Raw genomic sequence first — 72,089 nt, forward strand, 5'->3', positions numbered from 1 at the left:
GGCATGTAGCTTTAATTATGGAACAAATTATTTAACTAATCACCTTTAACTTAACACTTTTAAGAGACAGACTGGCTTTGCATTGGAATGTTATGAAGCACATAATGTATACAAACACAAGTTTGATGGTCCAGGCTTATTTGCACTGGAGAGTGTACAGAAAAAAAATGAAAGACTCAACATTTGAAATACACAATAAAGGACTAGAGAATTTCTTTACTAGATAAAATATCTGATCTATTGTAACCACAGGAACAATGAACTGAAAACCAGTGACAAGTTTTTGTGGTTTGCAGAATGACAATACGTGTGGAATTCAAAGCATTCTATGTCTCTTATTTAAAAATGAGAACCTTTTTCTAGACAAAGTGGGAGCCTGAAAATTGGAATGAGAGTACTATAGAAGATTATAATGATTTTAAAAAACTTGAACTCTCACAGAACACCGAATTTCCTTGTTAACAAAAGCAAGCTTTCCTTCTCCATTTGTGGAGGTTAGCCTCCCCATACTTGAATACCCAATACTTGTGACAGTCAGTTACCTTACAGAAGGGTGGTAAACCTGAGGATTATGTATTAAAAAGTATTCTAAATGTGTTAGAACAGAAAGGAAATATCACAACACTGAATCAAGATGAATTTATGATTGTGACTTGGGTTAAATGAAGATAAAAGACAATAATATAAGATAATGTATTCAAAATTTTAGAAGGCTAAGAATTTCACTGTTTTTTCATGTGTGATAAGATAAGCCACACCCTATTGATGTAAATTTGAGTACTCACAAAACATGTGTTTTATCACTGATGTTTTAAACAATACATCAGTGAGGAGAGCTCCAGCATTTGTAGAAAATTCTATAGTGACTATATTATGAAAGCTTAAAGATTATGATGGCAAATGTCAGTGTCAAAATGAGTTTTCTGGTGTTATGGGGGAGATGATGAGACCATGGAGTCACAGATTTAAAGTGACAATACTTATAAACCATAGACAAAATAAGCAAATTATCAAAATAAACAGCAGAGGAAATTACGATATTCAATAATATATATCGACAGTTTTGAGAGTGGACTGTCTAGTGAAATACTGCTTCGTTTGTACACACACACACACACACACACACACAAATCTAGCCTTTGCTGGGTGCATTGGTTGGAGCATTGCCTGTACACCAAAAGGTTGGGGTGTAATCTCCAGTAAGGACATATACCTAGGTTGCAGGTTCGATCCCCAGTCAGGGTGTGTTCGGGAGGCAACTGATTGGTGTTTCTTTTCACATCAGTGTTTCTCTCTCTCCTGTTCTGTCTCTAAAATCAATAAACATATCCTCATGTGAGGATTTTTAAAAAATCTATATCTTGTGGAAACTCTCACATGAATTACTATATTGAAAAATCAATGTTCTACATTGAATTTCCAGACCCTTGCCAGTTCATGCATAGTAACTCCTTTGAGTGATACAAAGACAATTCCCATTAAGAAGGATATTGCAGCACTGTAACATGTATGTGCCTTAACTTTTCCTAGGCAACTTTCCTAAAGGAATCTGTAACATTTAACATGATGACTGTGCTGGGGAAATATCCCAGATGAAACAGGGATTTCTGGTCATAGGCTATACATTTATAATATTCCCCTGGTACACTAAACACCATGCTGATCTATGTCAGGAAGGAAAATTAAAGTTAAGTAATGAATAAGGTTGCCAGTTAAATTCATCTTACAATGGATCTGGATGGTTTATGGACATATCTTTATTTCCCTCTAGTTCTTTAATACATAGTTAAAAACAGTCTTATTCAGCAACTGGTGAAATAGTCAATTGCCTTTAGACACACAGAATAAGGACAATGTTGTTAGGAAGGTCCACTCAACCTGCCACTGCATAACAAAATAGTAAACTAAAAGGAAATATTGCATTTTGGAGTATTTTTGGAGAATCAGGCCACCACAGAGTAATTACAAAATGTTAATCATAAAAATAAATTTAAAACACTGAGAGAACAAGACAAATTATATACAAAGCAATGACGAATAGATCTAGGTAGATTTCTCATTAGCCACAGCCAAAAGACAATGTAATAATACCTTAAAAGTACTAAATTGAAATAAATGTCTCTCTAGAATTAGATATGCAATACAATATTCAAAACTAGAAGTGAAATATAGGTATTTTAAGCCAAAAAATGTGAATGAGTTTATTACCAACTTCCTTAACAAAAGACACTTCTAAACAAATGGCATTCTTGCAGAAAGATTACAGAGCAGAAGAAAGGTCGAGATATGGAAGGGAAGGGTAAATCAGATGACCAGGTGGAGGGCTACTGCACATAATCTCTTAAAACTGCAAACTGGGGATATGTCTCTTAGACTGCTAAGAGCTGATATAATGTGAAAGCTGATGTGGCATGAGTGCGTAAACGTACAAATGGTCATGTCTTTTTATCCAATAAAATATGCAACATCTAGGAATTTGTTTTGGTTTCATTCCCCCCAGTTTCATTTTCTGTCCATTCCTGTACTTACCACTGAATCCTGCTGCTTCCCACTGGTGTGCTGCCCTCGGCCTGTTCAGGTTTCAAGTAACTTCCTTTCTTCAAATGACCACAAAAACAACTTTTTCAACAGGGTTTGTTTTTTCTGAATTATCATGGTTTAATTTTCTTTTCCCTTCTTCTGATTACTTCATGTTTAAATAGCACTTGATAATTTTAATTTTACCACTTACTTTTTATTTTAACTAACCTAATTAATAAAATTTGGAGTTATAATAAGGAAGTAGAAGGAAAGCATTCAGTTATAACACATTCCATTATAAGGTAGCATGTTTTTTCATCCAGCAAACAAAAGATAACATATTATCCTGTAAAATGATTAGCATTTTTAGCAACTTTCTTTACAATATGTATTTTAAATTGACATTATTTTTGTTCTCCCAAGTCTAATTCTTTTTGCAAGCTATTCATTTCTCATCACCTTTTTAAATTTTATTTGCAAAAATGTTTGTTTTAATTTAAAAAATCACAAATCAGTTGTACTTAAGCTAGGACTGGTATTCAGAAAAAAAGAAGTATGCACATCAATAAGGCAAGATGGAATATAGCAACATTGAACAAAATACCATCTGATTGATAGAGTTCCCTGGGTTGAGAAGAGTGGTAAAGTAGAGGTGAAAAAAGGGTCTCTGATCTGGGACTTATATTTGAGACAATGTCCAATTTTGTTATTCCAAAGAGTACAAAAAAAAAAACAGTGAAAATCGGTCATACTTTAAGATTAAAAAAAAAAAGAAAATGCTGTAAAGTCTACTGTTAGAGGGTCAATGTCATTGTTCTTTTAACAGAGGATAGTGAATTTATAAAATGATGGAGGCCTTATTACACATTTTGGTTGGATACACAAACTATGAGTTTTCAGGAATTTGATATTATGATTGCATAATTATAATAATGCCTTGAGTCAATTGCTTTGGAAAGTGGATTATGATGTGTCTAAGTTGAATCTTTTAGGAAAATAATTAGTAATTTGATTTGCAAAACACTCAGATTATGTAATTTAAGATTAAAAATGCATTGTTACACCAGTTAGTATAGTTTGTTCCAAGATGTGTACCACTTCATTTACTGGAGAGTCAAATACTAAAAGGTCAAAGATACAACAGAAGTAATTTCTTTCACTTGCACAAGGGCTAATGAGAGTATGAATGCAATTACTGTCCCTCATTCTCTAGCCACACTGTGTTGTAAAGCCATGGTTGAATATCTGAAATGAAGCATTGCCAGATATTTTACACGGTAATGTTTTATACTAACTGATAAGATATTAATGAAACCTCATAAACTTCTTACATGAAAGATATATTGAGCAGTCCATCTTTCATATAGAATATTTGGGATTGAAATATCAGCATGCATCCTGATCCCTGATCTCTGGACAGGTTATTAATTATATTATACAGACAGTGTTTTTCACACATGCTTCACAGTGCCAATATTTGAACAGCATATTAAATTATATAAATCTTTAGAAAATTATACTATAGAAAAAGCAACTCATTCTTTAATGCATATTTTATAAAGAGACAAAAACGTTTAACCTTGAAAGTTTTAATCAAATCTGTGGAATATTCTTAACCAGGCTTCTTTACCTGTCAAATTATAGTCCTCCTTTGCTACATTTAGAAAGTAAGTCACTTCCTTCCTGTGGTTCTTAATTGTCTCTTTCCAGGTTTCAAAAAAAAAAAAAAGGTAAAGCCTTTTTGTATCACTTGAGAAATATAAAATGTAGGCTAGATTAACTATTGAATATTAATATCATAAAAAACAGCAACAAGAATAAAACATTCTTTTAAACTGTGCACCATTAAATGCCATTTTTAATATATGTGTTTTAAAACATTGCGAAAACATTAAATTGTCTTCATAAGATTACAATAGACATTTTTTCCAAATGTCCTGACATATTATTTTGTAAGGTCTTGGCTTCCCTAACTATAGTATTAGCTATTTTATTAGCATAGGTTTTGCAAGTTTACCTTCCAAATGTGTGCAACTCTGAATATAATGAATTCCAGTATTTTCTATGTTCAGTGAGAAATATTAATAAGATACATAAGGGAAGTGCTATTAATATATAATTACCTTCTGGCAGTTTCATTCACATTACATTCAATTTTGTAAAATAATATGACTTTTGTTCCTTCAGTCAAGACAACTGCTATGTGGTCTTGTCAAGCTATATGTATTTTATGCACGCTTATTGTTTTTATTTTATTCATTCATACAAACAATATTTACTTTATAGGCAATGAACAAAATAGATACTGTTCCTTATTATATTGAGCTTATATCTGGGTGAAAATGAGAAAGAATGAACAAATAAACAAGGTACATAATAATGACATGGTATGAGAGTGTCTTTGAAAAATAATGTTAAGTAGATAGAGAAATTCAAGTTGCAAGAGGTATCTCTTGGCAGGAAGACAGGGAAGGTACCTTTATTAACATGTGAGCAAAAATTTTTAAAAGGAAGTGAGTGGGTCTCAGAGTGCAATAGACTATCCCATACAGAAAAAGTGACAAAATCTGCAAGGAGAAAAAACACAAATGATCAAAGAAGAACAATCAAGTCACTATGGTTGGAAAGTGAATGAAAGAAGAAAATTAGATGTGGAAATAACAAAAGGCCAGTTTTCTATGATGAAAAAAAATTGTGTTTGGGGATTTGAATGTTATTCTGAGTAAGACAATGAACAAGTGAACTTTTATGAGCAGAAGAATAATATTATCCAACATACATTTTAATGTGTATTTGCTGCCCAAGGTGGAAGTGGAGGTCAAGTGAGGAATCAGGTAGAAGAATTAGAACATCTCTGGTGTAACTTAAACCAAAAATTACAGTGGTTTAGAACACAGAAATAATAATAAAATAAAGGGAAAGTTGAATTAATAACGGTGGGATTCACTGATATATTGGGTGTGTGGTATAAATGTAAGATGGAGCATCAGAGCCATAACATAGAAAAATTACTTGTCAAATGCACAAAGCCAATTAAAACCATAGCTGGCTTTGAATACATGTGGCTTGGCTACAGAACAGACAAGTCATGATTACGTGATGACTTAAGAAAACAATTATTTTGTTACAGCTTATGATTTTCCCAACACCATTTATTGAAGAGACTGTTTTTACCACATTGTATGCTCTTGCTTCCTTTGTCTATTACAAATTGACCTTAAAGGTATTGATATATTTCTGGGATCTCTGATCTGTTTCATTGATCTATAGCCTATTTTTATGCCAGTACCAGGCTTTTTTTTTTTTTTTACAATGGACTTGTAGTATAGTTTGATATTAGATATTGTGATACCTCCAACTTATTTCTTCTTTCTCAACATCATTGGAACTATTTGGGGTGTTTTTTGGTTCCATATAAATTTTTGGAACATTTGTTCTAGATCTGTGAAGTATGCACTTGGTATTTTAATAGAAATTGTGTTAACTGTATAGCTTGCTATGGGTACATCACTAATCTCCAAAGAGATATAAATTAAAACCACAATGAGGTATCACCAGATACCTCATTGCCAGAATGACTACCATTAAAAAATCAACAAAAAATAAGTGCTGGTGATGATGTGGAGAAAAGGGAGCTCTAGTCTAGTAGATTGATGGTGGGAATGCAGACTGGGAAATCCACTGTGGAAAACAGTATGGAGTTTTCTTAAAAAATTAAAAATGGAACTTCCTTTTGACCCAGTCATCTCACTTCTGGGGATATATCCTCAGAATCCCAAAACACCAATTTAAAAGACTATGTATATCCCTATGTATATAGCTGTGTTATTTACAGTAACCAATATCTAAAATCAGACCAAGTGCCATCAGTAGATGAGTGGATAAAAAAGTGTAGTATATTTACACAATGGAATACTATGCAGCCATAAAAAGAAGGAAACCTTACCTTTCACAACAGCATGGATGAACCTGGTGACATAAGCCAGTCAGATAAAGACAAATACCATATGATCTCACTTATATGTGGAATCTAATAAACAAACAAAAAAAACCCTGACAAACAAAATAGAAATAGAGTATTGGACACATTGTAAGATTGAAGACTGTAAGATGGGAAGAATTGGGGAACTAGATAAAACAATGTGAAGGGATTAGCCAAAGTACATATATGTATAACCCACAGACACAGAAAACGGTGTGGTGATGGCCAGAGGGAAGGTGGGCCAAGGGCGGTGGGGAGGTGGGTTAGAGGGGTAGGGAAAGGGGGTCATCTGTAATAGTGTCAACGATAGAAATAAAGCTTAAAAACAGGGGCTGTGTATAAATAATTTTTAAAATAAGATAAGAGAAAAATACTACACCCTACATTTTATTATTTTTGTGATGAATAAGAACATCCTCAGAATATTTGAATAAATGATTTAGTCTATTGCAAGAAAAAGTTTTTCTATGTTAAAAAGTTGACATTGTTTGCTACAATCCATACAGTTTTCAGGAGACTGAGAAAGGAACAGCACCTTTTGTTATCTCTTGTGACTAACATTTATCAGTCACTTTTAAGACTTTAAAAATTAATTTAGCCCTGGCTTGTGTGGCTCAGTGGATTGCCAGCCTGTGAACCAAATTGTTGCTAGGTCAATTCCCAGTCAGGTCATGTGCCTAGGTTGCTGGCCAGGTCCCCAGTGGGGGGCATGCAAGAGGCAACCACACATTGATATTTCCCTCCTTCTTTCCCTCCTTTCCCCCCCTAAAAATAAATAAATAAAATCTAAAAAAATATTAATTTATATTGAGGCACTTTCTTGACTTCCTTTGAGTTTTACTTTTATATAAAGAAATATATGCAAATAAGATGAACATTCAAGTTTACATACATGTGTACTGGTCAAATCTTGTAAATACAAGAATTGGTGTTTATCAGTATTAGTCTGAAACCATCTTTTTGAGGTGTCATTTGACCCAGCCATGTACCAAGTAGTGGGTGACAATATTTATAGCCTAAGTAATTATTCATTGTATGTGGCCCATTCCAGAGGTAATGAGGCACAGTTAATGTCTATGACTTTAGTGTACAAACTCCCTATATAACTTCACACTTCATAAGAGATATGTCAAAGGTAAAGCCAGTTCCTCTTCTGCAAAAACAATCCATCAGTTGTTCTTGCTTAAAAGCAGCTTTCACGACTTATCCCTTTGATTTTTACAAAATTGAGACTACCCTGTAAATATTTCTGTTTTAACTGTAAATTTCAGGATTTTATCCAAAACTGTTTACACAGAGGACTACGCATAAAATCCCAGTGCTGGACATAAACCCTAAAATGAGCAAAGGGACAACTCTAAACCTGTTTTAAGTTGATGTTATGCATGTTTGACCGTCATTCCACAGATTAATAGCAGAGCAATTTTAAGTTCTCGTTCTTTGACCCTTACTAATAAGCTTTTGAAATCTTTCAGAAAATCCTCTTTGGTAAGGAACTTGGGAAGCTCTGCTGTGGCTGCCTGATGACCAATTGCATGGAAAATTGAAATAGATGGGGAAAAGTTTTCCACTAAATGATTTTGCACCAGAGTGTGGTAATCACCTTGGTAATGTTTGGCTAATGTCCTTCTTTTCTCCATTACCTTTCATCAACTTCCAGCATGCTTCACTTACTCTCGAAGATCCAGGGTGGGTCTCCCTCTTCCCTATATCAATTTCATTTGGTAGCAGGCCATTTCACACCATTCCAACACTATGTTCTCATCAGTTTGTGCTCGCTCTCTTTTCAAATATAAGTGAACTATACCACTATTTTATTTCCTCATTTATATATTTAAAGCATCCTCAAAGTTCATGTACAAAAAAATGTATAAAAAAGAGATTTAAAAATGATTACAAAATTAGATATGCCTATCAAATAAAATGTAGAAATCAAAGAAAAATTTTTACTCTTCGTACTTAAACTTAACATTTCAAAATAAGGTAATGGTAGAGAGTAAATGGAAACCTGCTGATCATTAAGACCTGAGTTCAGTCTGCTCAGTTTAATTCTATAGTCCTAAAAAGATCTGATAGGGTATTCCAATATTAGGCCCAAATCCTGCAATAGAAAATGCCTTTTGCTGTTGAAAGAGAGGCTGAAATGATTCATGTCATAGTGGATTAAAGATCGAGACATTAGTATTTAATTATATTTAGTTTAATATAGGTACTATAGAAATACTTAACAGATATGCATGTGTATTATGGTTAGTATACACATACATATTTCTTTTCTCAGACAGCCAAGAGGGCCTAGAAACACAGAGCTCTTTGTGGCAACAAGTGCACCTACTCCTCTCATCTTGCTTTCTAATTATATTCTTAAATAAAAGGAACTAAATTTTGTGGAGAAATGGCTAAATTTATGCCTGGCATAGGATATGTAGAAGGTGACAAAATGTAAGACAGTGTTTTTTAAAAAGTAAAGATACACAATGATGGTGATATGTCAGAGACACAAGTGTAAAGAGTCAATGGAAGAGCACCCAATGGCCAGCAGTTTGAGAAAATGAATAGTATAATATTGGATTGTAAATTGAAGTACAAAATAAATATTTGCAAGTGCATACTGATATAAATAAGGAAATAAAAATAGTAAATGGAAAAGAAACAAATATCCTGAGCAGAATTTCAAAGAATTTATGCAAATAATCTGCCCTCAACAAAGAGGAACATAACTCCCCACACTATAAGTATGAGCTGTTAGTGGTGACTTCGGTACAAAGACTACAATATGAAATGGGTTTAAGAAGAGTTACTGTACAGTAGAGACACCTGACAATCATTACCTCAGCCAAGTGATCAAGGTCAACCATGCTGATGTCATTTTGATAGCAGGTACCATTACTTAAGTGATGAAATGACACTTTAACTCCTGTCTATTCATGATGAAAATATAAGACAAATTCCAGTTTAGAACATTCTATAAAATTCCTTGTCAATACTCAAAATTTGCAAGGCCATCTAAAACAATGAAAGTTAGAAAATGTCACAGCCAAGAAATACTAAGGTGCTAAGAAAACATGACAAATATATGTGTATATATAGAATAAGATCCCAAAACTGATAAAGAACATTAACCCAAGACTAAAAATTTCTGTGTGGAGTATATACTTTGGTTACAATAGTGTATTAATATTGGTTCATTAATTGTAACAAATATACTATATACATAAAATGTTAATAATAAATCTCTTGTACTATCTTTTGTTTTTCCTGTGTATCTAAAACTGTTCTAAAATAAAAAGTTTATTTTAAAAACACAAATATTAAGCTGGCAAACATGTAATCCAAAAAAGTATTTTATATATCATATTTTTCTATAATCCCTTCATAATTGTCTCTGGTCTCAGAATAAACTTGTGACTAACATTAGACATCTTCAACAGTATACGCAGCCTATCGTTTTAATATGGCACAAAGATTTACAAAGAAACTTAAGGATGGAAAATAGGTGAAAGCCACATGAAACAAAACTAAAAATATATATCCAGCAAAGAATAATACAAACCAGGTGAAATTTAAATATAAACCTCAAGCTCCAGATCATTGGTATGTTAAATAACATTGCAAGGTATCATTTCAAAATTATTTTGCTATGTAGATTGCCTATTATGTACAGTATATAACTTCCCAAAAGGTGTTCCAGAAGAAACAGATCCCATGTTAGGTTACATGGTCAAGTACTTTAATGAAATAAAATTGTTACATTTTATATTCTACTTTTCAAGGGTCAGCATGTATATTAGCTTCACAAAACTTTTGATAATTGTGACAATAAAAACTGCATTAAATATCTATGACTATTTTATCCAAATTTCCCAAAATATTTGATCATATTTATTTGTTTGTTTTTACATAGAGCCTATATATCCTTTACAAAATTAATACAGCCACAAATATATTTGGCAAAAGAAACAAAAACTACAATTTTTATTGTGAACAAAAGGATTTGATCACATTAAATCAAAATTCATATATGAAATATCATGACTCAACATCATACAATTCTTGTATTATCGATTTAGAGGAGGAAGAATTCTAAAAGGCAAAGACACAAAATGTGTAATGATTCATGTTTTAAAATCTTTAAGCTGTTCCATTTTGAACAAAAACAAGTCATTTATTAAATTATCTTTGTTAAACCAATTTTATAATTTGTTTACATTTTGATGTTCTCTGTAATTATTTTATTGAATATTTTAAAAGTATCTATGATTTCTGAAATAAATGACACATGAACATGACTTCATGTCTTGTCCTCAGATTATTCCTATTATAACAGACCCTCAATATTAAAATAATCAAGTTTACTCCATTCATAATATGTTAGACTAAAACTGTAAGAAACAATTTAACTTAGGAGTAAATTAATGTGCTTTTTATAAGACGCTATGTTTCGCAGTTCCTCTAAGGAACTGTTGATCTATTACTAGAAAAGAAGAGGGGGGAAAAAACCTTTAAACTCTCAAACCAGTATACTAATGCAGATTTACGTGGAACAAAGATCCTGAGTGTTCATGGTATCATATTAACAAATGGTGAAAAACTAACAGTATCTCAAACAGCAAAAAAAACCAACTTAGAGATATTTATATCCCTATGGGGTTATTAAAAAGGTCAAGACCAGAATTTCATTGTCAGATTCTAAGGAAACATGATTTAGACATTATTGAGAACAAATCTTTCTGCCACACACTAATTATGTGACCTTAGACAAGTTAGTAAAACACTGTGATCTGCCAAGTTCCCTCCTTATTGCTCTTGAACAAATAAGGGGCTGGAAAAGTACAGTAAGGATGGCAACTGATATTACTCGAAAAATTTTAGCAACACCATTTACTCTCTGCTGCCCACTTGACTCATGTAATAATCAATATGAAATCTCAAACCCAGCTCAAGAGAGTGACTTTTTACAACACAATTTAATATAAAGAATACTAAAGGATCATGTCTGAAACTGGTTTCATGGTACATATTTTTAAATCCATGATGAAAAAAGAAATAAAAGCACACTTAAGTTTAAAAATATTGTAATTACCTTGGATACCTCAAGTAAAGTTTATAACAAATAATCATTTTAAACATTAAAACCTTTTAAAATTTGTATCATTTTTATTGATAATAAGTTATAGTTTGACAATGCCAGATGTTAGAGAGACTGTAGATAAAGCCATCTCTTATATGTTACTTGAGTGCATGTGTGTAAAATATCCTCTTTAAAAAGTAATTTGGCATTATCTTGTAAAGCTAAACATTCACATAATCTATAAACTAGCCATGTATTTCCTAAGAATGTAACAAGAGAAATTCTCTCATATCTGCAAATGCCTCCCACACTTCTGACACACAGAAACTGAGATAGAAATTAAAACCTAATAAATGTAGATACAAAATTAATAAAATAGAAAAAATGCATAAAATAGAAAAGAGAGTTTTTAATTAAGAAAATAAAAAATCAAATATTCTAGCATGATTTAGAAAACATAAATTTTAAAATATACAAACTGTGCCCTGACAGATGTGCATCAGTTGGTTCGGCTTCATTCTGCAACGCAAAAGGTCACCCGATCAATTCACGGTCCGAGCACTTGCTTGGGTTGTGGGTCTAGTACCTAGTCAGGGGCAACCAATCATTGTTTCTCTCTCACACTGATGTTTCTCTCCCACTCCCTCCCTTCTCCTTTCTCTAAAAATAATAAATAAAAATTTAAAAACTATACAGTTTATTAGTGACAGGATTGTAATGGAGAACCTACTACAGATCCTACAGACATCAATAAGACAAAAGGATATTAAAAACGACCTTATGCCAATGCATGTGACAATTTAGATGAAAAAAGGAAAAGTTCTCAGAAAAACACAGGTGCAAAAACAGTAAAAAATCTTATAGTATATGATTTTTATATGTATCATATATATGATAGTATATGATAGGTAGTGATATGTTTATTAGATAAATTTGAAACCGTTATTTAAAAACTTTGACATAGAGAAATCTCCAGACTCAAATAGCTTCATCAGTGAATCCTTTAAAAAAAAATCTATGGGAGAAATAACACTAATATGAAAGTTTTAAAACACTCATAGTTTTTTATTTAATAGTGAAAATATTTTCTCTTTTTTATGAGGAAATCATAACCTCAATTTCAAAACTAGCGAAGAACCTTACGAGAACACGAAATTGGAGAAAAATACACCCCAAGGATATAGATCAAAGTCTTAAGAAAATATAAATGTTTATATATTTAATATAATATATATCAAATATCATACTACATTAATCTGAAAGTCAAAAACTTCTATAAACAAACACTCAATAGAATAGATGTAAAAGACTACATTGGGATAGTTCACAGAAGGGGACCTCTGATAGATCAATAAACATGAAATACTAATATACAACCACCAGAATGATTAAAATGAAAGAAAAAATAGCAAATGTTGGTGAGGGTGTAGAGCACTTGGAACTCTTCTAATTTAGGAGAGTGATATTGGCAAAATGACTTAGAAAATCCCGTAACAGTGTTGACTAAAACTAAATATAAGCATACCATGTGACCCAGCAATTCTATATCTCAGGGTATATGTAACAGAAAATTACACATGCATTCACCCAAAAACACCCAATAGAACAACACTATTTTTAATTGTCACCAAACACAAGCTATCTAAACAGTAAATGTCTATCCAACCTCAGAATGGATAAATTATGTCAATTTGTTCTTTTTTTTCCATGTTTCTGGTTATATGTTTGCTTGCTTGTCTGTTTTGTTAATTAGGTTCCACTTATAAGTGAGATCATATGGTATTTGTCCTTCACCACCGGGCTTATTTCACTTAGCATTATACCCTCCAGTTCCACCTATGCTGTGAGGAAAGGTAGGCGTTCCTCCTTTCTTTCCACTGAGTAGTATTCCATTGTGTAAATGAACCGTAGTTTTTTGATCCACTCATTTACTGATGAGCACTTAGGCTGTTTATAGCACTCGGCTATTGTCAATAGCACTACTATGGACATTGGGGTGCATAGTTTCTTTTGAATTATCGTTTCGGAATTCTTAGGGTACAATCCCATCAGTGGAATTGCCAGATCAAAGGGCAATTCCATTTTTAGCTTTTTGAGGAAATTCCATACTGTTTTCCACTGTGGCTACACTAGTCTACATTCCCACCACCAGTGTACTACGGTTCCCTTTTCTCTACAACTTCACCAGCACTTGTTGTTTGTTGATCAGTTTATGATGGCCATTCTGACTGGTGCAAAGTGGTATCTCATTGTGGTTTTAATTTGCATCTCTCTGCTGCCTAATGATGCAGAACACCCTTTCATATGTATACAGAGTTTCAAACAACAGAAAGGATGATCTGCTTTGACTTGGAGAAGACAGAACACTGGGATTTCCTGTTAGGGGGAGTCCTTGCTTAGGTTTATGAAAAAGTGGAGGGGAGTGGACCCCACCCCAGAGCCACGCAACTGAGTCACTGATACCTCTTAAGTCTGCCTGAAATGCTACACCCAGGGTGCATATACCTGACTCCTATGCCAGGGTGTGAGCTCCACAGGATGAGGGTGACAGGGTGTCTGGAAGGTGGGCCTCTTGCATTCCCCCAGGCTAAAGCCATTAGGAAGGAAGTGCTCTCCCTAAAAAATAGTATTTGCGGTGTGGGAGAGGGACTTAGCACAGAGACCCTAGTGGCTGTCCCTTCAGCTCTCTCCCCAGACCCACAAACCCCAGTCTCTTCACATACAACTCTAGTTCATTTCACCCTCTCTCCTCTTAAGCTCAGGGTGAAAGCCTGCAATGAAATTTTGTGTGTTGTCCCTTTAAAAGGGCATCCGTATCTCAGGCAGACTCCCATTTCTTTCTGGTGGACAGATGTTTTATGCTTGTCTCTCCCTTGCTCTGATGCTCTGGGCCGGGGACCCTGGAATGAGGTTAAGTCCCCACACCCCTCAGGGGGATCGTTTGCAGCTGAGATATCCTTCCAGAATCTCAGCTGCTGCTTGTGGCAGTGGGGCCAACCTTTCTTGTGTATCTGCCCTTGCTATCAGTCTCTATGTGGCTTCTGCTGTAAATCCTTGGTTATAAAACTTCATTTCAGCTGGTCTTCGGTTGGTTATTCAGAATGATTGTTTCATATTTTACTGGTAATTCCTGTTTAGTCCTGGGGTGAATGTAACTTCTACCTCCCTTGCAATCATTATAAATTCCCCATTTTACATTTTTAAAATGTGATTTTACTAAAATGTTAATATGATGATTGACATTAACTGTGAGAAGAAAAATAAGGATTAAAGCAACTGGAACTTTATAAATTGCAGGAAGAATATAATGTTGGTAAAACCACTCTGCAAAACTGCAGACATTGTGGAACAGAGCCCATTCACATCCCCCACCCTCTCATGAGAGGCAAATCCAAGTCCACTTGTTTACCTCACTATATACTGCAGATTTTTTCCCACAGATTAGTTTGTACTCTGCCATTCAATAAAATCACTTACATACTCGTTAACAATAAAAATAAATTACAAATAATGTTTCAGTGGAGAAAAATGAGGCAATTATATCATAGGAACCAAACACCACATGACATTTTAAGCTAAAATATATTGTTTGGGCCACAGCCTCACCTCTTTTATTCTTTTCTGCTACCAGTAAAATATTTGTTTAAAATATATAATAAATTATATATATATGTACATATATGTGTATGTGTGTGTGTGTTTGTATGGAGCATCATAATTTTGAATCTATTTTCTGAGAAGAAATGGAACCCCCAATGTGTTGGATTTGAGAACTCAAAACAATGATGTGATAATAATATATCTTAAATGCTTTAATATCTTAGACACCAGAAATGGTCTTTGGTTCATATTTGAGTGTCTCAATTGGTGTCATTATTGAAATTGAAAATTATTATGCAATGTCTCTTTCAGCCTCTTAGTTATCAGGCTAAAGTCTAAATTAGATTTTCCCCCTTGTCCCAGATAGTCATAGAAAATATTTTTAAAGTACTTGTCAATTTTAATCTGTAACTTCTTGCAGTAATTCAGCCACTTTTAGGCATATAATATCTCTCATGTAGGTCATGAAGGATGCTTTATCAATGATTCATTCAACATAAAGCATTAATTAAGCACCAAATAAATTTACATTAATAGAAAAAGCCTGTAATTATAAGTCAATCTCTTCCAAGTGGTTCAGGCTGTATCTCCAATATTTTCAGAAATATCAAATATAAGATTATCAAACATTTCAGGAATAGAATTGAGGCTGGTTTATCTCCTTGATTACATGCTACCATCATATCTGGAAATATATCAAAAATAAATTGCTTTTTTTTTTTACACAAAAAGACTAAATAAAGATCAACATATTGACCTCACCACCCTGTTTGTATATTTATTCAGCTTAACTCCTATGGATGCCTTTGTGTGAATGGCATTATTTCAAATGATATCTTGATATATGTTTCTTTCATTGCATTTCCCATATTCATATATATATATATATATATATATATATATATATTTGTGGAATTCAACTATGTATATAAACAATTTTTCAAATCTGTGATTCCAAAAAGTATATATAGAAAGCCATTTTCTGGCTATTTCACAGCATGATGTCCAACTAAAGTGTTATTATAATCATCTAATTAAAAGATAACAAAAGCAAAAAAGAAAATTATTGTTCGCTGAGGACAAAAAACAAACACAAATCAAGCATAAATAAGAGAAAGAGAACAGCTGTGGAATATGTGTAAACACATTTTTAAAAGAATATAATTGTAAATCATAGAGAATCTGAATTTGGAAATAGTTGCTCATGTCATTCTTCTTTAAATGTTTTTATTCTCTTTGCCACAGGCACAGAAATTTCTCCTACTTTCCTTCTATCTCAATGAGCTCTCTCTCCTTCTCAGCCCCTCTCTCCTCTTTGCAACTTGTAAATTTTTGTGTCTCAGAGTTCATTTCTCAGACCTCTCTTTTTATCTTGCTCCCTAGACTATCTCTAGCTTGAAATTTTCTGTACACAGATTTTTTTTACATAAAAATTTCCATCCCAATATAAGCTATCCATCCCTTTAACCTTTCCTTGCCCTGTCTTTCCCCCATGATATGACACTCCCATTAACTCATTTGCTCAAGTCTAAAACTGTGAAGTTACTGTTTTATCCATTTTGTTCTTCTATTGCCATATTCAGTCAGTAAGATCTAAGGATGCTACCTTAAACAGACTTATCAATACAACTATTGTTAGACTTTCAGTTAGTAAAATTAAATGGTCTAGGGCAAAGTTTTCAATATACCCTAGAACTCCTCTTAAAAAAAATACACCTAGCCAAACAAACAAAATTCAGGAACCACATATTTAACAAAAAATAGTGGCAAGTTATCCTGAGCATACTGTATGAACAGTGTTTGAGGGAAAAAGACAATTTAAAAATCAATATCCATACAAGATTAATAGATGTGCGAAGACAGTAGAAGGGGAAAAAACACTTTCTCATGATCCTTAAAGCCCAAAGTAAGAGAAATCGACCATAAATAATTACACTGAAAGAATCTCCAGCAAGTTCAACAAAGCTTAACAGACAAACGAAGGAAGAAAACAAGAAAGAAAGGGAGGGAGGGTGAGAGAAAGAAAGGAAAAACAGAACCTACTAATGCTTTTGAAAGAAAAACTATAATATATAACCAAATTGAACAGGGCAGATACAATCAAGGCAGTAGTTAGTTCAGTTATTTGATGCTGAAGATTCCAAAGAAGTCAGATCACGAAACTGTTTAGGTAGCTATTCAAATTAACCACATGCTTAAAATTTTCAAGATAACAATGTAAATTATGAAGAGGTGAAATGACTTTAACTAAAATGTTTTCCAAGCTACTGCATAAAAACCCCAACATGCTAACTTGGAAAAAAAAAAACCTGGGAAAAATATTTTGGAGTTGTTTCCTTTAGGTGATGGCTATATATGGACCCATTACTTTTCTTTGAAATATGTGGAAATTTTTGGAATCTGTTTAAAACAATAGAATGGTAGCATGAGTATTAGTTTCCGTAGCTATATTGTCAGGGTTTTGACATATACATATGCAAGTAAATAAAATCTCCATTTCCTCCAATTATATCTTGAATTCATTTTAGGTTTCAGTCAACAGACATTATGTCCACATAATAAATAACTGAAAATGAAAAAATAAACTATGAAAATACCACAAAAATATAATTTTCTGTGTATTGGAGAATAATTCATTTTACTTGTTAACAATTATCTATATATTTGCTTATTTTGAATGATATATAGTACTCAGTTGTGTGACTGTACACCTGTTTTTTATTGTTTTAAATTATTTTCTTGTTTATACATGATTGATTTTTATTCCAGGAGTTTGCTTTTGAGAGTACTGAACTATGAATATCCTTGTATATTCCTAATGTTGCTCTTGGGAAATCAATTCCCTTGAGTCAGTGATTTCCAATTACATTGCTAGACAGGACATGTATAAATTCATGATAATAAAATCATGTTCAAGTGTAGCACCAAACTTTTTCAAAGTAGATATATCATTTTTCACTCTCCCTATAATGGATCCCAATGGATCAATATTCTCTTCAACATTTGTTACTGTCAGATTTATTTATTTGCAAATAATAGCCTCAATATTATTCCATTGTGGCTACAATTTTTATTTTCTTGAACGCTAATGAGGTTGAATATCTCTTTCTAAATTCTTGGTCATATGTATGCCCTTTTCTTTCTTTTTTTGTTGAGATACCTATTTTATCATTGTTTTCCTAGCCTGTATACTTTTCTTAGTGGTTTATATAATTTATAGATATAATTTTAATAATAATCTGTTTTGATTATGTGTCTTGCAAATATATTCTTCAGGATAACAGTAAGTATTTATTACATAAATGAATGAGTAAATATTGAATTAAAACACTTGTCCAAATACTGGATTACGCATTCAGCAGCTGTGTAAATTTGGCAAAGTATTTAATTCTTGTGATATTTAATTTTCTGTGTATATACTTATTATAAACCCTTTATCAGTTTTGATTTCACTATTTAACTTAATGATAAACTAATAATTTGCAGAAATTGAAAAGCATAATGTTGCACAAAAATTGAACAGCATTATTTTTCTTATAAATATTAAATAAGAGACAGGAAAATAGACACATATATACATACATATATCAAATAATAGATATGTAGTTAGATATTATAAGCATAAAAGAAATCTGACTATAGTGTCTGTACCACTCTACCACTCAACCATATAACAAATTATTTGTTGTTTTAAATTGAAAGCAAATAATATTTCTTATAAAAGTGTGTATATTTAAAATTTTAACCACAGAAGTTAAACATTTATATGTACTTTATATCTTTCTTTAAGTAGGGATTTAAAAGTCCTACACAATATTCAAGATTTATCACTGTTTAAATAAGGATAATAATTTATTTTCTCTTCTGTTTGTAGTATGATCTTGTCCAACACACCTATGTCTGGATGTAAAGGTCCATGCATCATAAGTTCCTTTGTCAAGCTGCAACTAATAATGCTCAACTGACTAGAGAAAAGTTCACCTTGAGCCAAATCATTCAAAATTATATTTTCACAGCTTTATTTGATCTCTTTTATCTCATTTTATTTTGCTATTTTGTCAAAGCATAAACAACCCCACATTATATTATTTCAGAGATTAGTAATTATTATTTTGTTTAATAAAATATATAAACCTGTATTTGAGATTTACTTAAGTATCAATGTCTTAATATAACCAAGAAAATAGATAGAAAATAAAATTTAATATTTTCCATAAAATTTTAAGCTCAATTTTAATAGCTTATTCTTTAATTAAAGTAACATGCTGTCATTGAATTATGGTCTATTAATTTCAGGTTTTAGTTTTCAAATTTTGTCAAAGTTGTTAATTGCACTATACAAAACTAGTCAGGAAACAATTGATAAATGAAAAACTAGACCTAATCCAAAGTGAAAAATAAACAAATCATTTTATTAAGATACATACTATGATTTCATTAATGGTTTTTTAAGAGTTGGATAGATGTCCTCATGTTTAGGTTAAAATTATTTGAACAAAAATATTTTATATATTATTGCTACTGCTCACAAAATTCAATAACCTAGAAAATTTTATTCTAGTAGACTTGTGAGAAATGTGAAAAATTTAAACATGCATGGTTGACATATCTTCATGAAATTGTTGTAGAATGGAAAGAACAAACTTTAAGTGTAAGATAACTGTAACTAAATACAACCTCATGCTAAATAAAATTTAGTAATAAGTTTTTTCCCCCTAAATGACCATAAGGGAAAACAAAATTAAAGCAGAAAATATAGTGTTATGTGTTGCAAATATCAAATTTCTCTAGTTAGACTATGTTACCAATCAACATCCAAAGAGACCTGCCCCAGTTATTAAGAATGTATAACAAATTACTCAATAACTTAGTGGCTTAAAACAACCTTTATTTTGCTTATGAAGCTTATCTCTGTTGTACTCAGCATTACCAAAGGTAGTTTGGAGGATGGCATGTTAAGAACATATGAAAACACGTGGAGAATGAAACACCTGGATTTTCTCAGGCAGCTCTCTCTTTAGGGACTTTTCATGTGCTCTCTTCAATATAGTGATTTCAATACAACCAGGTTTCGTATATGCCCACTGAGGGCAAGTGTCCTCAAACACTTGTCCAAGACAGAGACAGGCAGAAGGCTTAGAAGTTGCATAGCATCACTTTAATCATCATATGTTGGTTAGGGCAGTTACAAATTTTACCCATTCAAGGAAAAGTGTCAACATGAAATTATAATAACAGGGGGGATGGGATACATATGTACATATTATATATGTATTGATGTATAATACATATATACATATTGGTGTACATCTTTATGGAAAATAGGAAGCAGCCCAAGTGTCCATCAATAGATGTGTGGATAAAACAACTATGATACATTTACACAATGGAATACTACTCAACTATAGAAAATAAAAAAAAAAATACCGTCTGCAACAGCATGTGTGAACCTGGAGAACATTATGCTAAGTGAAGTAAGCCAGTCAGAGAAAGACAAATACCACAGGACTTCACTCATATGTAGAATCTAATGAACAAACTGAACTAACAAACAAAACAGAGACAAACTCATACATGAAGAGCAGGATGACAGCTATTGGTGGGGGAGTTTAGGGAATATATATGTATTCCATTTAAAACTAAAATGTCAATGGAACAGATTTTCCCTCAGACTCCTCAGAGGGCTCTAACCCTGCCTACAACTTGATTTCAGACTTCTAGCTCCCCGAATTGTGGGAGAATAAATTGCTGTAGTTTCAAGCAAAATAATGATGATAATAATTTTTAAAAATGCCAAATCTGGCAGAAGGCCTGGATTTCGGGTCTGACATTGTAGTTAGATGTCTCCAAGCACTCCCTGGGAACTGTATTTGTTGGGTGCTTTAGGCACGTTGGCTTCTTCATGTAAGACAAATTTCTTAGACGAGACATTCAGTATTTTAAGAAAGGAATTACTTCTACAATAAACAGACACAACTTACCCAGTTGACAAGAAAAGCTGAATGTGTTTACGAAGTCAAATGAAACCACATCCTCTGATCCTTCCATATATTTGCATTTTTATATGTTTTGGGTCCCATCCTTTCTCTATTAATGCTCTAATTTCATATAAGGTAACAATTGGAGGCTGTAAATTTGACTAATATAATCTGGAAACCTACAGAATAAAACTTTTTTTTTTGCTATTGTGTTGCTCTAGCTTTATTTATAAGAGTTTACTTAATATAATAATAGGAAGTCTGTTCCATGGGATAACATTTTGATACTAAAAACTTAAAGTTGCCATTATCTTTAATCTGTGCAAAGGAATTAGTAATAATCACCCCATCACAGAGATACCAAGTTATTATTTTTTTCGTTTGGTTCTACAGCAACAGCTACAAGTTCTTTATAAACTTTCTTTGTTGCTCCTTTCAATTTTGGGTCACAATAAGTAATAATTTAACCAATTATGATTTTTGAAAATTCTAGGATTCTAGAAACCAATTTCTGAGTTTATTAACATGGTTTTTACTACCCTTTTTAATGTTTTTAAATTTTAATCTTTATTGTATTTTTTCCATTACCATTTAGCTCCCTTGTACCTCTTCCTCCCAGCAATCACCACACTGTTGTCCATGTCCATGAGTCCTTTTTCCTTCTTGCTCAATCCCAGTCCCCCTTATTCTCCCCCTGCCATTAACTGTCCTCTGCTCTTCATCTGAGTCTGTCTCTCTTTGGCTGGTTAGTTCAGTTTGTTCATTAGATTTCACATGTGAGTGAAATCATATGGTATTTCTTGGTTTCAACTAATCAGTCTAACATTTTCCCAAGTCACTACAACCTCTCCAAGTAAAAATTTCTCTATGAAACAATTATTAGTTTCAAGCAACAAGAACTTCCATCAAATAATTATCTCAAGAAGTAATTCATTGAAAGGATATTTGAGAGTAAGCACACTTGTAAGAAAACTGACAGCATAAGATTTTGAAAGCAAGCAGAAACAAGCAAGAATTTAGCATAAAACCAGTCTTGTGTATACATTAATGGTATACTATACATTAATGGTTCCATTGTTTAACAATGAACATTTCAGATTACACTGCTGACTATGACAGTCCTCGTCTCTGCAAGCAACCACTACACTATGATTTCTGCACATAGAGACTCAATGTTGCACCTGTAGTCTCTGCTACAACCCTTAGCTAGAATGGTTTCTTCTTGAACCACAATCTTTACGTTGTTAACTTTCTATTCAATTTTATGAGCAGGTATACCCAGTTTTAAACACTAGTGTCTTAGTTACAAGAAAACCTGAGAAAGTGAGGATCTCACTTTCCTGCGGTAGAAGGCTATCCTTACCAATACTCATAAAGTAGAAGATAATGCAAATAGGAAGAGGATTCAGATGCAGAACAACAAATGACATTTATTTTTTATATATACACCTAATTTCTTGGATTCATAGAAAAGTTATTTAAAGTAAGTACCCTAAATATTAATGAGGCAGATTTTGATACCTGGTGTTAAGTACTTTATTGTCTAGATCAGATAAAATTATGTTCTATTTTTATAAATAAGTGTTTATTTTAACACAGTCACATTCATTATTTAGATATTGTCTATAGCTTCTTTTGAACTGCTGTAGCAGTGTTGAGTAGTGAAAGGCCACATTGTGCACAAATTCTGAAATATTACTATCTGGCATTTACAGAGAGTTTGCCAACCTCTGCTATAAATTATTGATATTTGATGAAATGGTAGGAGCAAAAACAGTAAATATCCTGGTAGTCTTAATTATCATTTTAATTTTTTAAAATTTATTTTTAAGTTTTGCATAATGAAAAATGAACCTGTATTTCTCTTACAGAAAAATTCCTCCAAAAGTAATTATACTAATAAAAGGGAAACAGGCCATTGAGGAAAGGTACATACAACATCATTAATGAAATTTCTATACAAATGTCAGAGAATAAAGACGTATCACATAAGTTGAATGAACACCAAGATGAGTTTTCCAGAAAATGGAGTTTGTTTTCAAAGGCATTTTAAAGTTTTCGCTTTCAATAACTTGAGGTGATAAAACATCTAGTTGAAGAGGTTCTATGGGCAGCTTACTAGAGTAAGCTACTTCACAAACATAAAAATACATTTTCTTTTTCTTTGAGCAGACATCTTAAATTTGTAAAGGTTTACTTATTCACAACCCTGTCATATTCCTCAGATTACCTTTCTTTTATACCTTAATTTTGCATGTTTTTTCCCATTTTTTTAAAGCTACCAGTTTGAGACAAATGCAATGTCATGTTTCCTAGAGTGCTAATTCTGCTTTACAAAAGAAAACGCTACTCAAATACATTGTCTGTCATTAAGTAGCAGCATTTTCTCCTGAGTTGCGAACTGCAAAGTGATATAGAAGATAGCAAAAGCTGTAAATTTAGGGAATTTGCAGTGTTCAAACAGTTTCCATAATAACTAGCCAGAATGTTTCCTTTGTTTCCTGGCTAACCACCAGCGTTTGCATAAAAATTAGATCTTTTTATTGATATATTTGATGGAATGAATCAGAGAAGTTGTTTTATTCCTCTCTTCCTCTCAAGAGGGGTTTTCAATGGTATGGTATGTCAGTTGTTAGTTAGAAAATGATATATTAATCCAAATTTTGTTTTCTGAGGATAGTGCCTAATAAAAACTTATGAATGTTTTGACAAAGCATCTGTAGACCCATAGCTCCACATAATCTAAACTTTGAACTGTCATTTTTCATTGTTTTTGCTAAAATTGAACTATAATCAAAATGCCCTAATAGCTCATTACAAAAGAGACAAAAAAAGCATTAACCCCTCATTTTAGCTAAAATAAAATATTAAAAAGTCATATGTTTGAAAAGTGTTATTTAATGGCATTTCCTATTATTACAAAGAGATATTTTTGTTGTCAATCTTCTTTCCTTTAGTATATCAATTTAAAGTCATTACTGCTAATATAAATATTCACTTATATGTATTATTTTTTAAGAGAGAAAGAAAAATCAAACCTGTTATTTAGAGACAGAACAAGTTAGATTAAACTGCTCATGAAGCTAATATAGATCTTAGTGCACCTGAAACTATGAGGTCTGGAATAAAATTTTGTTATACAAATTAAGTCAGATTATAGAAGTAAATTATAGGGAATGGAACAATATGTTATGTGACTTAATAACTGCAAGTAACATTTAACATGCTTTTTTCTAGTTTCCAGGCATTATGCTAAATTCTTTATAAGCATTTATATAATTGTTTTAGGAACACTAAGTGGTATGTTCTTGTTTTATAAATTAATAATCTCATTTTCAAAAGACTGAAAAATTAGCTCAAGTTCACATATCTATTATGTATCAGAACATAAATAGGAACATAAGCCTTGGCCAGGAGGCTTAGTTGGTTGGAGTGTTGTCTCATACTCCAAAAGGTTGTGGGTTCCATCCCCGGCCAGAGCACATACCTAGGTTGCAGGTTTGATTCCTGGTTGTAGTACACAGGGGAGGTAACCAATGTATGCTTCTCTCATGTTGGTTCTCTCTCTCTCTGTCCCTCTCCGCCTCTCTCCCTCTCTCTCATAAGTAAACATATCCTTGGGTAAGGATTAAAGAAAAATATATGAACATAAAAACATTTCTAGAGTTTGAAGGAATCACAAAGTCAACTCCATTTTTGACTACATGTTTAACAATACAAGGATAAGACACACTAATGGTACCATATAAAAGGAGATCTTCGAAGACACCTATGTGTTATCCAGAACTTTCTTTGCCCATTACTCAATCCTAGAAAGTCTGTCCAGAAGGTATCCAGCCATGTCCTATGAAAAAGACAATTGTTCAAGAAGATGTAAGATATAAGAAACATTGTACATAGGACAGTGATGCCTCAGTCTCCTTCAAAATAGACACCTTGAGACCTTACACAGTTCTCCCAGTGTCTCTTCCACTGTTCAAAACACTCTGCAAAATCCTTTGTTGGAATTGTTATCATAGTATTTTCCTGAATCTCACTGATGGTCTGAAATCTCTTCCCTTTCAAAGGTGATTTTAGTTTTGGGAAAAGCCAGAAGTCACAGAGAGCCAAATCGGACTGTAGAGGGAGCTGAGTCACCTGGATGATTTGATGTTTTGCCAAAAAACTCCCAGATTTTTGTGCACATTATACACGGGATTATTATACTCATTATTATACCCATGGTATGTAATCATTATACCCATGTATAAGGCTCATCCTTATTTTAACCTTGAAAATTTGGGCAAAGAAAGTGTGCATTATACACGACAAAATACAAGATAAGGCAAAACTAATTTTCCAGTCCTATGTGAAACACAGAGTTTATTCTTCTGTTATTATTTGTTAATGATTGCATTATTTTCCACTTGGACAAGTTTAATTCAGGGACTGGGATAATTTAGTTTTAATGATATTTGACAGGGGAGACTAAGGTCATTCTATGAAGTCTAACTCTGGAAACTTCTGGTCTCTTTAAAACCTTTCCACCAGGTTTATATTCTCATGGGGAATCTAATTTAACATGCCTTAAAGTTACCAAAGATGAAAACAAATGGTTTTATGCCTAGAAATTTTCCTTTAGCATAGGTTATTAACAACTTGGACAGCAACCATGTCTACTTATGTGTTCTTTGCCACATTAGGCCTCAATAACTGTTAACGACAACAGCAACTTATGTTCCCAGCTTCATCTTAGACTGTGGCGACACTTCTCTACCAATGCTGTGTATAAACAAGGAGTTTTCTATTCAGTCAGAGAAAAACAGGCCAAAAACAATAGTTATCTTTGAGTTGAAGCTTCCATATGTGGGGAATATAGCGGGTAATTCATGAATGTTTATTTTCTTTGAAAATGCAGAATGATCATCTTGTACTTTTGTTTGTTTTTAATACTTGATATCTCATGAACATTTCATTGTAGCTCTACCCATAACCATTGAAAGTTATCTAATCACTGAATTTTTTAAACTGCAGTGGCAGAAATCATTCTAAACACTGTAATATTAATATTATTTAATCTATTGATGATAAACATGAAATTAATTTTCTAATGCAAACTTGTGACCAAAAATGTGGCCCCAAAAAAGCCCATAACTCTATTTTCTAATATGGAAAAAATGTACATAAATAGTTATGAAATGTTAATTATGAGAAAGATGTCATGTTCATTTTCCTTTTAACAGCCGGTAATAAATGAGGCCTCACTGTACACATATACACATATTTGTACATATGAATAAAAATGGTTAAAAGTGAGCATTTCTTTATATGCATTTTCATTCATCTATGAATCTAAAAAATGCTTTTCAAAGCACTATAAGTCTAATAAATATGTCAGCATTCCTGTTAGTTTGTAGTAAAATATAACAAGCTGTAAGAACAATAAAATAGAATAGAAAGCAAGATAGTTCAGTGAAATATGCATGTCTTATAGTCTTTTGGACAATGAGAGATTATGGCAGTGCAATTATGGCTCTGCAGAGTAGCACACCCTTAATAATCAATGAGGGTAATTGAAGATTTGCAAACTATAATAATCGGTCTGTATTTTACCTGGGCAGATAAAATAATTAGTAAAATTAAAAAAAAAACCTTATAAACAACAATTAACAAGTAAATTGCAGCCTATAATTCACTGAAAATCTGATCGTACTGAAATGGTATTGTGCTGAACTCCATTTGTGTTTGTATATCTGGGTCAATTTCATTTGTATAATATCTCTAGCAATCTTGGCAAAAGTCAGAGATAGCAATTCCTAATGGAAGATAAATTAAGCATTATTATATCCATTCATTTGTTTATCTACAACTGTTTATTAAATGCACCTATGTACAAAAACATTGTTCAAAATGCCTAGGATGCAGCTATAAACAAAATTGATAACAATCCCTGTCTTCATGGAGAATGTGACTGTATATTTTTTTTCTGTAAAGCTAAATGTTTATTTTATATATCTTCATAATAACCTAGATAAGTATGTGGTGATTGAGATATCCAATTAAAAATGTGAATATTGAGACTAAGAGACTTGACAGAGAGACAACTCCTGGCAAGGGCACTTGACTTCTAGGATAATGCTCTATTTTCTTAACCATATAGGTCTATTTTATAACCCAAATGTCCAATATTATTATAGAAATAATTTTGTGGACATATCTGTTTAATTTCATAGTTAAGGGATATAGTATCGATTAAAGTGTCATTTTCAGGGAAAATGAAGAAATGTTGCTGAATGAGCCTGTATTTTACTGTCTTCTTTCATTTCACAATGGAGTAGGTACCAGATAGAAGTTGCAGAAATGAGAGAGTAAAAACTGGCATTTTCCCTCTCACATGCATATTGTCAGGCTTGTACCTATGCATTTCTAATCCATTCCATAGATGCACACCTCAGAGTCTATTCAGGGCGATTGTAAAGAGGTAAGCCAAGGTACTCACGCCTCACATGGTGATATTCGTTAAAATTTTCCGTTTTCTCTGAGATCTCTTTGACAAGGCCTCAACCCTGCCTCCAAATCTGTCTTTGGCCTGCTCAGCCCTGGTTTAGCAGATAATTCTGCCAAGTCATATCCCTGGCCTTGGTATATGATCATCCATGATATCTGCTCATATTCCTCATCCCCATTCTTGATATTGATCATCTTGGCCTGCCTTGAGCAAGAATTCTGTTAAGCAGATTTAACAAGAAATCCCTTACCTTTGATGTCTGCTCTTAGTAATTTTCAGTGCACTGACATCTCTAACTTGGCTATATATTATCACTTGTTCTTGTTATATTTGGAATTGAGATCTATTTTATACGAAAGTCTCTTTCTTACTATGCAATAGTTACTAAAGAAAATCTGTTTTTACTTCTTTAACTACTATATAGTTCTGGTTCTCTTTGACACAGCAAAGCCCCTATTTCCAAATAGCATCAGATTCTGAGGTTCTGGATAGACAGACATGGATTTTATGGAGACATGATTTTACATGGTACATACTAAATTTATTCATATACACATACACATTTGTTATTGTTGCATAAGTCAGTTTATTTCTATTTCCTTGCAAAGAAATTGGTACTTCAATGTTATTAAAAAATTGTGTGGTCCTCCTAGATGAAGTAAATTACATATCAGACAAAACAACAACAAAAAAATGAAGCCTGAAAATTAAATGATTATGGAAAAGTTAGTCATCAGCTTCTATGTAACCCCATAGTACACAGTATCTTCCTTACAGTAATTTTCACATTGTATTAAAATTTGTTTTGAGTTGCTGGTTCAATCCCTGACCAAAATCTGTACAGGAGGCATCTGTTCAATGTTTCTTACTCACTCAGATGGATGTTTCTCTCTCTCTCTCTCTCTCTCATTAATAAACATATTGAGGTGAAAATTTTTTTAAAAATGTTTGTGTGACTATCCCAAGATGGATTTTGATCTACTTTTAGGTTAATGGCTATGTCTCATATTTCTGAACTCTTAGGGTCATATGGTATCTAAGACACAGTAGGCATTTAGTGAAAATCTCAGACTGGAAATCAAAAGTGTTTGGGCATGTCCAGTGAACTGATGGGTGGCCTCACGTGAAGCTTGTTTACCTGCAAGATCAAAAAGACTTTTTGAAGGACACTTTTTCATGGACACAGGAATCAATGAGGCATGCTAGACCCAAGAAAAAGATGCAGGAGAAAAACAGGTAATTTTGAATATAAGACTGGGCCTATCACTTATATGTGTCTTGCATACTAGTCTATATTTCACAAGTAATCCTTAAAAGGTTACATTTGAAAGAGCTGTTTCATTAACAACTCTATAAATTGTGAGGAAATTAGCAGCACAGTTTCGATACCTAATATAACACAGCACAAAGAAGGGATGGCTCTTTTCATTTAAACTGTCTATGGCTTCAGATATCTGTTACATTGGCAAATACTGATAATCAGCAGTAACAAACTTATTCTTGATTTTAACTGAGAAGCCTTTTATATAGTACCAGACATGCTTAGAAAGCTGTTTAAATGATCCAGTAAAATTTATTTTCCTATAAACCCATCAGTGTTGATGGACTGGTAAGATTAGGGAAACATGGGTTATATAGACTAAAATGGAATGAGTTACACCTTAAATTTAAATAAAATAGGGGACCACATAGCAAATTTTAGATGGCATTTGATCTCCATATATAAAGAACTCACAGGACTCCACACTAGGAAGACAAACAATCCAATTAAAAAAAATGGGCAAAGGACCTGAACAGACATTTCTCCAAGGAAGGCATAGAGATGGCCAAGAGACATGAAAGGATGTTCATCATCACTACCCATCAGAGAGATGCAAATTAAAACCACAATGAGATACAACTTCACACCAGTCAGAATGGCCATGATAAACAGATTAACAAACAACAAGTGCTGGTGAGGTTGTGGAGAAAAGGGAACCCTAGCCCACCGTTGGTGGGAATGCAGACTGGTGCAGCCACTATGGAAAACAGTATTGAATTTCCTCAAAAAACTAAGGCTAAAACTGCCTTTTGACCCAGCATTTCCACTGCTGAGATTATACCTTAAGAATCCTGAAACAATAATTCAAAAGAACCTATGCACCCCAATGTCCATAGTAGTGCTATTGACAATAGCCAAGTGCTATAAACAGCCTAAGTACTCATCAGTAAATGAGTGGATCAAAAAACTGTGGTTCATTTACTCAATGAAATACTTCACAGGAGAAAGAAAGAAAGAGCTCCTACTATTCACAACAGCACAGATAGAACTGGAGAGTATTATGCTAAGTGAAATAAGTCAGGGGGTAAAAGACAATTACCATATGACCTCACCTATAAGTGGAACCTAGTCAACAAAACAAACAAATGAGCAAAATAGGAACAGAGGCATGGAAATAAACAACAAACTGACAGCAACCAGAGGGGAGAGGAGAGGGAAATAAAGGGGGAAAGGAGGGGAAGGGTCATCAAGGAACATGTATAAAGGACCCATGGACAAAGGCAACGAGGGGAGGACTGAATGTGGGAAGTGAGGGTAGGTAGGGCAGGGCAAGAGTAAAGGGGAGGCAATGCGGACAACTGTAACTGAACAATAAAAAAAAAAAAAAAAGAAAAATAAATAAATAAATAAATAAAGCAATTAACCTTATAAGATCTTTGCAAAATTATGTTTGTATTTGAAAATATTTAATGTAAACACAAATTCAGAAAGAGCTAAAAAGATAGTGTCATAATTTTGAACTTATTAATTCAAACAAGCCATATGGTGATTGAGATGCATGGGAACATGCCAACATTTTTTTTAATGAAAGGATATTCTAAGTACAAAATATTCCTAATGTTCTGCCAAATGGCAAATCTAAATTCATGAAGATTATAAAGAAAATGTTTTGCTTTCTTAGATGTTATTTGGTCTAATTATAAAGCTGCATTATCTTTATATGAATCTAACATTTAAGAAGAAATGAAAGTAGCTAGAGAATCTCAAAATTCATTTAAATTATCTCCTTCAATTTCTAGATTCACACATTTTATTTAAAAACCAGTTGAAAAATTTGTAAGATAATATTATTTTTTCCTGAGGTTTCATTTAATTATAATCTGTTAGGGAAAATTGCTTTAATTTATTTCTTACAAAGATTGAGCCTTTATGTATGTTGTTTTATATCCTACCTGAAGTCCAGAGGCACAGAGTGACACTGAAGCATCTGAGAAAAACATTTCAAAATATAATACTATCACTGTGGATTTAAATTGCAGTAGTTTCCTAAGAGTTTCACAAGTTTATTTATTTATTTATGTATTTATATTTTTAACTTACAGTGATTTTATTTTTTATGGGATTTAATCTTTTTTAAAAATTATTGTTGTTTTGGTTACAGTTGTCCCGCCTTTTTCTCTGTTGATTTCCACTGCCCCACCCGAACCCTCCCACAGTCAATCCCTGCTCCATTGTCCACACCTAGGAGTTTTCTATTCCTGTTCTTGACTTGCCCTCTTCCCTTCTTTCCCCCGTAATCCCCCTCCCCGACCCTCCTGATTACTGTCAGTTATTTATTTCCATGCTTCTGTTTCTATTTTGCTCATTTGTTTGTTTTGTTGACTAGGTTCCACTTATAGGTGAGATCATATGGTATTTGTCGTTCACCACCTGGCTTATGTCACTTAGCGTTATACTCTCTAGTTACCATCCTGTCGGGAAAGGTAAGGAGTTTCTTCTTTCTTTCTGTTGTGTAGTATTCCACTGTGTAAATGAACCACAGTTTTTTGATCCACTCATTTACTGATGAGCACTTAGGCTGTTTACAGCACTTAGCTACTGTCAGTAGTGCTGCTATGAACATTGGGGTGCATAGGTTCTTTTGAATTAGTGTTTTAGGATTCTTAGGGTATAATCCTAGCAGTGGAATAGCCAGGTCAAAAGGCAGTTCCATTTTTAGTTTTTTGCGGAAACTCCATACTGTTTTCCATAGTGGCTGCACCAGTCTGCATTCCCACCAACAATGGGCTAGGGTTCCCTTTTCTCCACAACCTCACCAGCACTTGTTTGTTGATTTGCTTATGATAGCCATTCTGATGGGTGTGAAGTTGTATCTCATTGTGGTTTTAATTTGCATCTCTCTGATGGCTAGTGATGCTGAGAAGTTTTGTCATACATCTGTGTGCCCTCTGTATGAGGGAATATTCTTTTCCATATTATTTTAAGTGAATCATCTATCCAAATGCTTGAATGAAGGAAGACAAGATGCCAAATGACAACAAGGGACAACAGCAAGGAAGATGGTCCCCATATAAAAGAACAATACCCCTTTTCCATGGGTGGCCGTCTCTGCAGTGGTGATTTTTCTTAGGAAGTAATAAAATGGAGTTGCCAAAATGTAGACATGTCTACTTGATTAATTGCTATTTTCCTTCAGCTGAAATGTTACTCTCTTCAAAAATAATTACTTGCTTTCCATGACTGTATGAAATCCTAACAGTCCCCTTCAATTTCATGTTCTTCTTATTTTTTGTGAATTTGGCAGTGTTTATTTTTTAATATTTTATTACTGTTCTATTATAGTTGTCTTGATTTTTCCCCCTTTGCTTTCTTCCATCCATCCCACCCCCCAGTCCCACAGTCAAAAGCATCTATTGTAGTGATAAAATGACATTGAAAGTGTGATCCTTTGATAGTGTTCCTCTCTACCATAAAATCAGTGTCAAGACCTATATGTATATATATAGACATATATATACAATGCCTCATATTATATCTGCATCTTTTAGTTAAAGACCAGGGCCCTAATAGTTGAATAAGTGAAAGAATGAATAATTCAGTGTTTCTCAAATTTTCCATCCAGTACACAAATAACTCACTTGATACAGAGAAAATTAGATATCAAAGCATGGATAATTACTGGATGAAAATAGCTAATATACACAAACATACAAATACTCCTCTCATTTGTCAGTTCACCTGCAGAGATTTACTGACCATGTTTACATTTATGTTATGTCAGTACTCATCATAAAATACTAGTTTGGCCCATGATTTCTGAAGGTAAACATAATGATGGCTTATGCTTATGGAAGATATTCTTCACATGGCATTTAATCACAGGGCTGATCAATGCTTTTGCCTTTGCAGAGAAAATAAAAGGGCAGCACATTTTTTTGCTTTTAACACCATGCCTTTGGTACACAGTTCATTGAAATCCCATTAAACTGATGTGTCTTTAGAATAAATTAGAGAATGGCTCAAATTCTATAATTGATATAATTAAACCACAAGCTTCATGATCCCATATTCATGTGGACATGCCAGCTGATTTGCATCATGCTGTTTGGCCAGCAAACCCAAAAGAGCATTCATTGGCGTGAACTATCCAACCTGAAAGTGCTGTACAGTGGTCTGTGTCTTCATTGTTACATTGCAGTAAGAAATAGAAGCTTTTCTAATGTAAATACCAAATGCTAGGCAGAAATGAAAACTTTTAAGATTTTCTGAATTGTTCATACACAAATACAGTTATTTACTTCAGTCTTGGAAGAAAAGATAGTATAGTTCCACGTAAAAGAAATTTTTTAAAGTATAAATTATAGATTGCTAAGGATCATTTATGAAGACATATGCTAAACTCATTACAAATTTTGTGACATGAATAAAAAGTTTTAACATATTTTTCTATTGTAACTTGACAAATTATTCTATTGTCATCAGAGTGTGAAGAATTCAGTATCACTGAAAAATTAGGATAACATTCATTTGTTGAATTTTTATTATATGCCAGGAATTTTCATACAATAGTCATATATCTCAGTATAATAATTTTAAAAAGATTGGAGTTTAGGGGCATTCATTCATTATACAATGTTACATAGCTAATATTTTATTCAGATGTAGACCTGATTTAATCAAAACCTCTGCTGTTTTCTTTTCATATTATAAAGAAAAAAAATCTCATGTTTCTCCTCTACTTCTGTGACTAGATGTATGGGGGACTTTCTCACACCAACCATTTCTTTGTCAACAGCTATGTGTTCTATAATTTAATATTGATGCTAGAATTAGCATCTAATTCACAGGTTAAAGTCTCAATTTCATAGATTGGCCTCTACTTCAGATACCAATCACAAGTAGTGGATCAGGTTACCCACAATTTCAGTCCTATGTATTACAAATTGGAGCTTTCCCAGACTCCTAACATGGACTCAACAGTTGGCTAGAGTGCCTCACATTACACAAGAAAACAGTTGTTTAATGTTGTCACTTTACTCCAAAATATATTTTATTTAAAAATACATTTTCCTCACCAGAGGACATTTTTATATTCCTTTTAGAGAGAGGAAGGCAAAGAGAGAAACATCAATGAAAAAGAGAAGTATTGATTGGTTGCTTCCCGTACATGCTGAGACTGGAGATCCTACCCAGCCAGACGGGGAATGGAACCTGCAACCTAGGTATGTACTCTGACAGAGAATTGAACACACAGCCCTTCAGTTGGTTGATGATGCCTCGACCAACTGAGCCACACTGGCTAGGGCTACAAAAAATATTTTAAAGGATACAAAAAAATAGCCAATTAAATAGACACACGTGACTAGTTCTAGCTTTCAAGATACAAATTTTGAAGGAACTTAAATATTCAATTCATACCAATATGGTAATGGTGGATACGTGGCATTAGACATCTATCAAAACCCATAGAACTGTGCAAATAAACTATAAAGTAAATTATGGTATTTTATAATAATGTGCCAATGTTGGTTTGTTGACACATTATTATACCACACCAATGCAAGATTAAGATAAAAGGGGAACTTGTATACAGTGAGAGATTTGGCCATGGAAGAGGGAGTCTGGAAACTTACTGTACTTAACACTCAATTTTTCTGTAAATTTCAAACTGCTTTTAAAAATGTCTAAAAAAACAACAGATTTATGTTGAATTGTTTCACATAACTTACTAAGTACTTAAAAGCAAAACATTTTGTTCTTGCAAATTCATGCACAGACATGAATTTAGATAACAAAAATATGAATTTAGAAACATGATATTGATTAAATAATTCAAGAAATCATTTTATTTACAATGTTATGCTTAAAATATTTTTTAAAATTGTATTTGTAGGAACTTCATTGACCAGCATTTCTTGGGCAAGAAAACACTAGTATATACTCATTAGCTGTGAAATGCAACAAAAACAAAAATAAACATGTGGAATTACATCAAATTTAAAGAGCTTCTACACAGCAAAAGAAACCATCAACAAAATGAAAAGGTAACCTACTGAATGGGAAGACAATTTACAAATCATATATCTGATAAGGGGTTGATATCCAGAATATATGAAGAATCCATACAACTCAATAGCAAAAAAGTCAAACAATCTTATTAAAAAAATAGACAGAAGCCCTGGCTGGGTTGTTTGGAGCATCATCCCATGCACCAAAAGTTGTGGGTTCAATCCCTGATAGGGGCCCCTATGGGAGGCAACCAATAAACATTTCTCTCTCACATTGGTGTCTGTCTCCCTCCCTCCCTCCCTTTCTCTCTCTATAAAAACCTAATAAAATATCCTCAAGTGAGTATTAAAAAACAAAATGGGCAGAAGATGTAAATAAGTAGTTTATCAAAGAGGACATGCAGATGGCCAAAGGGTGGTGTTGAAAACAATTTTGAACCAAAGTAAAAAAATGACAGGTGGCTATTTTGATAATTTTGTGAAACTGAATTATAATAATTTTCTATTATAAATTTTACCTCTTAGTAGGAAGTTTTATAGACTAGCATCCAAAGTCCTCTAAGAATTATAAAATGCATATGGTAGTCCACATGCCTTGGCCGAAGGAACTTCTCTCTTCAGTTAACCTTGAGAAACTTCATTTACTTGATTTCTTTGTTTCCTCATGCTCTTTGGAACTGGCAAGTTGAGACAGTCATTGTGTTGTTCCCCAACCATCCTCAGCTCTATATCTTTTAAGTACGTAGTGAGATTTCTATTATCTGCATCCTTTAAAGTTTGGACAATAGTATTTCTTGCTTTGGCCAATAGAAAGTGATTGGAAATGATACATGGTCCCTCCCAGAAGAGATTTTAGAAGTCAGACGTGGTCAATTCATTCTCTGCTCCTACCTCCACAATCATGGAAAGACAGAGCTCACCTCACGTGAGCCAGAAGTAAATCTGTCTTATTATTGTTGTTATAAACTATAAAATCTGAGGGATTTTTATTAATGTATCATGAACCACCTGTTTTGACTGGTACACATTCTTCATTATAGAAAAATAGTAGTCATTTGGGCTGATTTAACTCTGTCTTTAGATTAATCAATTGGGAAAAAGGCACAATTTCTCTGTTTTATCTGATATAAATTTAGGGAACTTAAATATAAAATTTCACTAAGAAATTAAAACATTTTTTCTGCTCCCCTGCAAAAAACTCTTTAGTTAATTAAACCTTTTATAATACCTCATTTCTTTACTCAGCTCTAATCTGGCAGTGCTTAATTAAGTCTTTCTCTTCCAATCTTGAAAAATTTTACCTCCAATTAATTACAGTTATTGTTTTTTCCTGAAAGGTAAAGTTTGAAGAGGTTGGCTAACAAAAGACCTTTGGTCTATTAACCACCCAATTTGAACTATATTCTAATTGTCTCACAATGTATCAGCAGTTGGAGAGAGTGACTGTGATGCTTACATATGTGTGTGTGTATGTGCTTACCTATATATGCAAATGAATATTAACACAATTTTTGGGAATGGGAATACTCTCCCAATTATGATTATTAACATCATAGAACCTATATTTAGACCACCTGTTTACCAAACCTAACACCATCACATGTTGTATGAACTTATTCATTACCAATTCCTCCCATTCTGTTTCTTTATATGTAAATAAATCATAAAGTTCTGTTGTAAATATTATTGATACATTATTCATCATAGGCTTTTCTATATAATAAATTATGAATGCATACATTATTATTATTTTATAGTTATCATTTTGCTTATCTATTTGGAAACCACTTTTTTGTGGAATTTGTCAAGAGTATTGAATATTTGCTGAAAAAAATTCATTTTTTTATTTTAATGACTTTATTATATTTTTCATTGCTATTTAGTCCTCTTATACCCCACCTTGCAATCCTCACACTGTTGCCCATGTCCATGAGTCCATTTTCCTTTTTTGCTCAATCCTTTCACCCCATAAACCTTTCCCCTACTTAGCTGTCATTCTGCTCTCCATCTATAAGTCTGTCTCTATTTTGCTTATTAACTCAGTTTGTTCATTAGATTCCACATATAAGTGAAATCTTATGGTATTTGTCTTACTCTGACTGGTTTATTTCACTTAGCATAATGTTCTCCAGGCATATCCATACTGTTATGGAGGGTAAAACTTTCTTTTTATGGCCAAGTAGTATTCCATTTTGTAAATGACCCATAGTTGTTTTATCTATTCATCTACTGATGGACATTTGGGCTGCTTCCATATCTTGGCAATTGTAAATATTGCTGCAATGAACATAGGGGTGCTTATGTTCTTTTGAATTAGTGTTTTGGGCTCCTTAGGATATAGTCCCAGAAGTGAAACATATCTTAATATATTAGGATATAATATAATATAAAATAAATTACATATTAGAATATAATATAACATATCATATCCTATAATTAGAATATAATTATTATTATCCTATAATAAAAATTATAGGATATTTTATCAGATAGCAATATCTGATGATAAATAATCTGATAAAAACTGTGACTACATGAAACTGAAAAAAACAACTTCTAATTTACTTTTTAAAAAACTGTGTAAAAGTAAACCTTAGAATTAATGAAATGTAAGACTCATATCAATGGTCTGATGCTTGCCATTTGATAAATATTTGTCATATAAATGGTTAAGTGATGAATTAATTACTTTATTCTGAAAACCTATATTGAGTGTCTATTACATGGTCACGTCAGAGATAGGAGTAGAAATTCTGGACTGGAAGAGAACAAGCAAAGCAGTCCACGGCCCCCCAGGAGAGGCTAAGCTCAAGGTCACTGACAGGCACAAAGAGATGACTTCAGTCACCTTAGCAGGTCTAAACTTTCTCTTGCATGTAAGTAAGCTAAGAAGATTTTATTCTGTAAAAACTTTCAATTTGTGAATCCAAGCCTTTTTTATACTATACCACACATCCAGCTTTGAAAAATCTAGACAGAAAAGTTATATATATGACTGACCTGGGGTTACATGAAGACCCAGTGACTCTTCCAGAAGTATAATACCCTAGGAGTTTTAAATCCAAGAGACTTTTTTACTAACTACAGTTGAATCCAGAAAAAAATGAAGCCTTCAGGGAAGAAATATTTTGAATCCATGTGTGCCGGATAAAGAGGTGGAGTGTCAAAATATGTGTATAGAAAACACATCAGTAGGTCTGTGAGACCAGAAGAAGGGTTATAATGTTAATTTTGTAAATACTCTTCTGAAGACCAACAGGACTTAAATACCTAGAGAAAGATTTACACTCAGAAAGCATATTATACTTCAGCCTCCTCTGATCAGTTTATTCCAATGGTCTCACAGAGATGGCTGTATGTTGTAGAAGGAGTTTGTTTGTATCTCTCAGATCAGCCCAACCTCCACTGGGTTAAATTGCAGTTTTCACTAAAGTTTTATTCTGGGTTTTAAATCAGTGACTTTTTAAACCAATGCATGATCCTATCTATACATTGAGTTTTCTTCAATAACTCAGAGAAAGTGACCAGTCTGATATTTCCAAATGTTTATTAGGCAGCACAGAAGTGAGAATCATGGAAAAAAGCCAGAGCAAGGAGTATTAACTTTATGTAGTATAGGTCAATTGATTCATGTAGACAACATCCACACACAGCCAGAGAAAAATCACCCAACAAAACAATTCCATGTGGTTTGTCAGTATCTTGCTTAACAACCTTTCTGGGTCACAGCCTGATCATTCATTCTGGCCTTAATTCTGGGATTGGTCAACTCTCTTGACTGACTGTGTATTCACTAAATATTAGGTTATTAAGGTGTGTCAGGCTATGTGCTCTGTGCTGGGAACAAAAAATCTGTTAGACCTCTCTTTAAGACATTTAAAATGTTATGAATAGGTAAATACCTCGGACATATTTATAATACCATGTGAAATTTGTTGTAACAGAGGTTAAGCACAAGGTTTTAAAGAAGCAGAGAAACAGAAGCAATTATTTCCAGGAATGAAAATCCAGAAAGACTAATATAAACACTAGCAATTAAGTGGGCATTGAAAGATAAATTTATAGTAAATAACTATAATCATTGTAAAATAATGATTAGTGATATTTTCTTGTCCCTTATTTAATGTGTAAAATTAAGCAGTTGTATGAGTTTTTAAAGTACCTGGTCTATTATTTTAATGCTAAAATTTGTATCATTGTTATAATGCTGAAAAAATAGATCCAGAGTCTTACAATTTTTCCAAATCAATGAGGAAAAAACATGACTAAAGATGTATAGAACAAAGAAACAGAGAACATAGGTAAATGTGCTTACACATAAATTTTAAAAGTGAAGCAAGACACAGAAAATAAAAACAATATGTAGTTTAGGACCATGCTAAATTCTCCAATTTCTTGATATTACTCCATTTTACAAGATATGTCATTTATTTAGAGATTCAGATTATATCCTCTACCTAGTATCCCATCACCAAAATAGTTCTCATCACCTTTAAGGGTGATAACTTGAATATTAATGCTTGGTATCTCATCATAATCATCACTTTCATCTTCATAATTATTACTAGTAAACATTAAGTGCCTATTATATGTTAAGAATGTTTATATATTTACTCGTTAGCCCTTGATATCTATATAAACTTAATTTTACATTGAATTATGTCTTTTTTCTGTTTTTGACAATTGTTTTTATTGTTTTTGTTAGACTTCAAGTCTTATTTGATAAATCATCTGAAGCAACATCATATAAAATAGAAAATTACTGAAAAATTTTATGCTGCATATGATATCCAAAGAATAAGAAAAGGTAAAACATAGCACTCAATTAAATTAATAATATTTTCATATAATGTCAATCAAGACAGTGACTAATTTTTATGGCCATAAAACAAATATAGATGCTATATTTTCTTTGTTAAATATTTAAGCTCTCCCATGTCCTGTTATTACTATGAAAATTTGAAGCTTAGGGGAAAATATATTATAGAAACAATTTATCTGGCTTTCTTTATTTTTAAATAATGACATGTTATACCTACACAATAAAACATAATTCAATATATAACAAGGATATATTTTCTGAGCAGTCCTTACTAACTCAGAGTTCCCAATGTTATAGATTGCATCTAAAATACATATGATAATATGAAATTGTAAACTTGAATTAGGAAAAATCCTTCTAAATTAAATTACTTTCATATGATTTGGAAAAATATTTATACAATAAATTTTGCTATTTTGTATTGCATTTTGAAAGAACAATGAAATAAGGAGCAGATAATATTTAACATCGGGATGGAAAATAGGTAAATTGTGTATATATTAAAAAAAAAATAAATGGTGGCTATTAAGAAAAGAGAGGCCCTCAACATGTGATTTAAAAAGGACAAAGAAAAGAAAGGAAGATACTTTTGAGTTAACCAGGAAAAGAAAAAAGGAATGGCTACATAACTGTTGCAGTTACTTTGTGAAGAGAAAAGGCAGACTTTCAGTGCTCTCGACCCCAGCTCTTCTGTATTTGTCTGTTACCATGTCTTTTTGATAAGAGGTGTTCTTTTCTGTGTCTTATGCAGGTAAAATGGTGTTCAACTTCATTTAGGCTAATTGATCCCACTGCACTCTTCATTTCTTCTTTTATTCTACTGACTTCATCTTTGCTTACAAATTTCCTCAGGCTCTACTTTGTCAAGTTAATGACATTCTACCTTACTGGAAAAAATTATGATACATTTCATACTATCATATTTGGAAATGCCATTGCTTATCTTTCTAAGTGGATTATTCTAGTTCTAACTAGCCTTTATAACTCAATAAAATATAATAACAATATATAGATAACAAAATAATATGATACATATTACAAATTTATATAAAATATACATGTATAAAATAATGTATGCAAACAAAATAATCCATATATTTAAAAAAACAATGTCAATGGATTATATATAGTAACAGACAGTATTATCCAGATCATCTCTCCCATATATTGTATACTCTTTTATTTTTCTTTTTTTCACTAAGAGAATAAAACTCGTTCAGGGCACAATAGTCTTCCAACATTCACTGAACACCCACCAAGCATAATGACTTCCCACTGCACAAGTCATAAATGGCAATATAGTGTTTTCTATTGGCAGGCTACTTCAGGAGTGTAGTAAATAAAGAGATTTGTGCTTTGAAGTCTCCTGCTCATTTTAGTGGTGTCTTTGTCTCTTCTGTAACTACCTTTGCCTTACAACTAAAGTAGAAAGTCTTTTTTTTTAATATCCTGAAAGAAAGGTTTGAATAATACATTCATGATAAAAATGATTATAATGTACAACCATTGACTTTTAAGTTTTATAAACTTTAGAACATATGTAAACTATTAGAAACCATAGAGAGAAAAGAATAATGAGTTAATTTTTTTGTAGTTTCTGGATGTTCAAACTACCTAAAAGACTTCTTATACTATTAGTTATACAATCGTGCCTAAATATTTTCTTAACATATAAAGGCTGATTAAGTGTGGAATGATTATTTGATTTCACTATATTAAGCATTTTATTTCACTTTTTAATAGTAAATTACATCCTACTGAGAGATATAAACACTTTAAACTAATCAGCTGCAGATGTCATAATCTAGGAATTCTTGAAAATCTACAGTTTTTATAGTTCAATTGATAAAAGTTAAAATAGAGTGAAAAAATAGAGAGCAAATGAGAATTGAAAGTTTTATACTTTGGAAAATGTCTTAAAGATTCTAATAATGGATAAGCAGAAATGATATGTAACCATAATCTTCTCATCTGATTTATTGCTACCAATATGCAATAGGGCAAAACATGAGATTCTAGAAAAAAAAAAGTTTCTTTTCTTTTTGTTTCTTTTAAATTGAGATTTCTTGTTTGTTTTTGCTAAGTCAGGGAGTAGCTAGACATCTCAAGCTAAAGAAGAAAAAATATTTTAACTTTTATTTCAATTTCTATTTTATTTTTCTGATTTTAGAGAGGGAAAGAAGAAAGAGAGGAACATTGATTTTTTTGTTCCATCCATTCTTGCACTCATTGGTTGAGTCTTGCACATGCCCTGACTGGGTTCCAGTCACAACATTGGCGTATCTGGTGGACACTCCAAACAACTGAACTACTTGGCAGGGTGATACAAGGGTTTTCAGTGGAGTCCATAGATTCCAAGAGAAATTTTAGTAATATAAAATTCTGTATAATTTATAAAATTATAAAATAACTAAAATTGTAATTAAAGGAAAGGTAAAGTTATTTTCTTGTAGTCTAAAAATAAGGAATAAAGCAGAGAGTTAACATTGTTAGCAAATAATATTTTATGATTATATTACTTTTCTCCTTACAATAATATTATTCATCAACTTTAAATATACCAATACATTATTTTAATAAAGCTATAATTTCATAACATAGGGTGAGAAATTAGAAATACTAGAATTAAAATTGCATCCTTAAGAACATTATTATTTTAAACTCAAAACTGTGAAACTAACTTCTAGTACAATATATGCCAAGTTTTATTGTCTGTGTGTGAGGATATTGTATAAATTTGTGTCTGCGCATGCATGTGTGTGTATATGTGAGAGAGAGATAAAGGAAGCTTACAAATGTTTGAAGTTTTTGCAGCTAAACTACTGTTCCTGAGTAAACAATACTTGGGAAATTTATGTTCTCAAAAGTTTTTAACCACTTATTCCTAGAGAAAATGTTCTAATATAGAGTTTTGTTATTAGTGATGCATCTCATATAAAGAAATTTGAGAACTATTCTAAGCCATATATACTTTCAGGATAAAATTTACAAGCTTTTGATGTACATAATACTTATGTAATATATGTAATAAAATGTATATATGTATATGTGTAATAAAATACTTATGTTGTATAAATATTTTTGTAGTACATTCAGTTCTAATCTATACCTTTTTCTATAGTGGCTTCCTTTAACAAGAAATGTTTGCAGAGTAAATTAATTTCATATTTCCATAAATAGTTACAACATTCATCATTAATCATTCAAACTGAAAATGCTCAGACTATATACCAAAGTGTATCTCAATGTTTCTACCAATTCCCAAAGTGTCAAGAAATATAAATTTAACTCAAATAAAATCATAAAAAGAAATGTGACAATTTTCAAAATAAAGTACTCAAATATATAGGTAATTGTGAAAAAAATACCTTGATAAATTTAAATTATCCATATTAATAATTTCAAACTGTATTTCAGCTTAATTCCACTTCTCCTAATACACATGTGGTTACAATTAATGTAGGAGAGATACCTTTCTATTAATCAGCTTAACATCTTTCATTTAAAAATAATATTTAATGATTTTCCTATAACTAAACTGTAAGTTTATTAGAATGTATCCTACATTTTATTAGTTTTATCCATATTTCTGAAAAGTAAATTACTCTGAAAATAATTTTAGAGAGCATTTTTTTCCCCATGTGGACAAGGCAGTGTCTGAAAAAAAGTCCATTGCCACCATAAAAAAACAAGTCCTTTCAGCAATGCCTGTTTAGATCTGTTACAAACTTTAATGAGGAAGTAACTGTCTTTATGAACTACATTTCTGGCCAGCTCCATCTGCTTTTCTTTTTTCAACAGCCTGGTGAAACAAAGAGGGATAAGCAGGTAATAAAATATGTGACTGAATTACCGCCTCTAGGGTACCTCCATAATAAATGGCATCATGGTGATATTAACACTAGAGATTAAAATCTAGAATTATTTATTTTCAGGAGTTGATGTTTCAGTATTTGCAAGCAAAACAAGATAACTAACAGAATTGGAATAGAGATGTGTTTTAGACATGATAAGATTAATAATGAGACAGAAATCCTAAGAGTAATTAGCTGACATTACAAATTGAAAGTCATAGCATGGGTCCAGATGGCTCTGACGAGTCAAACAGTCAGATTAGGGCAAGTAGAATAAAGCAGTATATGGATGCCTACAGGTACTGGCAACAGTGAGTCATCAAATTGAAACAATACTCAAAGCTAGGATAATGATAACTTTTAAGCAGAGAATGGCCTTGGGTTCATATTTATTTACTTGACACTGACACAGAGCATTCCTAATAAAGAACAATTTCACAGGAATAGTTTGGCTTAATATATGAAATTTATGTAATGGTAGATTGCTTGCTAAAGTTGATATAACTTTTTTTGCTTCTCTGTATCCATGCCTCTTTGCATTTTGACTCTACGATGTCTCCCGTGAGAATAAGCCTAATTGGCTAGTTATTCAATCTGGGATGTCCTTGGGGCTTTCTTTCGCCAATAGAACTTCGTATCAAGAAGCCTTACTTGCTTCCACTCTTCCCCAGAGCACTGCCAAACGTCCACGTGAACATTTCCAGCCCAGCCTATTGGAATATGGAAGATAAGTGACCCAGTTACTCACACTCCCTAGGCAACAGTCAGTCAAATACCAGGCATGTGAGTAAAGCCAGATTGAGTAGCTCTGGCAACGTGCCAGGTGACTCAGACACATACAAAAGCCTAACAGATACCAGCCGAGCCAGGCCCTACATTGGCAGACACAATCACTTGACCCAAAGACTAATGAATGATAATAATGATTGCTGTTTTAAGGCTTAGAAAACTAGTGCTTGTAAATAGGTCCCATGTTTTTGTAAATTAATTTTAATTAGAATACAACCTCATCCATTTGTTTATGTATTGTCTACAGCTGCTTTCACGCTACAACAGTAGAGTTAGTTACTTACAACAGAGACCTTATGACCTTCAAAACCCAAAATAATTACCTCCTGGTTACTTACAGGAAAAGTTTGCTGACCCCTATTTTAAGTCACTATAAGTTGATGTGGATTGTTACCGAGAAATAAATAAATATACATAGGCAAAATATTTCCATAAATGTTTGTATTAAGTCTATAATAGCATAATAATATAGTTTATAATTATTTCTAGACCTTTTAATTTTTACAATTATTTGTTAAATATTTAATTATTGAGTGCCCAGTATAAGCCATCCCTGCACCAGGTGCTGGCAGTAGAGCAGTGCACAAATGGAAAATCTTACCTTTATACATCTTAAATTGTAGGGTGTGGAGACAAACTGAATACACACACATAAGTAGAAAAAAAGATTAAATGTTAATAATTTTATATGATGAAAACTAGTATTATTCCAGATGGTGATAGATGCCATTGAGATGGTATAGGAGAAATTGGGAAGGTAGCAGACTGCCTGTTATTTGAGCAAAATATTAAAAGAGATAAAGTAGTGAACTCATTAGCTATCAAGGAGAAGACAATCCCAAGAGAAGGAATGGAAAGTGCGGTAGTCTTAAAGTGGGTGAGGTCTGATCTTTTCAAGCCACAGGAAAAGGACAAAGAAGGCCAAAGTGATCAAGGAGAATGGTAGCAAATGCTTAGAGCAGAGAGGGAATGACTTGGTGTGATGGATGGACAGACTTATAAGGTCCTGCTGACCAATACAATAGACACTACTGAGTTCTTGGAATCCAGCTGATTAATATAAAATAGAAATCAGGTTTTGAAGACTTAGAATGGAAAAAAAAAGAATATCAATATCTCTGTAACTTTTATATAGACTACATTTGAAATGATATTTCATATGTAATGGGTTAAATAAAATTTATTAATTTCATCTTTTTATGTAGCTACTAGAACATGTACAATTACATATATGGCTGACATAATATTTCTAAAGACTGCTCTGGGTAGGACGGTGTCAAGACTGGCTTTTACTCTGAATGACAGAGGTTTCCATGGAGAATAGTCTATAATGGTGCAGTTGCAGAAAAGGGAAGATCAGTTTGGGGGATGTTTCATTAATATGGGCTGATAAAAAGATGATAGGAAATTTGAATAGAATGAAGGTAATTATAGAGATAGTGAGATGTAATCATATTTTACATATATTTTATTTTTTAAAGATTTTATTTGTTTTTAGACAGAGGAGTTGGGAGGGAGAAAAAGGGAAACCGATCAGCTGCCTCTTGCATTCACCCCATCTAGGGGTCAACCCAACAACTGGGGCATGTGCCCCAATGACTAATCAAACCAGCAAACCTTTGCCTTAAAGAACAATGCCCAACTAACTGAGCCACACCAGTCAGGGCATATTTTGCATATATTTTAAGTGTAGAGTTGATACTTGCTTATATATTGGGTTGTGAAAAAAAAGTGGATTTATGTGTCTATGATTTGGGTCCAGGAAACTGAAAAAATATGAGTCAATTACTGAGATAAGGATGACATGAAGAAGAGCTAGTCTGCTGTAAGAAGGATTCGGTGTGAGATGTGGTAAAGCTAAAAATGCTGAGTAAATATTTTGGTAAATAATAAGTATTTGAGAAGTGAGGTCTGGGCTGGGTAGTATACTTCGTGACTCACTGTCTTGTAGGTGAAATGTAATGCTCATAGAATGAATGAGGAGAAAGAAAGAAAGCAGTCCAAACACAGAGTTTTGGGCCACTCTTAACTTTTAGAGGGCAAAGAAATGAAGAAGCACCAGCAAATGGGATGAGAAGATCACCCTAGTCAGGAAGGAAAGAAAGAAAGCAAAATGTTGTGGGAGCCAAGTAAAAATGTTTCAAAGAGCTAGGAGTGATGGTCTGTATCAAATATTTTAGATGAGATCTAAAAATTAATCAGTGTTTTCACAATATATGGGTGTTAAGAATAGCTTTGATTGAATTTTTAAAATAAAAAGGATTAAGGGAGAAAGAGAAAAATGGAGATAGTGAATATTCATAGCTTTCTCCAGGTGTTTTCCTATTAAGAAAGACAGAGGCACTCAGTGGTAGTTGAAACATGCCTGAAACATGACAAGGTCAAGAGACCCTTGGTAAATATATAGATCACAGAATTTATGGTCAATCTCTAAAATTATGTTTCTTCTATTTTTCATTGGAGAATTTATTTTTCATCAGTTTTAGGTTTATAGAAATATTGAGCACAAAGTACAAGGAATTTTCACTTCCAGTCAAGATAGAGGCATAGGTAGATACACTTCGCCTCCTTGCACAACCACAGAGATAATTATAATTAAACCTCAAAAAAATCATCACTCCAGAACTTTCAGAAAATCAAACTGTATGTAAGTCTGACAACCAAGGACTTAAAGAAGCCACAGTCATCCAGAGGGATATGAAGGGTGGAGACACAGAGATGGGCGGAGAGGTGAGGAGACACAATGTGGTGCATAGAGGTAGTGAAACAGGCAATCCCACATTTACGTGTGGTGGATAAAAATTAGGAGAGGTACTTTGGAAGGAAGTGATGCCAGACCAAGGCCAGACCACACAGCTCAGGGTTCCAGCACAGAGAAGATAAACTCCCATAACTGCTGGCTGTAAAAACAGTAGGGGTTGAGGTGGCAGAAGAAACTGTCAGATTATCAGGAGACACCACTTACAGGGCTTCCTGGATTTATAACTTACACAGATGCATCCCCTCTGGGATTCAGCACAAGGGCAACAGATGGAAGGGTGCCAGTCACATATGGGGAGTGGGTGAAGTGACTGGAAATAGTGCAAGTGCCAGGCAAACCTCCAGAAGCCAGACAGTGGCTTCTCTGAGCCCCTCTCTAAACCCTCCCCCACACAGAGCCGCAAAGTAGTGAAGAGCATTGCCTCATCCTCGTGATTACCTAAGGTTCTGCCCCACACAATTTACAGGTGCCTTTTCTACAACAGGTCATACTACTAACGGAGGGAGTCAAAGTACCTGTGTCTGATATATGGAAACAAACATAAGAGGCTTCCAAATTGAGGAGACAAAGAAATATGGCCCAAATGAAAGAACAGAACAAAACCCCAGAAAAAGAACTAAATGAAATGGAGATAACCCACCTAGTAGATTCAGAGTTCAAAACACTGCTGATCAGGATGTTCAAAGAACTCACTGAGTATGGCAAAAACACAAGGGAAGAAATGAAGTTTATATGAATTGAAATAAATAAAAATCTACAGAGAACAAACAGTGAAGGGGAGGAAACCAGGATTCAAATAAACAATTTGGAACATAAGGAAGAAATAAGCATTCAACCAGAACAGCAAGAAGAAACAAAAGTTCAAAAAAAAAAAAAACAACAAAAAAACGAGGATAGTATAAGAAGCCTCTAGGACTTCTCCAAATGTACCAACATCCGAATCATAGCGATGCCAGAAGGAGAAAAAAGAGAACAAGAAATTGCAAACTTATTTGAAAATATAATGAAAGAAAATTTCTTTAATTTGGTGAAGGAAACAGACATAGAAGTCCAGGAAGCACAGAGTACCAAATAAGTTGGACACAAAGAGGGCCACACCAAGACACATCATAATTAAAATGCCAAAGGATAAGGATAAAGAGAAAATCTTAAAAGCAGCAAGAAAAGAGCAGAGTTACCTACAAAGGAGTTCCCATAAGACTATCAGCTGATTTCTCAAAAGAAACTTTGCAGATAAGAAGAGACTGGCAAGAAGTATTCAAAGTTATGAAAACCAAGAACCTACAACCTATATTACTCTATCCAGCAAAGCTATCATTTAGAATGGAAGGGAAGATAAAGTGTTTCCCAGATAACATAAAGCTAAAGGAATTTGTCATCACTAAGCCATTATTACATGAAATGTTAAAGGGGCTTATTTAAGAAAAAAAATATCAAAACTATGAACATTAAAATGGTAACAAATTCACAACTATCAAAACTGAATTAAAAAAAACAAACTAAACATATAACCAGAACAGGAACAGAATCATAGATTTGGAGATCATTTGGAGGGTTATCAGCTGGGAGAGGGAAGGGGAAGAATAGGAGAAAAGGTACAGGGATTAAGAAGCATAATTGGTAGGTATAAAATAGCCAGAAGGATGTTAAGAATAATGCAGGAAATGGAGAAGCCAAAGAACTTATATGCACAACACATGGTCATAAACTAAGGCAGGAGGATTGCTGGATGGAAGGGGGGTTGTGGGCAGAGGGGGCAAAGGGGGGAAAATTGGGACAACCGTAATAACATAATCAATAAAATATATTAAAACAAGAAAAGGCAAGGAATTTTCATAACTCTCCCACCCATAACCACACACATATTTTCCCATATTACTAACATTAGCGTCTCGTGTTAGTTAGACATGTGCTATAATTGATGAGCCAATATTAATCTTATTATTTACTAAAGTCCATAGTTTACACTAGGGCTCGCTCTTGGTGTTATACATCCCATGGGTTTTGATAAATGTGTAACTACATTTATGCAGATTGCAGTATCATAAAGATTAGCGTCAGTGCACCACGAATCCCCTGCGCTCCACCTAGTCATCCTTCCCCTCCTCCTGTGTGCCCCCGGCAACCACTGATCTTTAAACTGCCTCCATAGTTTTGCCTTTCCAAGAATATCAGAGTTGGAATTATACAGTATATAGCCTTATTGGATCGGATTCTTTCACTTCACATTCAAAGTCCTTCCTTTTTTTGTGACTTCATAGCTTATTTCTTTTTATCAATTAACATTTTATTACATAGATGTACCTTAGTTTATCCATTCATATTCTAAAGACAATCCTGATTGCTTCCACATTTCAGCATTTATGAATAAACATACTGTAAACATTCATGTGCAGGTTTTTGTGTGGACATAAATATTCCACTCCTATGGGTAAATACCACAGAGCACAACGGCTGCTGGGTTGTCTGGTAAGAGTGTGTTTAGTTTTATAAGAAACTGCCGAATAGTTTTCAAAGTGGCTGTACCATTTTGAGTTCCCACGTGCAATGAATCAAAGTTCCTATTGCTCCACATAATCAACAGCATTTGATGTTGTCAGTGTTTTGGATTTTAGACATTTTATTAGATGCGTAGTCATATCTCTTTGATGTTTTAATTTTCAATTACCTAATGAGTATAATGTTGAGCATCTTATTTATGACAAAATCTGCAAAATAACTTGCCAGGCATTTCTCTTAATTATTTTTAGTTAAAAAATGTATTATTCTTTTTGGCTTTATGGGAACAAACTTTAGAGAATAAATGTATAATAATATTTGAATTTTGATAGTCAATACTTTTTAAAAGATACTTCTCTAATTCTACTTTAAAAGAAATATATGTATATACAGTGTTCAGATGAAAGGGAATTTTATGCATTAAACATATGATTGTTTCAATATTCAATTTATAATTATATGAAAATAGTATGAATTAAATAAGTAAATGGAAACATTATTAAAAGGGACTGATATTTTTTACTGTATTAGCTTCTGTGTGAGAACAAGGTTTTATTTCATGTGCCACTGAAAACTTGTTTTGATATAATCTTTAAAATAACATTAACATGTTAATGAGGATGGAAAATCAAACTTTAAGCCTCATAATATATTGAAACAGAAGCATGAGGTGTTATTAAATTTTTATATAATTTCGAGTGTCCAATAGAAAACATTTAAACTCAATATTTAAGCACATGAAATTGTCTGTGGCAAAGTGGTCTAAGTTTTCATCATTTCCATTTTGAAAATGGCTTATTAAAGCAACTTACACTGATAGTTCATTGACTACAAAGAAAACTATTACAAACCATTATAAAAATTTAGCTACAGAAAAATTAGTAGAATCACTTCTGTGGAATAGAAAGTAATCAAATCTGGGCTATGTCCAAAAAAATGAAAGAAGCTTGTTATCTTCGGTCATTCCAACCAGCTGTACAGTTTCCAGACTCAAAATTAAAGACATTTAATTTTTTTCTTTAATGCACTCCCTATAGTATTTAACCCATTAGCTTATTTTGCTCATATATTCTTCAGATTTCACATGGCTTTATTCATTTTCTCTTTGGCTAAAGGTATACAGAAAGAACACAGTATTTGGACTTTGAAGAACCAGCATCATGTGCCAACTTCATTATTCATAGGCTACATAAACTTAAATAAATTTTCTGTCTTCTCAGAAAACAGTTTCCTCATATTAAAAATAGAAAATAAGATGCCTGTGTCAGATGATTGCTGTTAACATCAAATTAGATGAAAATGAGAATATGCTTAGTAAATGATAAACACAAGTGTCAACTTTTTACTCTTTATTTCCAGTCCCTTATTACTTTGGTTCCTACCATAATTGTATATAAATGTTTACATTTTCACAACAAATTTCTCTCATCTCCTAACATTCCTTAAAAAATAAAAATAGAGATAATACTTCTAAAAAAACAGCATGCATAGTATGTTATAAATATTAAGAAATAAGCATAGAAACTGAACAATTTCTCTGTGTGATTGAAATATATTTGATTTGCATTTTTTTCTTTGTACTTTTGATTAAAAAAACCCTCTGCATTGCAGATACATTCATACTACAATCAGAAAAGATATGTGTCCTACTTATAGTTTATATGAGAGGAATTCTTACCCATTTGGGATGCCTATAACTTTCTCAAAATGATATCCTTGGAAAACCAAAATATAGAGCTATTAAAAATCAATATTCAAATATTAAGTTAATATTATATGAACACCCTTAACTTTCTTGGGTTATAATAAAGTATAACAGGGTCTTTTAAAATGTAAAGTAAATGTATATTATACATGTAAATGCATTAATAGAAGTTAATATATTATTACTACATAGAGTTAACCTCTATGATATACAGACTATCATTCAAAATAGATATCCTTAAAAGTCACTCTGCTTAATAAGCCATTTAAGCAGTAAACGGTGGCTTCTGTTCCAGGTGTTATGTTACATGTACAAAGGACACCTTTGTTTAATAATATAGACATAGAAATATGGAGATATAAAACAGATTATTGAACACTCCAATGGTGCCAGTCTGTCTTGGCTATGATGACCCTAATAGTATCATCTGTCAGCAGCTCTCCCCTTCTCCTCCACCACTGAGTAAGCAGCTTACAGAGTCAAGCCAAACACTGAGACACACTATTAGATACCATCTGTGTTGCTCATCTGATTTCAATCCAAATTGTTCTCAATCCAATCATGGAACCAAGAGAAGAATTTCATTGTGATTAAGATGAGAAATGAAAAAGACATGAAACTAGAAAATCACCATCAAGTTCCCAGACTCAGAGAGGTGAATTCCATTGTGGAAAAGGGACTTGAGGCCTAAAAATTAATAGCATGTACAGACATGGACAGAAAATACAAATAAATGCATAACTGTATTCATGTGCACACACACTCTGGTTTTAAAATTGACCACTTATTTCAAAGAAGTGTTTTTATAATTGTCTTAGAAAAATATCTGGAAATATTAAAATATGGGATAATAAAAAGTGGAATGTATGTTTTTTGTGCATGTAAAAGTTTAATCCTAAGATTTATTTTTCAAAATACTTGAAGACTGCAGACAAACAAGAATCTGTGCACAGACTTGCATTCTAATCATAGATTTCTGTTCTGTAAGAAGCTACTATGGACCCACCTGCAATGCACATAGTCTAGCCAATTGCTTGACTGAGAATAAGTTTTAAAGATGAAAAGCTACATAATCTTTACTTATTTTGGTCATTTCTGTGTTTTATTTTGGGGCACGGGGATCAAGTGTTAGCTATTTTAAATTATCTTTATATTTTCCATCTTTTCTTTCAATATATTTTGAGCAGTGTTCTACATTAACGTTGAGTGTGAGCAATAACATGGCACAGAGCAAAATAAATGTTTATAAATTAAAAATAAAACTATGTTTAAAAATATTTGATGAAATTAGTAGAGCACAAAGAAACACTTACTTTGGATACTTATAAACATATCACTTCAGGCCTCTGAAAATTGTTGACATAGCATATTACCAATAAAATATACTGAAAATTTTATGCTATTTCCAATTATTAGAAGCATATCCATAAGTTCTATAGTGTACTTAAACATTAATACATAAAAAGACAAACATAGAAATATTACTATTAATTCTCTTCTGCCATGATTGTCAACTTTTATGCATGGAGTTATTTTTTTCAACAGAATGCATGTGATTTGAGTTACATATATAATTTCAGTTTGACACTGAAATGAAACATTTTTTAGAAATTACCAAAATATATTATCAAAGCATATAATATTTACAAAGTTTGTTAAACAGTATTTAACAAACCCTGATCAGAAGCAAATGTTGTGGGAGATATTTTTTCTTATTTGCTTTTGTTTTTTCCACTGTGCTAAGTATTTTCCAGTTACATACTAGTTTACAGAGAAGTATGTTAAGAGAGGGCAAAGATTGTTTTTTATATTTATTGTAAATAATAAGAGACACATTTATCTTTCTAGTAAATTTTTTTAAAGATTTTATATATTTATTTTAACACAGAAGGGAAGGGAGAGAGAGAGAGGGAAACATCAATGTGTGGTTGCCTCTCGCATACTCCCTTCTGGGAACCTAGCCTGCAACCCAGACCTGTGCCCTCACTGAAATTGAAGCAGCGACCCTTTGGTTCAGCAGCTGGTACTCAATCCACTGAGCCACACTAACCAGGGTGCTAGTAAAATATTTTTAATAAAAATGTAATATGATAAATACATTGCCATAAACTAGATATCATGTTTTACATGTGGAACACTCTACTTTAAATGAAATAATCTGAGACAAGCCTGACACTTTCAGAAAAACTATGTGCAATTCTATAAGATAGATGCTCCCTTACAGATAAGCTTAAAATTAGAATTTTATAATTTCATGTTGCGATACTGAAAATATGTTTTAAAAATTAAGTCTGTGCCCTTTACCTCAAACATGTGAACTCTCAGAGCTGGTATATTAATATTCCTATTAAGAGGAAATCCCAGGAAAGCACTTACCACAGTATCTGTCTTAAAATAGTGCTCACCAAATAATGGCTGATGTTATTATTACTTGTTTTTTTTAAATTAAGTGTATTGGGTGATATTGGTTAATAAGATTAGATAGGTTTCAGGTGTACATTTCTCTGATACACAACCTGTATAGTGCATTGTGTGCTCACCACCCAACGTCAAATCATCTTCTGCCACCGTACATTTGGTCCCTTTTGCCCCTTACTACCCTTTCACCCCCTTTCCCTCTGGTAACCACTGCTGTCTGTGTCTATGAGTTTCAGTTTTATTTCCCACAATGAGTGCAATCACATGGCTCTAAGCATTTTCTGACTGACTTACTGCACTTAGCATGATATTTTCAAGGTCCATCCTTGCTGTCACAAATGTCCGTATCTCATCTTTTCTCACGGCTGAGTAGTGTTCCATAGCATATATGTACTGCATCCTTATCCAATCCTCTACTGAAGGATACTTTGGTACTTTCCATGTCTTGGCTACTGTGAATAATGCTGCAGTGAACATAGGGGTGTATATGTCTTTAAGATAAAAGTTTTTACATTTTTCAGGTAGATACGCAGAACAGTGGTTGCTGAGTCTCATAGTTACCTGATTCTTCATATTTTGAGGAAATCTCCATACTGTTTTCCATAGTGTCTGTACCAGTGTACATTCCCACCAGCAGTGAATGAGGGTTTCTCTTTCTCTATAACCTCTCCAACACTTATTACCTGTCTTGTTGGTAATAGCCATTCTAACAAGTGTGAGGTGGTTTCTCATTGCAGTTTTGATTTGCATTTCCTTCATAGTTCGTGAAGGTGATCATCTTTACAAATATCTGATGGCCATTTATTTGTCTGTCTTCTTGGGAGAAGTGTTGGTTCATGTCTTCTGCCCAGTTTTTAATATGATTGTTTGGTGTTGAATTGTATGAATTCTTTACCTATTTTGGATATTAACCCCCTGTCATACCTGCTGTTTGAAAATATCTTCTCCTATTTTAGTTTGTTGCCTTTTTGTTTTGTTGGTGGTTACTTCTGCTGTGCAGAAGTTTTCAGTTTGATATAGTCCCATTCATTTATTTTTGCCTTTATTTCCCTTATCTTTAGAGTCATATTCATAAAATATGCTCAGACTAGGTCTTATAAATTTAGTACCTATGTTTTCTTCTATATAATTTATTGTTTCAAATACTGTATTTAGGCTTTTGATTCATTTTGAATTAATTTTTGTACATGGGGGCAAACGGTAATCTAGTTTCAGTCTTTTTTTGTATGTGGCTATTCAATTTTCCCAGCGCCATTTATTGAAGAGGCTTTCTTTTCTACACTGTATGTTTTTGCTCTTTTGTCAAAAATTATTCACCCATGTACATGGGGTTTTATTTCTGGGCTCTCCATTCTCTTCCATTGGTTTGTCTGTCTGTTTTTCTGCCAATGCCATGCTATTTGGATGATCATTTCTCAGCAGTGTAGTTTGAAGTCAGGTTATGTGATACCTCCAGCTTTCCTTTTTTCCCTCAGAATTGCTTTGGCTATTTGGGGTCCTTTGTGGTTCTCTACATATCTGATGATTTTTTGTTCTATTTATTTAAAAAATATCATTGGAATTTTGTTGGGGATTGTATTAAATCTGCATATGGCTTTGGGTAATATGGACATTTTAACTACGTTGATTCTTCTAATCCATAAACACAAAAGATCTTTCTATATTATGTTTTTTCAATCTCTTTTAATAATGCTTTGTAGTTTTCAGTATATATGTCCTTTATGTCTTTTGCTAAGTTTTTTCCTATTTTATTCTATTTGCAAAAGGAATTTTTAAAATTTATTTTATTAAAATTTCATCGTTAGTATATAGAAAAGCAGTGAATTTTTGTACATTGATTTTGTATCCTGCAATTTTACTCTATAAGCATCCAAATTGGGAATGAAAAATTGAGTGTCACTTTTTGCAGATGATATGATTCTTTATACAAAAAAATGCCCTAACTGTCCACCAAAAAAACTATTAGAAACAATAAACAAATACATTATTATTACTTTTTAACTTACATACATTGTATCCAAATTCCCTTTTTCTAAATTATACATACTAACATCTTAAAAAGGAATTAAAAATTTTCCACATGGCTAAAGAAAACATCAACAAAATGGAAAGGGCACCAACTATATGGGAAAAGATATTTTCCACTGATACCTCAGACAAGGGTTTGATCTATAAAGTATACAAAGACTTTACACAACTTCACAGCAGGAAGACAAACAATCCAAATAAAAAATGAGCAAAGGATCTGAACAGAGACTTTTCCAAGGAGCACATAGAGAGGGCCCATAGACACCTGAAAAAAGGGCTCAACATCACTAACCATCGGAGAGATGCAAATTAAAATCACAATTAGATACCACTTCACACCGGTCAGAATGGCCATTATTAACAAGTCAACAAACAGGTGCTGGCAAGGTTGTGGAGAGAAGGGAACCCTAGTAGTACACTATTGGTGGGAATGCAGATTGGTGCAGCCACTGTGGAAAACACTATGGAATTTCCTCAAAAAACTGAAGATGGAACTGTCTTTTGACCCAGTGATCCCACTGCTGGGATTATACCTGAAGAGTCCTGAAACACCAATTCAAAAGAACCTGTGCACCCCAATGTTCATAGTAGTGTTATTTACAATAGCCAAGTGCTGGAAAAAGCCTAAGTGTCTATCAGTAAATGAGGGGATCAAAATGGTGATTTACTTACATAATGGAATACTACCCAGCAGAAAGAAAGAAGGAATTCCCCTTCATGATAGCATGGATGGAACTGTAGAGCATGATGCTAAGTGAAATTACCCAGGCAGTGAAAGACAAATATCACATGATCTCACCTATAAGTGGAACCTAATCAACAAAGCAAACAAGCAAGGAAAATATAACCAGAGGCATGGAAATAAAGAACAAACTGACAGTGACCAGAAGGGAGAGGAAAGGCGGGTAAGAGGGGAAAGAAGGGAAAGATGCAAGTCAAGGAACATGAACAGAGGACTCATGGGTATACACAATGGGTTGAGGATTGACTGAGGGAGAAAGGGTGGGGTAGGGTAGAGCAACTGGGAAAAAATTAGGACAACTGTAACTGAACAACAATAATAAATAAAAAATTTTGATTTGACAAAGAGAAAGAAACATCAGAAAAAAAACTGGTTTATCTTTATTTGCTTTTCATTAAAACATCACAAATTATTGGAAAAAATAAAAGGAGGAATTAGACTTCCATTTTTCAGTTCCATATGCAAAGAACTTGAAAGTCACTACCCTATCTTAACCAAAATTAATTAAAAAAAAAACCTTAACAGAGTGAAAAATCAATGATTTTTGGATTGATAAAAGAGGTTAAATACAGGGCGTACTATTGAATCCAAGGTGGAAGAGACAGTCGAAGAACATGGGTGTCACAACGTCCACACCAGAACCCACCATGGGAACTAGTGCCGTCGTAAGCAGACATGAACTGTAATTGGTGAATTGCTGGAGACCTAGTTTAGACAACTCTGAGAGTTAAAAAAACAAAACAAAACAAAACACCCTCCAGAGGTACCAGGTCATCAGGGGATCCCCCCACAATATTGTGAAATTTGCCTCTAGGAGTTCCAGCTGATTTTCACAGTAAGTATTAGGAAAAAATCCTTTTGGATTCCAGCAGTAGGAAGGGAGAGGAAGCATTTTGAATATGATAGAACACTCTATTCTTAACAAGGTCTGTCCTCAGGAGAAAATAATTAACCAGCAGGCTAGTGTTATCAAGGCTGCCTGGTATGGAAAAAAATGTACCCATCTCCAGCCAACTCTTGTCTACTGCCTGACCTAGGAGAGGAGAAAAAAATTGAAACCATTGGTAGGGTTCACAACCCAGAGGCTTAGACTCACCTGAAAACTGAGATATAATCGCGGGACTACAGAGTGCTTCCCCTTCCCCAAAACCTCACTATCACATTGCTAAATGCAGACTTACAGAAGTTCCTTTTACCTAGCACATCATGTCAGGCTATTAGGGAAAAATTACAGGGCCTAGTAAAAAGGCAAAAAAATAAAAAATGTAATTTGAAGAGACAGGGCAAACATCCAAACCAGACCTGGCTGGGATATTGGAATTATCAAACTGAGATTTTAAAATAACTATCATTAATATGCTAGGCTAGGGGCTCTAATGGATAGATAGCAATGCAAATACAGGTGACCAGGGTAAGCAGAGATATGAAAAACCTAAGGAAAACCAAAAAGAAATGCTAAGATCAAAAACACTGTAACAAAAATGAAGAATGTGTGTTTTCAACTACTTTTAATAAATAACAAAGAGCAACATTGCTTGATTGTGTAAGAGTGTGTTTGAAAGTTAATTTTAATGTGTTAAGAAAACAAAATAGCGTCTTTCATAGTGGCTATACCATTTTGTGTTCCCACTAACAGTGTGTGGGAATTCCTGTTGCTCCATATCTTCCCAGTATTTCTTGTTTTCAGTGTTCCAGATTTGGGGCATTCTAATAGCCACATGGTATCTCATCATCTAAATTTGAATTACTTTGATGACGTATGATGTGGAGTATTATTTTATATGCTTATTTACCATCTGTTGTGGGGAGCGCCATGTGGGGCATTCCTGAATCTGGGGGTTACTATCTGGAGCCAGCTGAGGAGGGAGCAGGGCTCTGAATCCAGCAGAGCCCGTTCTGGGGTTGTCATGGATGCGGGGAATAAACACAAGTCATCGCAAACACTTCTCTGTTTGCCCAGAGAAGGGACATGGTTCTTCCCTCTAGTGGAGACGGCTACAAGCCCCCATGTCCAAGGCTTTTATTGAGAACCCTATGCACAGGGGTATACAACAAAGCTCATCAATCAAGATCAAAAGGCTATGTTTACAGAAAACAGAAATCATAGATGACAATTGGGGGAACACAAAAGCTCTGCTTCAGGTCAGGGTCTATGAATAATGTAAATCTCCTTCTGAGTTTGAGCTGGCTATCATGACATTTGAGGAAAGAACAAAGCATGCTTCGAGGAACTTACTTCTATGCCTGATTTCCCCCTGGGAACTGCCTGATCCAGTTTAGGGCCTTATCTGCCTTTAGTGTTGTTTCAAGCCTAAGCCAGGCAGACAGGGCAGAACCACTACGAGATAAGGAGACTTCTTTCAGATAGAGGACACCGGCCATGTCCAAGCCAAGCCGAGGGGTGCGGGCCTTTTTGCCCTTTCTCCATGTCCCCCAAGTCCTTGTCTGCCGCCCATACCAGTTGTGTCTGTCTTAGGTTGTCCCTCCTCATGAGAGATCTTACCAGTTTTTGACTAACCAGCCATCACAGGGCCAAGCAGGGTGATGTGAGAAAGGCAGGGGTTGTGCCACTGCTAGGTTTTGTCTCCTCTGTGGCCTGTTTTCTCAAGGCCTCCTTGATTATTTCCAGCCTTGGGGCCCTCTCGCCTGTTGGTGAGGCTGCAGTTCCTGAAACAAGATGGGACATTTCCCAACAACCATCTGTGTATCTTCTTTGGTCAGGCGTTTATTGAGGTCTTTGGCTTCATATTTTAATGGGGGTGTTTATTTTTGTATTGTTGAGTTTTGAGATCTTTGTATAAATTAGGTCTTTATCAGATGTGTCTTTTGCAAATGTTTTCTTCCAGTCTGTGGCTTGTCTCATTCTCTCAACATTGACTTTTGCAGGACAGAAGTTATTCTTAATTTTAATGAAGTCCAATTTATCAGTTTCTTTTTTCTTTTTTTGGACCATGTCTTTGATGTTTTATGTACAAATCTACCACCATTCCCAAGAGCATCTATTTTTTCCTATATTATCTCTTAGGAGTTTTACAATTTGCATTTTACTTTTGGGTTTATGATTCTTTATGAGTTAATTGTTGTTAAATGAGTTAAAGGTATTTTTCTAGACTTGCATGTGGATATCCAGTGATTCCAATTCCATTCACTGAGGAGATTATTCTTTGCCCTATGACACTGTTTGTATCCATCTTCTTTTTGGCTTATTAGTCTCTTCCATTGATCTATTTGTCTATCCTTTTGTCAATACCACAGTTTCTTGATTACCTTAGCTTTATAGACAGTCTTAAAGTCATGTAGAGTCAGTATTTAACATTCTTCTCCTTCAATAATGCATTGGCTATTCAGAGTCTTTTGTCTCCTTATATAAACTTCAGGATTAACTTGTCAATATCCACAAAATAACTTCCTAGGATTTTTATTGTGATCATATTGAATCTATAAAGCAAGTTGGGGAAAACTAATATCTTAATAACAGTGAATTTTCCTACCTAAGAACATGAAATATCTTGACTACAAATTACAATTCTTTGATCTTGCTCATCAGAGTTTTGTAGTTTTTCTCATAAAGATCTTATGATATTCTGTTAGATTTATACCTAAGTATCTAAGTTTGGGGGTGTCGGTGTATATGGTACTGCATTTGCAATTTCAAATCCCACCTGTTTGTTGTTGGTATATAAGAAAAATTGACTTTTGTATTAACCTTGCATCATGCAACCTTACTATAATTGCTTATTAGTCCAAAGAATTATTTTTTATCAATTTCTTTGGATTTCCTACATAGACAATTATTTTATCTACAAAGACAGTTTTATTTCTTATTTCCCAATCTGTGTACATTTCATTTCCTTTTTATTTATTTATTTATTTATTTATTTATTTTTGTCTTATTGAATTAGCTAGAACTTCTAGCCTGAGTTGAAAAGTGCTAGTGAGAGGGTATGTCTTTACCTCGTCTTAATGGGAAACCTCCAAGGCTCTCAATGTTACATATAGTGCTAGTTTTAGGGGTTTTATTTTTTTTACATATTTCATATCAAGTTAGGAAATTCCCTTTTATTTCCACCTTATTGAGAGTTTTTATCATACATGATTTTGTCAAATATTTTATCTACATCCTTTAATGTTATTGTGTGACTTTTCCTTTTTACTCTGTTGATGTGATGGATTACGTTAATTGATTTTTCAGGGTTAAAGTAACTCTTCATACCTGGGATAAATCTCAGTTGGTCACTGGGTATTACTTTTATTAATACATTGTTGGATTCAATTTGCTAATATTTGGGGGAATTTTTACTTATATGTTCATGAGATATCTCAATAGTTAGTGTTTTTTTTCTTGTAATATCCAAGACCAGTTTTGACATTAAGTTAACACCGGCCTCATAGAATTAGAAAGTATTACCTCTGAGGGAATGTCTAAGAGCAGATATTATATGATTCCTTTTTCTTTCTTTTTTCTTTTTCTTTTTTTGTTTGTTAAGGTGTGTTTTATGCCCCAGAATGTGATTTATCTTGGTGAATGTTCTATGTGAGTTTGAGAAGAATGTGTATTATGCTGCTGATGGATGAAGTAGTCTGTAGATGTCAAATATGTATACCTAGTTGATTGATGGTGTTGTTGAGTTCAACCATGTCCTCACTGATTTTCTGCCTGCTGGATCTTCTACCGTTTCTTAAATGTGAAAATAGAATAGCACATTTTCCTCAAAACAAACTGGATGCCAAAGTGCAATTTAGAGAAAGGACTTTTTTGAGTACCAAAATTTTGTAGTTCCTTACTATTCTAACATAATCTAAAGACAGATCTGTATTTTTAAATTAAATTTATTGGGATGACATTGGTTAATAAGATCATATACACTCCAAGAGCAGTTTTAAGATACACCATCTGTATATTGCACTACATGCCCAAAACTCAAAGCCAAATCCATATATTTGATTCCTTTACCCTTTACCAACCCCCATTCCCCTTTCTTCTAGTAACCACCATACTATTGTCTGTGTCTATGAATTTTTGTCTGTTAGTTTTTCTTGTTTTTTTCATTTGCTGATTTCAGTGTTTTTTCATTTCCACATTCTCCAGATAAAGGCAGATGTACATGCAAGAAAGAAAAAAATATATTTTAGGTCAAATAGTAAAACATTATTATAAACTGTTTTTCACAATTACACCGGTGCTTGAGAGTCCAATATTCTTTTTCCCCTTTTCTCTTCATCATCTAGAAAAATATATCTCACCTTATTCTCAAAGGAAAATAAGAGTCAACCAAGGAGAAAAGAACAGAGAACTTGACAAAATATTACTTCTTATAAAAAATTAAAGTAAATTATGTTTCTAAAACAATAAATTATTAGCATTTGCCTTTATTTTTTCATAATGAGCTTCTATTTTAGTCCATGTTCGTAATACATATTAGGGGGACCCACAAAATACAGTAATTTATTTATTAAAAATTGTATATTTAATCCTACATGTTTAAACTTCAGTCACCTTCAAAGTACTCTCCATTTGATGCAATACTCCTATTGAGAGATTTTTTTTCACTGCTCAAAACAGTTTTTGAACTTGTCAATTTTAATGCCTTAAATTTAGTGCTTCTGCTGTTTTTTGTTTCATGTTTTCCATATTGGCAAAATGCTTCCATTTGAGGACTTTTTTCATCCAGGGAAACAAAAAGAATCACTGGGGTGAGACAGGGTGAATAGAGAGCATAGGGCACAGGGGTCATGTCAGTTCTGATTAAAAAAAAAAATAAAGAAACTGCTGAACACTCAGTGTAGTACGGGCAGGTGCACTCATAAATCACCCAGCATGAAATGGGCAGACGCATTGAAAGAGTTAAAAAAATCACAGAAATCCAATGTAGCCTCTCACAACAAGGCCAGCTTGTACACTGAACACTCACTTACCATAGATAAGCCTGGACTACAAGGGGCCCACCCTCCAGAAGATAATTCCACTTTTTTTTTTTTTAGTCTCCCTTCATATAATAAATAAGTGCTATTTTAATGATGTATATACTTTTTTGTAATAAAGTACTTAATTTGTTCCCATTAGTTCATAGAATGCTTAAGTAGGCCTCATATAAAGTTACCACAATAAAACTATTTTTAAAATGAGTGAAACCACTTAAATACATAATAAAAATAATACTAACACTTAATAACAATACAAGTTACTCTTATTTTAGTCTATAACAAACAGACTAAATATAAATTTCAAATGTCCATGGCAAAAGCCTTCAGACAAGCTTCCCAGATGAAAAATAATAGAGTAGATATTGAATTAGAATAAGAAGTTAGAAAATTCCTATTATTTGTTTTTTATCATGTGTGCATTTTTTTAATTCTTGAAACAATCAAGAGGTACATTATCTTTTCAAATGTGTAGCAGCATCATTGCTCTAAAATTAAAGATTTAATACAGCAAATTCCAGAGATATAATTGCCACCATGAGATCTATTTGTACTTCTTACATAGATTGGTTCCATTTATCTCCATAATATTTTGAATTTTTTTTTTCCAAATTGATTGGCCTGTGTACTGTGTTAGCTCTGGTGAAGATCATATGATCATAGTGCATTATCTGGCCTCAGAGGTGGGGAGGGAGAGACAAGTAGTATGTTTGCAGTACAGATAAAGTGTTGGGGGAGTTAGTTCTGCCTATGAGGGTATGTAAAGGACCAGTAAGTGAAAGGGCAGATATTGGGGCCTCAAATTGAAAAAAGCAATATTTAGTTTATAAGTATAATGAAAAGGAAAGACTGTTAGGATATAAACATTTATTTTGTAAGTAATTAAAAAATAAATATTACAGACTTAAGAAAAATTATAAAGAAATAAAGGTGGTTGTGAAGATTGAATAGACAGGGTGTAACAAGGACAGGGCAATAGAAGAAGACCACAGTGATGCAGGTAATAAGGGAGTACATTGTGTAGAAAACTTAAAACAAATAATTACTGCATAATTGCTGATGTTACTTTGAGTTTCAAAATATATGTAACCTTAAAAAATAGCGCATCTTTATCACTTATGCTTTAATAAACTTTGTACACTAGCAGAAAAACATATATAGACTTACAGTAGTTCAACATCATTCAGTCTTGCTTCAGGCCCATTTTTAGTCGCCTGCTCCTGTCTGTGGTCCTTCATATCTCTGTGTTTAAATAGTAGAATAGACATAAGTGATGATTGCACTGTGATTGTAAAGATAAAATGTGTGTTGCTTCACTTTTATTCTGACTTATCCTGCAGTTTTTGCATCTGTTTAAAATTTAAAGCACAGAGTGGAAGTACAGGTGCAATATTTTGTTTTGCTAAAGATATATACGTAATTTTTTAATTGTATTTGCTAAAACTAATAAAAAATTTCATCAGTGGTACATTTTGATATTTGCCTATAATATATATTTCACACATTCCTGTTTTATTAAAATATATTTATGAGTTACTATAAAGTTATTATTGATGACTGTGATGATTGTAGGTTCATGTTCTATTTAAAAATATATTAGTTAAATGTAAAAGAATAAAAGCATTACTTTCTTGTATTATATTTTACTATTTTTACTTATTTTTCTACTGGTATGAATATAATAATAAAGTAGAACAAAGGCAATTTTCACTGGCTGCATTTATTTTTTAACCATTATTTTCAGTTCATTTCACAGTTATTACTAAATACAAACTGCCATAATAGGAAGAAATAAAAATTGATCCACTGTAGTTGTCCAGTACACTGGCTATAATCCGCAGACATTGGCAAACTTTTTTTGTAAAAAGCCAGATAGTAAATATTTTAGGGTTCGTAGGCCATACTATCTAGTGACAACTACCTAATAGAGTTATAGCATAAAACCAGCCATAAAAAACATATAAACAAAAGGGTGTGGCTCCTGTCCAATGAAACTGGATTTACAAAACAGCCAGCAAGCTGAATTTGCCCCCCTGGTCATAGTTTGCTAAACCTTGATCTGTAATATAAGTGATAGGCATGCACTAATAAGGAAACACTTATAAATAATTTTCTTAAAGTAGTCAAATTACCAAAAGAAGACAGAAACCAATAAATACTTTAGTACATCTTACAGATGTACTTACAGAAGAGTAATTAGCTATTTTTTCCCCCGGAATGAAGAAAATAGGTTCACCAGGTTCTTTGTAGGCATCTATTTTTTCAATTTAACTTTTAATTCTGATGATATAAAATATATATTAGAGGATTTACCTGTATGTGAAAATAGAAAAACACTACATTATTTATAACATAGTTTCTTAAATATTTTGTTGATCAAAAGTCACTACATTATGTTGAGCTGAATTAATTCTTCTAAATTATCTATTTAAATGTACACTATATTTGTGTATGCAAAAGAATAAAGAGTATTGAAATTAACATAGAATCCTTTATAATAATCTTTAATTTGAAAACACCTTATTAGAGCTATAAAAATTATTAAACTACATACTGGAAAGTCAAGGAAAAAAATCAGCAAGAATTCTAAAATTTGACAATAACATTTTTTTTGTTAGGTTTTCTTCCTCTCTTTAGAAAAATCACATTCACCATTAAATTTGCCTTCAGTCGGAAGGCCACTGGACTCAGAGTCCAAAAGTAATGCTTTTATTGTATCACTTTTACTTCTTAGCGATGTAAACTTGGTATCTTCTTTTCTTGTTTTGCTTACTCTATGAATAATCAAAGGAAAATCCCTTTTATTCTTATCCTCACCTGAGGACATTGTTTTTCTTACTGCTTGTAGAGAGGTAGGGAAAGAGAGAAATATTTATGTAATCAGTTGCCTCCCAGACCTGTCCAGAGTATGAATCAAACCCAAAACCTAGGTATGTACCTTGACTGGGAGTTGAGCCTGCAACATTTCGGCCATGGGAAGATGCTCCAACCAACTGAGCCACAGCAGCCAGGGCCTGTCTATTCATTCATTCATTCATTCATTTGTTCGTTCATTCATTCATTTATTTATTTATTTTGAGTCTTCACAGCACTGGCTGTAATACTGAAGACTACCAGTACTGCCAGTATAACTAACATTGATATTTAAATGCATTTATAGACTCCATACGTTTAGATTCTGCTATAGTATTTTTGGAGCAAGGATCAGAATTCTGATTTTTGTTGTTGTTGTTGTTAGTACTTATAGTTGTCCATGGAATAAATCTAAGAAATATTGGGTTGGCTAAAATGTTCATTTGGTGTTTTCTGTAAGATGGCTCTAGTAGCACTTAGCTGTCTTTAACTTCATTCAAAACAATTTTGTTAGATTGTCCTGTGACAGTTGTCCCATCAGTGCAGTTTTTAAATTTATCAAAATTGGTGAATTTTTGTGTAGCTATTTTAATATTGAAGATGGAAGAAAATATGCAACACTTTTGGCATAGTATGCTTTATTATTTCAAGAAAGGTAAAAACAGAACTGAAACTCAAAGTTAAAAAAAAAGATTTGGGCGGTGTGTATTGAGAAGGTGCTGTCACTGAACGAACATGTCAAATATGGTTTGTGAAGTTTTGTGCTGGAGGTTTCTCACTGGGTGATGCTCCATAGTTGGGTAGATCAGTTGAAGTTGATAGTGATCAAATAAAGTCATTAAATGAAAATAATCAAGGCTATATATACCATGTGGGAGATATCTGACATGATCAAAACATCCAAATCAATAAAGTTATTGGTGATAATGAAAAATATGACTTTTATTTTATGGAAAAACTAAATGTACTTTTTAGTCAACTCAATACTCAACGTGAAAGACGCTGTAAAAGATGCAATATGCAAGCCAAATAAATATTTAAAAATTCTCAGTTCAGTGGATGAATAATTTTCAAAATGTGGATAATTTTTGTTTGTTTGCTTAGAGAAATTTAAAAACAGTTGCTTAAGAAATGAGTTAGTTTTGCTTGTTTCTTTGTTTTTAGTGTTCTAGTGAATCCAGGAACTAAGTAAGAAATATCATCTGGGTTTTATATATATATGTTATAAATCCATATATTTATTTGGGTATACATTTTCTGAATTTCCTATGCTGACATTTAAAATAACTACTTCAAAACCTAGACTTTCTTAATCAACATTTGTTAATTTCTTATTTTTTCTTATATTATTCTTTAAGAAACTTACATATTTAGGAGGAGTAGATTTCTTGTGATGAAGATTGATTCTGCTGTGAAATATCAGAGGTAAATTCTGTTTTATATTGTTGCATCCTTGCATTATAAAATAGAACAGGTTGTCTCTTTCCAGGAAGTTTTGTCTTCAACACTTTAGCACTTAAGTTCACAAAAAAAATTAGAAAAAAATCTAACACTTTTTTGTTATTTAACTCACTTATAAATATCATAGAGGAAGAATAAAAGAAACTTAATGAATAGAAAGCATATTCAATCATTTCTCATCTCACACCAAATAAAGTTTATTACTCTGATTTCACATGGCAGACATAGAATTGTATCATCTCAATGGTCTTCTTGATTGAGAATAAATGCTTCATTAAATTTAAATATAGCAACCTAATAAAATAGTAAAGCCAGAAAAAATAAGGACTGACATCAAAAGGAACACATATATTACTCTTTAGAACATATTCAACTTTAAGATGAAATGCAGAGTTTATTGTTCATAATAGCATAATAAATGCAAAGAATTATGTATGACAAAAGGATATAAAAATCAAACTTAATTTGAGAACACTTCCAACATAGAGATCTTGTTGATTGTTTTTAAAATGAAATCTGTGGAAAAAGGAAAAAATAAAACAATCTTTATTTTACTATGGTAAATAGGTGACTAGTAATGACATTTTCACTGAGATGAGCAATAATGAAAGACGAAAAAGGTGTGCTTTTTGAGGGGAGTGCAGAAAGAGTTCGGTTTTTTTAACACATGGGGTTTTAGGTGCATTGGAGGCACCGAGGAAAACGCAAAACAAGAAGTCTGAGCTCCCCTACCCCACCAAGTATATTTCCCAGGCCTCAGAAACAAACATTCCATTCCTACTGGAAGTATTTTCTTGTGTGTCTCAAAGTCACTAAATATTTAGTAAACTCAATTCCTAATCTAAAATATTCCCTTACCTAAATCTGATTGTCATACATTAGTCCTTATTTAATTATAAATGGCATTTATAAACATCCAGTTCTATAAGCCAGTGACTTAAACTCTTTCTTAAAAGACATCTTTAACATTTAGGGTTTTAAGAAACCCAAAGGTCATCCTACACATTCTTCTCTCCCTTCTGCTGCCATGAGGGACCCATCTGTCAGTTTCACTCTCTAAGTACTTCCAAAATCCAACTCTTTCTTACTCTCAGCTTTCATTCCCTTCACGTAGTAATTTCCTAAATTGTCTTACATTTACTGTTTCTGTTTGTGTTGTACTCTCCTAAATGAATCCAGAGCTATGTTTTTAAAATATAAATCTGATCATGTATCTCTTCTGATTAAACATTTTGTAATAATGATTTGCTGTGAATTTAAGATAAAGAGCTAATCCTTAAACTGTACTGAAAATGGGTATTATCTGTCTTTTCCAGTGACCTAATTTTATCTTGTTTCATTCATCCTTTCTTTAATTCTACCCACAATGGCTAGTGTTTCATAAAAAAAGTCCTGCTCTCTTTCCTATACATTACTAGGGATCTTTTGGTATGAAGAACTAAATTAAACTAGCCTAATTTAAGCAGAAAATGAGATTATCAGAAATTAGATAGGCTAGCTCACAGAATTTACAGGAAGGCCAGGGAAACAGGCACAGAAACACACAGACAAAAATTGTTTCTCTGGAATCTAGAGAGTAGAATCAATTCAACAGTTCCGTGTCAGTGTCTATACAGAAATGAATGCGCTTCCATTTTATTTTCATTTTAAAAAAACTTTTGCTCAAAATTTGATTCAAAGATAGATCATTTTGAGAGATCTCATCAGATCACCAGGGAGTAAGAAGGGGCCATAGGAGGAGATTGCCTGAGGCAATGATAAACAGTCTAGGATAGATTGGCTGAGAAATTGAACATCTGCAGAGTGCATGGAATTATGGGCCAGAAGATTTAAAATAAAAGGAGGGCAGAGACCAGCTCTCAGGTTTTCTTCCCTCAGTGTGCTTAGATGATTATGCTGAAGCTGCCTGTATTTCACAAAGGACAATAGAAGGAACTCTGGGTGCAGCCTAGGACCCGGCTGGCCTGGCAGATGGTGGCAGGGCTATCCTTCTTTGGGTGCTCTAGAGGGGATGGGCTCTGAGGAAGATACCTGCCATTTTTCCAAAATTGTGTAGCTTTTGTATCTTATGTTTAGATTGTAAACTAATCCTACAGAAATAAGATAATTAAACACTAACAGGGGAAATGATAGGGGAACTGAGGAGTTAAAGATTGTAGTCTTAATTGATAGGCTTAAGTGATTAAAGCTGTAACTAAAGAGTTTAACCTTAATTGACAGGCTCAAGTAACTAATGCATGTGGAAAGCTGTTATTCCAAAATTGTGTAGCTTTTGAATAAAGACTCCTTTCCTTTATCATCTAACCTTTGTCTCTGAAATTTTGCCTAGACTCAGGTGGTGGTGGGAAGCAGGACCCCACTTGATATTCAGTAACAATATGACTGGCATGACGTGGCAAAGGGAAGGCAGGAAAACTTGATCAACAACACTACTAAAATTTCACTGTGCAGCAAAGATAGTGTTCTAAAAGTAAATTAAAGTGCTATTACAAAAGAGTTTGTAATTTATGATAGAAAGTCAAATTGTTTTTTAAAAGTATATACTAGTTGGACCTTATTCTGCTGTCACCACTACTTACAATATTCAATAATCTTCCTTTTAATAAATTAGTTCTGGCTTTTGCTTCTGATCTAGCTCACATATATGTTCTCTAAAAGCCCTTCCCCTACAAAGTCTAATTTTTGTACACGCAATGAGGGTATTATATTTTTCCTAAGTAACAATGATTCCACATTGAATTTAGCAATTTACTTACATGGTTATTTGATTAAGGTTAATAAGCATATCACTTTTGTTGAAATTTTATCCCTAGTATTAAACACAGTGCTTCCCATAGAGTGTGTGTTTAACATATGATAACTGAACAAATAAGTAAGTTTTTGATATCATTGCAGTGAATATGCATGTTAGGTAGTTCTTGTAGAATAAGAAAAGTAAGTTATAGTAATCAAGACAGTATGGTGTTGGTGGAAGAATAAACTAATAGCTCAATGAGACAGAATAGAGAGCCCACAAATAGACTGACACAAATACAGTCAACTGATCTTTGGAGAAAAAAGAAGCAAAAAACAAAAGCAATATAGTGGAGTAAAGATAGTCTCTTCAGGCAATGGTACTGGAACAACAAGACAACCACACACAAAATAATAAATATAGACATAGGTCTAATACCTTTCAAAAAATTAATTCTACATGCCTCACTGACCTAAATGTAAAATGCAAAACTATAAAACTTCTAGATGATATTGTAGGAGAAAACCTTAATGACTTTGATGCCTTTTTACATAGAACAAATACACCATCCATGACAAGATGAATTAAAAAGTTGGACTTCATGAATAAAATAAAACAAAACACTTCTCTGCAAAACAAAGTGTGAAGAAAATGAGAAGACAATCCACAGACTGGGAAAAAATATTTGTAAAAGACATATCTAAAAGGCTTTTTTCCAAAATACAAACTAATTCCTAAAACTCAACAATAAGAACACAAACCACCTCATTTAAAAAAAGTAGGACAAAGGCTTTAAGAGACACTTAACAAGAGAAGATAAACAGATGGCAAATAAGCATAGATTCTCAATATCATATAGTATAAGGGGAATACAAATCAAAACATACCTATTATTGTAGAATGGCTGAAATCCAGAAAATGACAACATCAAAGGCTAATGAGAATGTGGAGCAACAGGAACTCTCACTAACTGCTGGTGAGAATGTAAAATGTTATAGCAACATTAAAACACAATTTGGCAGTTTCTTACAAAATTAAACATACTCGTATCATACGATCCAGCAATCATGCTCCTTGATAATTAAAGGAGTTGAAAACGTGTCTTCACAAAATCCTGCACACAAATGTTTATAGCATCTTTATTCATAATTTTCAAAAACTTACAAGCAACCCAGATGTACTTTCGTTGGCGAATGTATAAATAAACTAATATATCTTGACAATGGCATATTTCTAATGCTAAAAAGGAATAAGCTGCCAAGCCATTAAAAGACATGGAAAAACTTTAAATGCCTAATACTAAGTGAAAGAAGCCAATCTTAAAAGGCTACATACTGTATGATTCCAACTATATGACATTCGGTAAAATACAAAACTTTGGAGACAGACAAAAACATTAGCGGTTGCCACATATTAAGGAAGAGAGAGGGATGAACAGGCAGAACACAGAGGATTTCTAGGGCAGTAAAAATATTCACTATGATGCAACAATAGTGGATACGGCTCATTCTAAATTTGTCCAAACTCATGGAATATACAACAGCAAGAATGAACCCTAATGTAATAAATTAAGATGGAGTAATAAAGATGTGACAGTTGACAAAGGTTCATCAGTGTAACAAATGTACCACTCTGTTGGAGGACATTGAAGATGGGGGCAGGGGTAGGGGGTATGCCTCTTCAGGGAAAGGAAGTATATGAGAAATCTCTGGATCTTCCTCTCAAAATTGTTGTAACCTAAAACTGCTCTAAAAAGTTAAAGTTTCTTAAAAATCATAAGCATAGTATGGGAACATTTCAGGAGTTAACAATGGAACAGGAACCCAAAGGAATGGTCAGTCAGCTGGAAGAGGCCAAAATCTTGCTGAGTTCCAGAAGCCACAGCAGGAATGTTTCAAAGAGGAAGCCTGGGATTGATTAAAAAAACAAAACAAAACAAAAAAAACACCTGGATTCAGGAGAAAGGAGATTATTAATAATATTGGAAGTGAATTTTAGAGAATTAATAGGGGAGCTAAGAGCTGAGAGACATAAACTGATCATTGCTTAGCTTGGAAAATGCCATTAACATAACAAGCACTTGCTGAAGAAGAATAGAAATTACAAGGACTTAAGTTTGCCCTTCACATTTTTATTGTTGCTGCAGTGCCTGAGAAGAAAGAAGCCTGAATATGTTTAAAAACACATGTAAAAAAATTAAAACTAAAGGAAAATTTTAACATGTGTGAGAAAAGATGAGGTCATTGAGGGAAAGAAGGAAATAGAAAATCCAGGTTATTCTCATTAGATTGGAAGGGGCTTCTCCAAGTTCAAGGAAGGGGAATAGGAAATGGCTGCAAACACAAATAAGGTTATAGGATTAGAAATTAAAATTTGATGGAGGTTTGCCCTCTGTGGCCTAGGAAAGCAGGATCCTGTGACTATTAATATATTCCAGGCAAAAGAGGACAAGAGGCTGGGAGAGGACCACTAGCAATAAAAAGAAATAAAAAGGTATGAGAAATAGTCCGGAAATTAAAGTGACAGGCAGCATTGGATTTCAGCTTCACAGTTCTTGAAGTATAATCATATTTTGCCCTCTTTAAGATAAGAAC

This window comes from Pteronotus mesoamericanus, unplaced genomic scaffold, assembly GCF_021234165.1.
Source record: "Pteronotus mesoamericanus isolate MK-2021 breed Mesoamerican mustached bat unplaced genomic scaffold, CSHL_Meso_final contig_56, whole genome shotgun sequence".
Lineage (NCBI taxonomy): Eukaryota > Metazoa > Chordata > Mammalia > Chiroptera > Mormoopidae > Pteronotus > Pteronotus mesoamericanus.